Genomic DNA, 72,089 nt, shown 5'->3' with positions numbered 1-72,089 from the left:
CCATCGGTACCGGTATCGACATTTTCTGAATGATACCTAGCCCCAGTCAATAAAGCTAGTGAAGAAGAACACAATCTAGTAAACATGGATGTAAACAAAGCATGATTTATTTAAAATACTAATATTTTATGAGAAAGGAAATGGGTTCAACACATTCAGTCCAAAAATAGATTTATTAGTTGCTAATTAAAGTAATTGTTACTTGCAGCCATACATTGCTTCTACGTGCGTGTTGGCTCTGCATATTGCATCAGCACCACTTCATGTTAGGTAACAGGGAATTTTCGAAAATGTCAAACATGTTCACACAGAGAGGAGAGAGAAGTTCTTTGCCAAATACAGAGTGTTTCAGTCTGGGCACATTGCTTTATTGCTTTCTTTACTTTCACTTCCTACCCGCAGCTTCATCACTGGACTCTGAGCGCTGGGACTGACAGAAGCTCAACATCACAAATGTTTACGCTTTTTAAAGTGAAATATATCAAATGAAAGCTTAAATTAGCAGCCAGTATTTGACACTCTTCAGGATTGTAACTGAAACAAAGCTGTAGGAACAGATTGGTTAAATACAACAATAACCTGTAAGAGATTAAAGTGCACAGCAAAGTAAACAGTGTTTTTATGGCTCTCTTGATCGTCTGATTACTGATTAAGTTATGCCTCTGGTGCTCATCGGCCTGCCTCTGCTTGTTGTTTTTTGTCTGCTTCCATGGAATTGCTGAACGGGAATCTTGTTTAGAAATTCCTGACTCACTTTCTCTCTAAACACATAAGGTGAAGCTTCAGTCTGTAGTCAGATTTCTGCCATTTGAACAAAGGCAAGTTTTTCAGGATACGCTAAAAACAACATGATAGAAAACAGTCATTTTAAACACATGTCCACATCCATAGGTAGGATGGGCATTCAATCCAATCCAATGTCAGGTACTCAATTAGACAATTAAAAAATAAAACCAATTCAATGCAAATGTATTTGCACTCTTGCCTTCTTCAGTTTCAAAACACACTGATTTTGGCCAAACCTCTCTCTGTCGCTTGATCTCGCAGTCCCAAACATGAATACTAACATCAAGTAGCAAAGCTCTTGTGCAAAGGGTTTTAAAGTCTCCCAAGTCTTTCATTGAGGCCTCACAAAGACAGTCAGTCAGTTCTGCTTTTATTGGTCTATTTCCATCTGTGGCCTAGATGCTAAAAATCCACCCTGAGCTTCTTCTGTCTTGTTGGATAAAGTTATCGTTGTAATGTTATTTGCAGGCGTTCAAGGTTGCAGAGGAGAAGTTGGGAATTCCAGCGCTGTTGGATGCAGAAGACATGGTGGCTCTTAGGGTTCCTGACCGTCTCAGTATCCTGACATACGTGTCCCAGTACTACAACTACTTCCATGGACGCTCCCCGAGTGAGTATCAGTGTCTCGCAGTGTCCGTCTCTGCCTTTTGTTCCCTTCTTCCTGTCTCATCTGACTGTGTGTCTCTGTTTATTATGTGTTCGGTGCAGTTGGTGGTATGGGAGGTATAAAGCGCCCAGCAGACGGCCCCACAGACGAACCGTCTGGGAAAAAGAACCAGCCGGTGGCGGCGAAGGTGTTTCCCTCTTCCAAACCAGCCAGAGAGAACAGCCCTCCCCCCTCCTCCAACATAACCCGGCCTTCTCCTTCCCCAAAACAAACCAGGATTGCCACAAAGGTAACCTTTGCTGCCTCAATACTTTTCTGATCAGAGAAATGTGGATGTTTGCAAAGCCAAACACAAAGACAACGTTCTGTTGTTCTACCAAACTGCTGTTACAAAAGAAACCCGCCTTGCGTTAGATAAGTTACAGTCAGTATAAATAAAGTTTTCATTTCCACCTCATGAAACCCCTCTTACCCTCTTTTCCCCTTTTCTAGGATGTTGTGGTTGAGAAATCCCATCAGACAGGCACCCTGAGTAACAAATGTGTGTCCTGCAACAAGCACGTTCATCTGGTGCAGCGACATCTAGTGGACGGGAAGCTCTATCACAGGAACTGTGCAAAGTAAGAACCCAAGGAAATTAATTTAATCAGAACAGATCCTTATAATCTGTGGAGTCTAGAGTGTGCCACCAGAACAATAATAGATGTTTTTAGTTTTCAATTAAAATCAAAGTAAAAAAGTGAATTAATTGGCAAATCTAAAAAACAGCTATACATTGATTAATGACATTTGCATTTAAATGATGCATAAAAAGTGTAATCCACGGATATTGTATTATTTAGAACATTGTCGGACACAAAAAGGATCAAAATCGATGCAGCAGAAGCAGACGTGTTCATCTTTCTTGTCGTAATTTGATGCCTATATTACCCATAATGCAACTCGTTCGCCGACAGTTTAGTTGGAGATTGTGTATGCTATGCTAGTAGCAATGTGCCCTGCTTATTATATTCCATGTCATAGTCCATTTCTGTAACATTTACAGTTTCCTTTTCATGATTGCTTTAATTTTAAAGAATAATTTAATGCACTTTGGTGAGTTGTAAGTAACTCTGGTTCTGACTAATTACAATGACATTTCCTTGCCTGGTTTAAGAGAAAATCTAAGATTTCTGTCCGGTAAAAAATTGGTGCCTTTGAAATCAGAAATCAACTCTTGGCTGTATGGCAGGTTCAATTTTATTCTTCCTGACCTTGACAGACTGTGGGAATCCAAGTATTACACATATATCTGGCATCATCCAGAATTCATAAAACTGTAGTTATGTTAGTTTTTCTTTTTTTTTTTTGTGACTTTTTTTCCCTCATTTTGTATGTAATTATGAGGTTCAAATGCTTCATTTTGATGTCCTTGCCCTCACAGATTTTCCTATGAGTGCATAAAGTTAGTTGCATGGATTGTTGATATATTAGACGTTAGATTGTCGCGTGCCAGTTAACACATTCACAGAAGTGGTGCTTTTAACAAGATTAGGGCTTCACTTAAGGATATAGATCATTTTTATTTTGGGGGGATTGGAATTATTGGCCGTCGTTATTTAAAAAGACACTGTTTTTTGTCCATGTGTGCCATGTATGGGAATAATTTTGTACTTGTAATAATTACATGTGTTGTGCTTTCTGTCTTTCAGGTTACTGTCGCCTACTAACCCAACTGCACCGCTCAGTGGCTTACCCACAAACACTCCTGTTTCTAGATTCACTCCTTTAGCAGACTCCCCTAAAGCCAACACAACTCCTCCAAACCATGCACCCTCCAGACTGAGACCATCATGGCCGACGGATAAACCCAGCACCCCTCCCAGCTTCTGCACCACTTTTTCTTCCCCGTCTCCTTCCCGGCCTGCTTCAAGTCTCTCTTCCACTGCTAAAGAGAGTCAGACGTGTGTTGTCTCCAAACCCACGGCTTCACGGACTACTTGTGAATCTACCTTCACCACAACAACCACTTCTATCAACACCGGGCCCACTGCTGCTCCTCGTACCTCAACCACGGCGGCAAAGACACTACAGTCCAAGCTCAATTTCTTCGAGTAAAAAAAAAAAAAAAAAAAACGTAACACAGCAAAAAAAAAAAAAAAAAAAAAAAAAAAAAAAAAAAAAAAATTGACGTTAATTTCCAAAAATTGACTGAGGAAGAACACACTGGTGAAAACTAGATTTCACTGCAATTATTCGTCACCGCATCAGATTTGATTTGAGAATGAAGCTGAAAGAGCCTCCTAATATAAACTCCGACCACCCGCTGACCTGCAGACTCCGATAGACAGCCAGACTCCGAGCCCGGCCGACAGGAGTGGACTCGGAGCCAAAACCCCAGACAAAGGCGCCTCAAAGCCCGGCAATGAATCACCCAACACCTCAGGTTAAACCCACGTAATTTAATAACTGTACACAGAGTAGTTTAGCCTGGTATAATACACGTTTGTGAGAGAAACGCTCATTTGTGTGTGGTATAATGTATAAGAAAGTAGGGCTGCTCGATTATGGAAAAAAATATAATCACGATTATTTCGGTCAATATTGAAATCGGGATAATTTAACACGATTACTCGTTGACTTCTGGAAAGATGTTGCAATTATTGAACTTAAAAAAACAGTGGAAAAGTTAAATAAATCAACAGTAAAAAAAATAAATCAACAGTAAAAAAAAACACATACAACTGTGAAATTTGCCTTAATACTTTTCCTATTTAAACTTTATTTTTTCATTCAGAACACAAGAGTAAATAAGAGTTTACTTGCAAAACGTAATGAGCTAAATAATTGTTTTTCTCCATTATTCTGTATCTGTATTTTGTGATCATTGGGAGCCGAAGTCATAATCACGATTAAAATTTTGATTAATTAAACAGCCCTATGAGAAAGTGCTTGTTGTACAGAGAATATAGGGCTAAGCAATATGGTTGAAAATGTTATCCCAAAAACTTGTCTTATGCCTTAAACAAATACTTCAATCAACTTACCCAGAGTCATACATTTAGACAGCAGATATTGGTAGAAGAATAACCTAATATGGTCTTTCATGATGGTATGATCCCTCATGAAAGACTCAAACAAAGTAGGCCACCAAACAAACTAAATTATCCAAGTTCAGTTTGGAAATGAAATGCTCAGCGAAAAAATAAATAAATAAATAAATAAATAAATAAAAAATAACAGCGCCAGGACCAGTTATGCACAAAGCGATTGTTCCATATACTTTACACGGATATGACAATCAACATAAAACTTCTTTTCAAGGCTCTGGGAACATTTTGCAAATATTAAAATCTTCATGTTCATCTTCATCTTCAAAATTGCAGTTAATGTGGACCTTTTTATATTGTTCTTCCCCTGACTTTGACCTGCTTTTGGTGGCAAATTTCTCTATAAGAAAACATAAAAAAAAATATTGGGTATCCACTACCCAATCTCTGTTCCTATTTTTTTTATTTTTTGTTATAGGGACTCTGGTGTGATGTAGTAAATAAGTAGGGCTGTGCAATTAATCAAAAATGTTTGTCTTTTTGGCTCCTAACGATCACAAAAACAGAATAATAATAAAAAAAAATTGTCAAAAGATTTTTGTCAAAAACTTTCAACGTGAACAGTATTAAGGGAAATTTCACAGTTCAAGGTGTTTTCACTGTTGATTTGTTTCACTGTTTTTTCAAGTTCAATAATTGCATTATCTTTCCAAAATACGATGAGTAATCGTGTTAAATAACAATGTGATTTTAATATTGACCAAAATAATCGTGATTAGGATTTTTTCCATAATCGAGCAGCCCTACCTGAAAGTGAAAAACACTAAAGTTTTGCTTGATTTCTTTTTTTCTCATCAGTATCAGAAAACAAGGACTCTCCTGCAGACTGGAGGTTGAAGCTTAAACCCGTCTCCAAGTAAGACTTTAATTTATTGACGTTTGTTCTGTGTTGCCTCATATTCTCTGTTTCTGGTTAATTCCTTGCCCTGCCCTTGCCAGGGAGTATCTGTATGTAGGCGGGCTCACAGCATATCAACATCTCTTTTCTCTCCTAATGTCCTCCTGTCTATCTATCCATCCATCCATCCATCCATCCAGCCTTTGGAGGCTGTCTTTCATCCATCCATCCTTTGATCCTGTCTTTCATCCATCTATCCAACCTTTCCTCCCACAGGAAGCCTGTACCTGCTGCTCCTCCAAATGGCTCGCCTATCATTTGTAGTCAGATCTTTCAGTCTCTTCTCTTCCGCCACATGCATGTGAGCCCCAAATGGTGTCAGGACTGAGTAGAGTCCTCCGTGGTGCAACATATGCTCAGTGCTCTGAGTTCTTTTCCCCCGGATGACCTTTCCTCCCACTCTCATGAATCAAAACTAAGGGTTGCAGCAAGACAGAATGGGGACTACTTGTAGGAGCAGATAAATGGCCATTAATTGAATTATGTCTCTCTTTTTCTCTTTTCTGCTCGTCCTCCATCCATCCACAGACCTGCTGGTCCCACCCAGTCCTCTCCTAAAGCGCGGGCTAATGGAGCTGGAAAGCCTCAGACTTCAGAGCTGTCTGTCGGGCCTTCTCCCTCCTCTCGTCTGCCCAGCCCGAGCGTTTCTGTCGCTCCACCTGCAGCTCCACCTGCAGCAAAGGGTAACGTGGTCACCAGTGTTGTAATGTTCTGTTTAAATGCGATTTGGACATAAAAATATACCTGCACATCCCTATGCACGTTCCTCTTTTATTCTACATGGACATCACAATGTTTCTAGCACAAATGGTCTTCTATAAAGACATCTCAGGGGTTTCCTCCCTCTCCTGTCATTGTTCCTAACTTTCTTTATATCTATTTTTCTTATTAACTATTTTCTTTTTCAGGATTCCTGAATGGTCAGAGAGACCCAACTGCAAATGGCACCAAGCCAGAGTCAAAGAATTCCAAGGTACTGAACCATTAAATAGAAAATATGTTTGCCTTAGATTGTATCATATCATTTTAAATGTAATCCCTTTGAATTATTAATTTTTTCTTTTTCATTCAAAATGAGCTGCAGCTTCACAGTATGAACTCTTGTAACAGTAGCTAAAGTATTTTAGCCAGCAAGCTAACGTAAACAATGTTAGCTAGCTAAAGCTAAAAGTGACTAAATGAGTGTCAAAACCAAAAAATAGGTAAACTATGGAGCTGACAAATAAAACAAGCTAGTCAAAGACCTATAGATGTATACAATAAATTAGGTTTAATTTATTTAATTTACTGATTGGAGGAAAGGAAAACCTTTTTTTCACTCATTTATATTTTTCTTTTACTGCCTTTTCCTCCATACTCAGATGTACAGTAAGGTTGTCATTTAATAAATGCTCTGGGATCACAATGTTATGTTCACCTGTGCTCCCTACCTATGTTTTAGTTGACATCTTTCATTTAATTTTTGTGTACTGTATATGTGTAACATCTGTAGACGAAGCCGGGCTACATTCTCAAAGAGGACATCATGAAGGAACTGCAGGAGATTGAAGATAATTTGAACGAGTGGGAGAAGAGGGGAGTGGAGCTGGAAGTGAGGCTCCGCAGCAGTGAAGAAGGTGAGATTAACACACACACTCGTACTGTATGAGCCTCCTCTTCAGTCAGTAAAAAGAGAGGCAGATTTAGAGGAAGGAAAGTAATGTGTGTGTGTGTGTGTGTGTGTGTGTGTGTGTGTGTGGTTGTGTGTGTGTGTGTGTGTGTGTGTGTGTGTGTGTGTGTGTGTGTGTGTGTGTGTGTGTGTGTGTGTGTGTGTGTGTGTGTGTGTGTGTGTGTGTGTGTGTGTGTGTGTGTGTGTGTGTGTGTGTGTGTGTGTGTGTGTCAGAGGGTGAAGATGACTCTCTCATGGATGAGCTCATGGTCGAGTGGTTCAACTTGATCAGGAACAAGCAGGTGGCCATGCGCCGGGAGTCTGAACTGGTCTACATGTGAGTACACACGCGCACATACACACAAACACACTCAGAGAAGGGGCATGCCACTATTTAGCGATTAGTGAAACAGACTTGTGGCCAGAAGGTTGACAGTTTGAATTCCCAGTGTCCTCCCTCCTCCGTCCCACAGCAGGGCGTCCTGGAACAAGACAGCTCACCCTCCCACTGGCTGCAGTGTGAAGCAGGATGCTGCTTAACAGCACACATGCGCTGCAGTTATTCCTTCCATAAATTAATGTTCAACCTCTACCTCTAAACAAAAAATATTAAGAAAGTCGTATGTATGTTAATCCAGATTTGCAATAAAATACACAGTGTTAGAAATCATGGAGATTTTTGGAAAATATCTTGGAATAACAATGGGCACACTGAGCTCATGACTGCTGAGTTATGCCCATTTAAAGCTTCTCTAATCAATTATCAATCAATTTTTATGTTAACAATGGATCAAATGACCATGTGTAATGTTACAGGGGTCGCTCATGGTGACAAACCCACAGATAATTATTGCCTGCCTCACACCAGAGTGTGTTATTGTCTTTAAACTCCTTGTTTTATTTTTACGCCCTGTGACTGAAAAAGTTGGCGACTAGCTGGTGAACATAGTGAAGCATTGAGCAGCTAAAGAGCCAGATATTTCCCTCAGGAGTTAGTGGAGACCAAAAAAAAGAGGCAAAATGTAAATCACTCAGTCCGCTAACATAGAAAAGCACTATGTAAGTGCAGTCCATTCACCATTTATAGAATCACTGTTAGCTGTGGTCGTGTCAAATACATTTGGTATGTTTTTCATAATTATGGCAATTTATGTTAAGTAGGCCTCAATTACAAGAATTCAGCCAAAGGTTACACAAAAATGTTATGGAATATCACAAGCAAATGTTTGGAAAAGGTTGGATAAAATTTGTAAAAATGGGTTCATCTTTGACACATAAAACATAACATGGCAAATGTAATTCGCTGCTAGTGATGACTTTAGGCTACAATCGTCTTCATTACTGCTGACAACACTTGGACAGAATGAACAACATACTGATGATTTTGCTATTTTTAGTGGCGCCCAAAATATAATTTTTATTCTTGACATTGGGTGTAGTAGTTTGGCAAAATAATCTTAACTCAGTGTATGTTTTAGCTAAATGAGCTTTCAACTGCATCTCACAGAAAATGTGATGGTATAATAACCACATAGCTCATATGAATATATACATGTTGGAGGAATTGAGGCAAAACTAAATTTGTCAAAAAAAAAACAGACTCGAACCATACAATTGCAGGTGGTAGTAACATATACAATAATATATGTGTATGTTGTTTTTATGTGTAGTGGAAAAACCCAGGACCTGGAGGAAGAGCAGCCCAGTGTTGAGCAGGAGCTCAGGAAACTGATGGAAAAACCAGGTGAGAGTTTGGGGGGGGGAACACATTCAAAACAAGACAAAAAATGAAACCAATGAGATTAAAATGTGTTTGTGTTTGAGCAGAACATCTGAAAACAACCTGGGACCGTAAGAGAGAAGAGCAGCTGATGGCCAAACTGATGGAGATCGTCAACGACAGAAACGCTATTATAGAGGGTCTGGATGAGGACAGACTCAGGTGTGTATACAAATACAGTAGAGAAGAGTCCCCACCTGCTGGCATGGCAGTGTGGGTTTAGTGGTACCGAGTAACTTAGAAATTAATATAATTCGTATATAATATACTTTTGCTGCTGTTATTTACCATTATTCTACAACTATAAGGTCAGTGGCTGGATATAATAGTTTTAAAATGGTGTTTATGCGCTCACAAGGTGGATGGCACAACTTGATGCCATGTGGGGCTGATTGCCTGTTGCCCCGTTGCAATTTTATTGGCTATATGTGTGTTGTCGTCATTCGCGCGGATAGTAATTTTGTTCAGCTTGAACAATGTAGATTATCTTCTACAACACAAATTTAAAAGTCTGCCCTTTGAAGAAAAACTTGAGATTAAACTCCTTGGTGCCCACCACCTACGGGATATTGTTATAAACTGAACTGCTGGTAAAATTAATCTGAGTTAATGTGTAGCGGTGCTAGCTAACTATCAAAGAGGACACTTTTTCTTTTGCTTCCTGTGTGTGTGTGTTATTCTGAGTGGATGGGACCTGGTCAAGAACAGGCTTTCAAAATCTCAAGCATCTTTTTAAAAGGATTACCAAACACGAAAGCAGCAGGACAAAACGCGGAACAATTCGGTAAACATAGCTAACGTTACGCAGAACAGGTATGTGCTCAGGTGGATTATCACCTGTACAGTAGTGGTCACCCCACCATTTTTTCCACCTAAGAACACCACTGCAACTATGTATGTAGGACAACATATTGTTACTCAATTTAAAAATAAGTTAAATCAAACACTGTACGAATGTTAATATTATGAAATAATGTCTGGCTAGTCCACACAGCATTCCAGCTTCTCTCCCATCCCTTATCCCATTCCGGGATGGGAGAGAAATGTGCTCTGGTTTATGCCATTTATTTAAACCAATCACAATCGTCTTGGGCGGCCCATAGCGCCTGACGCAATTACAGTGTCTCTGCAAAATAGCCCCGGGAAGGAAATTGTTTCGGTGAAATGTGCTCGTTCAAAAGTTGTTTTAGTCGTGCAACAGGAAACTCCGATTGGACAGATAGTCTAGCTAGCTGGCTCGATTTACCCTGCAGAGAGCTGAGGAGCAGTTAACCATTGTTGGCGATATAGACTAATGAGCCCAGAACGAGGTGTTTTTATGGCCAAAAAGCAGAATGTTCTTGACTGGCCTAGTCAGTATCATGACCTCAATTTAACTGATTGTGTAATTTACTTGCTGAAAATTAGCCTGAAGGCAAAAAGCCCCCAAATAAAGCAGAAAGTGAAGCTCTCTGAGGCATCGGCCTCACAGAGCGTCAAACTGGGAGAAAAAAGCTACAGTTCCTACACATTTTCAGATGAAGTGGATGTAAAACCCTTACAATTATAGCTGAACATCAGCACTGCAATGTCCTAGTAATGCTAAAAACTGTTATTTTATGTATAGAGTATATGTACGTACTACGCACATATGTAGATGTACGTTCATGCATATTTAAGTCATGTATCAGGTAAATATCGACTGTTTACAACTTCTCAAATGTAAATCTTTTCAGTTTTATCGGTTCTGGGAAAGTTTGACAGGCATGTTTCACTTTATTCTGATATTTTAAAGACTAAATGATAAATTACAGAAACAAATTAATCAGTACTGAAGAAATGTTTAGCGTCAGCATTATTTCATGGCCATAGTTTAATATAAATCCAATACAGTACAGAGCCAAAACAACAAAATATGTCACTGCCCTAGTTGTCATAGATTCCATAGTATGTATAAATACAGTATGTTATGGTTCGAGCCTGCTGTAAATATGTGCTCGCTTTTTGTGTTTTTTTTTTTGCAGGGAGGAAGAGGAGGACGAACAACTAAACAAGATGATGATGAATTTCAGTGAGTGTCTCCAACACCTCCACAGGCCATCTGACCCCCCCCTCCGCTCTGTTCATTAGTTATCACAACCTCGATGTCACTGCAACTTAGTTGGCTTATAAATTATCCAATTGAGGATTTCCATCATGGATGCCTCTAATTGAAGTGGATAGAAATTCTCATTGTGGTTTATGGAAGTGCGTGTGTGTGTGTGTGAGTGTGTGTGAGTGAATGTGCTGAATTTTCTAAGGGTGCCACCGGCCGATGTTTTCATCTCATTTGATCTAATGACTGCTAATGGAAAAAGCATCAAACAAAATGCTCCCCCTCTTTTTGTCAGCGGTGTTTCCTGTTAGACAAATGGATAATGTAGCTGGTTAATTTGACCCTCTGATAGAATAGAGTTAATGCCGGCTTCATTTGCAATTCATGACTGGGAAAGCAGGGCTGAAAATTTCGGAGATTTATTGAACTTAAGTGAAAGGTCGTTATGTTGCAGCGAGTGAACGCCGACCGTGGGCTAAAGACTAGCCATTTTAATTTAATGTTATTCATAAAGTTAATGCCAAAGTTTCACAGTTGATTCCCATTTGGAGTACATGTGATAGTTTACACACAATGTCGTAAAATGCTACTCTATACCACGGCCACGGAAATATACCACATTTTGATTTTCTGCCAGGAGTTTTTGTTTTTTTCATTGTTTTTTTTTTTTTTTTTTAATCTTGTAATGGGACACCTCCAACAAAGGTTAACTGACATTCTGAATCATGTGACCATGGCATCCGTGCTTCTACTATGTGAACCCTCACAGATGAAACAGACTTATGACTGACTAAAAACAAACTTTAAACTTCTGGACTCTCTTTTGTCTTTTCAATGCTGTGTAAATGTGTTTAAAGCACAATAATGCATACAGAAGTTGTACTAATATAAAAGTTATACTAATCTAAAATATAAAAATTCTACCTATATATAAAAATATCACATTTTTAATCAGAATCAGCTTTATTGGATTTATGTGTACACATACAAAGATTTTGACTCCTGTTTTGTGTTTTTTTTGAAGCACTTCATTAACCTCAATAGGGAAATTTAATTTCTAAACTTTGTTGTTACATTACACACACAGGCCCGAAATATACACACACAGGAAACTTGGACATGCATTAATAGAGAGGTGTCTGTGCGAAGGGGCTGCCACATAGTCGGCCTCCAAGCAGTTGGGGGGTCAGTGCCTTGCTCAAGGGATCCTCTCCAGCTACCAGTTAACACTCTGTACTTTGGTCCGTGCAGGACTTGATCCGCCCATCCTCGGGTCCCAAAGCCAAGTCCCCACGGACTACTGCCGCCCCAATGTTACACACAGTTCCAATAGAAACAGACATACAGCCAAAAATAAGGACAACAAAACGAAATGATAATATATCATCAAATCTTGATGTTATATTATTTGGGGTATTATGGGCTTATACCGTTGATTTGTTAGAAAATGACTACAAAGCTTTTAGTGTTAGTTTGTGCTACAAACACTTTTTAAAACTGATTTGAGTTTGATTGTTTGAGATTTCACAGAATAACTATTACCAATCTCACTTGTGATGTTTACCTCTGTGTCATCTTTTGACTATCATTTCCTTCTCTCTCTCTCTCTCTCCTCCCAGACATAAAGAAAGACAAACCAAAGAAAAAGTCTCCGAAGTTCAAACTGTTTTGGGGGAACAAGAAGGAGGGATGATGCTCCGCAACACACAGCTGTGTGTGTCTGTGTGTGTGTGTCTCTGTGTGTGTGTGTGTGTGTGTGTGGTCAATTTAAGCACTTTTGAAGAAATTCCCTTCCCTCTGACGACTGCATCACTCCTGCCTGCCAGTGACACACAATGTTGAGGGGTTAATGACTCATCAGCCATGATGACATTGGGTTCAGTGCTCTAGTTGTTAATTTTAATACCCTTCTAGTCTTAATCTGTCTACTGCTCTTAAATACACACACACACACACACACACACACACACACACACACACACACACACACACACACACACACACACACACACACACACACACACACACACACACACACACACTCACACTTTATATATTTGCAACTTATTGAAATGTTGGTTGTTTGCAGTAACACTACAGATGGTAATACGACTTAAAGAACAGAGGTCACAGCTGTTTCTTGCTCTTTGCTCAGCACTACAAGACTGACTTGACAGGATCACTCTCTGACCTTGTTGTAGTCGATTACATGTTGAACTGCATTTAATCTTAAAGGTCTCGCTCTGTGTAGTTTTGTGTCAAATACAGCACTCCTTTCTTTCTCGGACAGCAACAAGTTTACTCCGAGCGCTGCCCTTTGATAAGGACATGTTATTTAGTTTCTTCTAGACCAGTGGTTTCTAAGGTTCAAGAGTCGTGAGATGTTTCACATGAAAGCAAAAAGCAGAAAAAAACAATTTTCTCTACACAAGATTATAAATTAATAAAGCTATCATTACTCTTTAGACTTTGTCACAGCCTGTAGGATTATGCGACCTATGACACGCGTTTGCAAGTAGGCATATATTTGTTTTGGTTAAAAGCCAGAAAGGCTGGCTCATATGTGCATTTTACTCTGGACCTTTGGGAACAGTAGATCATGAAGGTTCACTTACTAATGGTTTAGAGATTTCAACATCAGGTTTTATTCAGCAAATATAATCCTTTAATAACAAAGTGAAAAGCTCTGAGACAGTAAGCGCCCCTTTGAGTTATTATTCTCTTCACTATATACAAATGGATGTTTCTTTAAGTAATACAGTCATGAGGTAATTCATATTGGATGCTCAAACATAGCTGCAAGAATGTCACTGGATGTCATGCTTTGTTTATTGGCCGTTTTACCTTCCAATCCAACTATGTTCTGCTGTACTTGAATAGTTTGAATGTTTATGGTTGACTAGAGGAAAAGGGGATACATCTGGTTTGTGTTGTGTGACTCACAGTCACACAACAAAGTATTCAAACTGAAAGCAAGAGTTGATGTTTTTGATTCTTAGAAATACAAGAACTGGTCCATATTGGGTCTGGATTCTGTACACATTCTCTCTCAAATCTTTCTTTGTTGAATGAATTGTTTAGTTTGTGTGTTATAGTCTATTACTTGTAAAAGTCATTTTTGGATAGGCACTGAGGCAAACTTTAAATTTTAGTTGTGGCTAAACTGATCAATTTCAACACAACTTCTTGTTACTACACAAAAGGTAACATTGTATATATGTTAATGTTCTTGTCCCCTTTATTTCCCTTCATCTCAGTTGTATATATTGTATAAAGTTGGTCCTTACAGAACTCTGGCCTGAACAAATTACCGTCATAAATCTACTAAAAATGTTAATAAAAAGACAATATTATGAATTGATCATGGTTCTCTGATATTGTAATATTCACTCATATGGAAATATAATAGTACATAACTTTAATGGTGAATATCATTAATGCTAAACCATCTGCGGGAGCAGTGGTAGTGTATTTCAATTTTGCCTTTATATTACTGACCTACATGTGTTGGAGTTTGAATTAGTCCTCATATTTCTCTCTTATATATACATATATATATATATACATATATATATATATATATATATATATATATATATATATATATATATATATATTTTTTTTTTTTTAACAGGCACTGTAATGTTTCGATCATATTTGGCCCAAGCAGGATTTATCATTAGTCTTTTAAAACGGTTAAACTGGTGCAGTGATGATGCATTTTCTCTGTGAAAACACTAGGAGGCAGCATGAGACCTTCCATGCCTCTGGAGCTCACACAGCGCATGAATCCCTTTGTATTGTTTGGTCTGTAGAGCTGACAAATACACTTAAGGTCCGACCCAGACATAGAATGAAAGACGTGGACTTATTATCTTTGTAATTTATAAGTTTATAGGTTTTCAGATTTAGATTTTTCTGCTAGTCTTTCTACTGCAGAAAGGCTTGCCTCAGCCACCATCACCTCCAACCCAGTCTGTTACATAATACACGTGTGTATATAATATATTGTAAATAATTATAGAATTGAATTGAATAGATTGGCACCAATAATCATTCTACTCTGTATCAGTCCGATATCCGTATCAGATCGGTGCATCTACTCCTTAAGCCCTTATACCCTTTTTCAGGGAGGAAGTATGGACATTGACGAGAGTAGCCATTCTTCTAGTTCTTTGTATGTTTATTTACCCACCTTATTACGGTTTTATCAGAGATGTAATTAGAAATTTCATTTTAAATAAAATAATCTTACTGCCACCTGCTGAAGCTGTGAGTCCCTAGAATAACCACAACTCTTCACCTTACTAAAGAAGGCATTTTAGGTTGATCCCGTAGTGGAAAATAAATTATATTGTGATACATAATTTTTTTTATTTTTGAGATTTCAAGACCGCCATTAATCTCCTGTAACAACACTGAACAACACAGAAACATAGTGCTCTCGGTGACCTGCAGGTCAAAGACACATGCAAACACAACAATTTCTCTCTGTTCCAGTTGAAATATCCATTCACAGTAGCGAAGAGGAAAAGAGATAAATAATACAATAAAAGAAGAAAAGAGCAGGGAAATTGACTTTTAGCTCATACTTGTTGTTTTTTTTCTCAATATATTTTGATGTGAAAATACAAAACTGTGTAATCGTCTCCTCTCTAAAGGCAACATCTGTTCCTGTTATGTGTGAAAGTGTTTGTTGATTCCTTCCTAAAACCATGATAAAATGTTCCATCACCACACCGCTTTGTGTCTGAATCAATCATGTCTCCGCTTAACTTTTAAACATGTTTATCTTTAGGGTGAAAATGTGCCTTAAAGTCGACTCAATAAGGTACATTTATAATGTGGGAGCTTGGGGTTTCAGTGCAGACTGTAAATATACCTTTGAGGTGGTTCATTTACATAACACAGTGGGCCCTCACATATTATTCACACAGACTTTTAAACAGTTACGAGTGAGGCTCGACTCTGTTCCGACATAATGTGATTCATCCATTCACAGCTCATATCTGCTTAATCCATGTTAAAATAGTGTAAAGTCAACATTAGCATACACTCAAACTGTTAGTATTGTTGTTTCACACGCCTTTATGTCTTTTTTTCCTCACTTCTTTAAGGTTTAAAAGGAAGCTGTGTTTATAATTTGACACGCTGCACACTTCTCACTATTCCTCTTCATCCCTTTACCGGCGTAAGGCTTGGTCTTTACACACACGCACACGCACACACACTTTGGGACCTCAGATTTTATGGTATCTTCAAGTGAACTGAAGTTATGTCAGTTTTATTTTTTCACTTGCAGGGGCACCACCACCAACAAGCTGAAAACACAACATATGTATCACCTTTAAAGTTGGTATAGTAAATGTGGTAGCAATTTGTCTATTTACACATCTAGTAGAAAAGTAACAACATTCATTTTCATTCAGAGTTGTGTTTGTGTCCATCTGGTAAATGTAAGTCCAATATTCACTCTCCTTTTAGCTCTGTTTTTGGTCTCAACCTTCTCCTAAGGGAAATATCTTTCTATCTTTTTTGCTGCTAAATGCTCCACTATGTTCACCAGCTCCCAATGTGGGGGTTTCAGAGCCCTTAGTGAAGGAAGGTGGTCTGAGGAAGGTGGTTGTATATTTATAATTGATAATCAGTCGTATGCACAGGCTGCAAAGTGCATAGAAATGGAATTTACTTTTGAGTTGGACACAAGGGGTCTTGTTGCTGATGACATTTAATGCAATTTATTTTGTAGCCTTAAGATGTTCTTTGATTTAACAGTAGTATCATATATCATCATAACCCACTCCCCTTTCCCATTTTAAAAAGTAACACAGTAATGTTTAGATTAGATAGATTTTAACTGACCTCAGGATAACTGACCTTATTTTTACTTATATTTAATTACATTTTTACTCATCTAGCCTACTTTTACTTGAGTAAGTTTGTTAAAGTAACAGTAGTTATAGATAGATAGAAATATAGATAGATAGATAGATAAATAGATAGATAGATAGATAGATAGATAGATAGATAGATAGATAGATAGATAGATAGAGAGAGAGAGCTAGCTAGCTAGATAGATGGATAGATAGATTCACGTTGGAAATGTGTTATTACAGCAGTCCATTAGTCAATCATAAAAAAAGAAAACTAGGGCCATACTGGCTAAATAGTCATAGTGTTTTGTGAAGTCTAGAAACTGTGATCTCTTGTATTGGTGTGGCAAGGTGCTTCATTGAAATGGCATAGATTAGAATAAGGTTAAATATTGTGCTAAACTAAAAAGGGGGGCTTTGACATTACATTCTGGATCTTGAGTCAATCATCTGTTTCTGTATTTCAGTTGCTGTGAAATGATATGCCCCATAATGTTCTATTTTTCTGTACGATTATGAGGGAGCGTGACTTCTCCGCCCTCACTGTGTTTTTTGATGGATTTCACAAGGTTCTTATAAATCAGCGAGAGGTCATAAAATGGACCATGTGAGGAAGTGCTGTAACCTCGTTTTGAAGGCTGCTTTATTAAAAAAAAAAAAACTACTTGTGTAGATATTTAGTCTGTGCTTGGATAACATTCTTGCAGTGCAATATGTTCTGCTTTAGTAAAACAGTGAGAATAAAGTATAAAAGTGATGACAGATTTTAGAGGGAAGACCCAGATATTTTTGCATGAAGGAGGGGGTTGATTTTTGTGTGGATAAAGGGATTTCCAGTGTTGGTATGATGCATCGCTGCTTGTGCCATAAGGTGTAACAAACGGTACAAATGGCAGGAATTGAATTGTTGTTTTAGAATTATTTTTGTACCTGAGTCTTTGTTACTGTTTTGACAAAGAGTGCTCTTTGAGTATAAGTGTGTCTTTGTGATGACAGCACTGGAAAAGCAATCACAGCCTGGGGACCCACCCCCCCCCCTCAAGAACCTCTGGCTGTCGCCCGTGGAAACCCTTTGCATGTGGTCTCCACACACACACACACACACACACACACACACACGCACACACACACACAGTGGTGGTGACAGGCGGCAAAATCATCTCAGGATTTTGGTTCAGGTCTCTCTCTTTATGTTTCTCTAAGTGTCTGTGACAAGGCAGGAGGGTAATGATCAGTGTGTGTGTGTGTGTGTGTGTGTGTGTGTGTGTGTGTGTGTTGTGTGCTAAGCTCCTCCACGGATGGATACTTCTGTTTGTCTGAATGAGTAATGTAAAAGACAGAGAGGATATGTGCTCAATGAATCACAAACACCATCCATCAGGGTGAATATTTCTCACATTTTCAAGATTTTAAAAGATCAAATATAGTTCTCATTAAATGATTTGCTTTAAATGTCCCATATCATGCTCATTTTCATGTCCATATTTATATTTTTGGTTACTACTAGAACATATTTACATGCTTTATTGGTCAAAAAACAAATTTTTTCCACATTTTTCTCATGCTATCTGTCTCAATATACCCGTATTTACCCTCTGTCTGAAGCGTTTTCGGGTTTTCTCTGCTCTTAGAGTCTTTGTACCTTCATTGCAGCTGGGGAATAATTGTAACGTCACTGTAGCGGCATTTTTTACCTATATATAGTATAGTTATGACCTCACAACCGTATGTAAGTCCTGCTGGCTCGTTTAAAGGCACAGTTTCTGAATACGGGCTGTGTGCATTTTTCTGTGCATTTTTTTTTAGGACTTAAGAGCTAGGCTATACATGCAGGCGCAAAATCTAAGCAATAGATCCAAAAGTGGAACAAACTATTGTGTTTTAATCATCAAAGAATAACATTGCCATAATTATTATACAACATAAAAAAACAACTTTCCCAGTACCTGTGTTTGTTCATTGTGGCATCTTAATATGATCTCTTACCTCTTATATATTTGAAGGTCAGTGAATAACCCTGATGCTGTGTGTACAGTAAGTGAGCTCATATTTATACTTAATTGAACTGAATTGAGATCAGCAGCAGCAAAAAGCTTAAAGCAGAAAATGAGAGAAGCACTCAAGTGGCTATCAGTTTCATAAGGGAACAAAAGTGAAGGAGGGGAGGAGGGATGAAAGGAGATGATTTGCAGCGTTAATCCAAATTAAATTACATTGATAACATCTTTCTTTCTGGCTTTATTTTATATATTTTTCTCATTTCATTTCAAACATCCACTTTCCACGTTGTTGTTTCTCGCACTCAAGACAGTATGTGACGCAGTTTTGGGTTACAAAGGAAACAGCTGGCTGGTTGCTCACTACAACATTTCTTTAAAAACACAAACTAACTAATGAACAAACAGCAATCAGTAGCTATTTATTAGACTCTCTTCCCTCTCTTTCTGCCTCTGTTAATAGCCTGAATTAGCATATAAATGAGAGATAGCATGTGATAGAATCCACTCTGCTTCAATCTGTCCATTGGGACTTATGATTATCTCTTTCTCCTACTTTTCTTCTCTCCCTACTTCACTCCTTATTACTCTTTTCATCCTCTCTGTCTGCCTTTGTCTCTCTCTTTTCACTCTTCTTCACAGACAATTATTAATTTCTTCCATTTCTACTTGAGGACTCCTTTCCTGATACAGTTAAAGTGAATCATTCGTTGTGTTTGTGATTATTTGTTTACCTGGATGTGTGTGTGTGCTGCCTCTGTGTGCCGTTAGTTTAAGCGTACTTAATTGCTCCTGACTAATTAGCAGATGAGTCAAGGCATTTGGGAGATAGAGCACACAATACACACACACACACACACACACACACACACACACACACGCACACACACACACACACACACACACACAACAACACACACACACACAGACATAAATACACACATTTATGGCACCGTTCCGTCCGTGTCCTAAGTGTTCGTCTCTTGTTTCTTCCCTCTCTTGGCTTTGTGTCCCCAGACAGTTGAAGCCCAGTGGTACGCAGCAGGAGGTGTTAATGATGTGAGGGCTCTGTGTTCTCTGCTGGGAGCGATCTGTTGTGTGTTAGCTGCTGTCTGTCACCATACCAATAGAAAAACATCTTCATAGTTCATATGACGTGTGTGTGTGTGTGTGTGTGTGTGTGTGTGTGTGTGTGTGTGTGTGTGAGTGTGTGTAGCTCTGAAACTGATGTCTCAGTGTACTTGTGTTGGTGTGTAAGTGTGTGAGTCTGTCTGGTTTTCCACTTTGCAGTTGCTCTGCATATTAAAAATCATGAATCTCCCGCCCGCCTGCCCGCCCTGCCAAACAACACTCAGACAACTTTATTAGTGTGTGTGTGTGTGTGTGTGTGTGTGTTGTGTGTGTGTGTGTGTGTGTGTGTGTGTACCCATCCATTTTTGGTTATGTGGCCTTTGCTTTGCGTCACTGTTCTCTTTTTATATTCTAGATTTGTTGGTTGTGTTTGTGTGTGTGTGTGTGTGTGTGTGTAGTCATGTTGGAACGTTGGAGTGTGGACTGAAACACAGAGGTAATGTTTGGTACCAGTGCTGTACTTTCTACTTCTGCTACATCTCTAAGCAAAATATTGTACTTTTTAACTGATTACATGTATCTGATGCCTGAAGCTATTAAGACGATCATTTTAAGATGAGATAAATGCATTAAAAGTGACTTTTCTCCAACTAGTGGTATCTTGACGTTAAGATGTCAGAGATTTCTGCTTCGACTCCAATTCAATTGAAGGAAAAAGGAACTTTATTTGTTAAAACAATACATGCAACAACAACTTGTCTTTAGATAAACTGTCCAATGTCCTTTGTTACTCTGTATAATCCCCGTAACTTGCTGTGGACTGTTTTTATTTGTTTTATTCAACTGTGTGTTTCTGTGGGTTATCCAGAGTAACAGAGACACTGGTTGTGGAAAAAGACTAATGTAATTGTAATGTACTGCAACGTCGGCTAGCTGGTATGTAAATTATGGCTGGAAAGTAATTCTCTGCTACTGCTGAACCTTTAACTTTTAACATGAATTTAATAGTTCTTGTGTTTAATCATTTAATTGTTTCTTTGCCTTTGATTTTTGTGTTTTTTGTAAAGTAGTTTGTAACTTTCACCTGCTAGGTAAGGTATGGTGAACATTTAGCAAACAGTTGTCTATTTATACAGTAGTTAGTTTATTGACTGAAATCCCAAAACAAATATGTAAAATAACTTTGATCAACATGATCAAATAAAAACAATATGTCCATATGCAACAACATTCTGTCAACACATTAATAAAAATTCACATCCACCAGACACAAAGCAACATTTGAAGTTGTGTTTCTGTTTTGGTCTCCAAAAACTCCTGAGAAACTTTGTAGCTGCTAAATTCTAGTCACTGACTCTGTTTGTCTGATATTTGGAGCTGAGCAAGTAACGTATCAGAGCTTTATCACTGGGAACTTTAATGAGAGCAGTGAGACTAAGCAAAACTGTAAAAGCTGAGAGATGCTTAAAAGCTCAGTGGAGCTGACTTTAAAAAAATTGTTTCACCACTCACAATGTGGTAGGAAAAGCTGAGACAGAGTCAGCCAACACTTGGGCTCAATGTGTCCATCATCAGGACGATCAGTCTCTACTAATGTTTGGTACTGTGTTACGCTGGCTGACCGTTTTCCCTGGATAAATACTGAGAGCTGGAGTTGGCTGATGCACACGCTCGCACAAATAGAGCAGTTGTAGAGTAAACATTTGAATAGTAATAATTATTATTAGACCTTTTTTCCAGCGTCTGAAAAATTAAGTGAGGCCAAATGAAACACAAACTTTGGCGCAGTGGCTTCAAAACAGCAAACCAAGAAGATGATTTATAATCCGGTGGAACACTAGCACCTCAGTTTCACCAAACTCAAGATTTGCGTTTGTTTCTTTTTTTTGGCTTCCATCTTTCTTCTTCTGTTTCTGCAGCTTTCTGTTTTGTTGTTGTAGCAGCCTGGTGATGGTTAGTCTACATGAGCTAAAACATAACACACACACACACACACACACACACACACACACACACACACACACACACACACACACACACACACACACACACACACACACACACACACACACACACACACAGTGCGTGGCACTATCTTTGTGAGTCCTTGACATAATGTCTTCCCTAGCCCCTTACTCTAACCTTAACCATCACAACTAAATGCCTAACCATAACCCTTACCCTCACCCTAACCATAACCTAATTATATCCATAATCCTACAACCAAGTCTTAACCCTCAAACAGCCCTTTAAACTTGTGGGGTCCAGCATTTTGGCCCCACAAAGCTGTCCGGACCCCACAAGTATACTGAACTCCTGGTTTTTGGACCCCACAAATATAGTTAAACAAGAACACACACACACACACACACACACACACACACACACACATTTTAACAATTTATTTAAGTCCACTTGAAAAGAATAATTTACAGGGACATAAATATTATAGATGCAGTTAAATGCATATACAAAATAATGGGCCATTGGCATACAGCAGGTCTTCATAATATTAAGCATACCCCTCTGTTCTTATGGGTATAAGTAACAGCGTCTTCGACCATATATGGCGGCTGCCTATGATAGCAGACGGAGCACAATACTTTGCTGGCCGTTTAGCCCTCTTTTTGGGCATCCCAAAATGATGAAGCCCTTTTACAACCAGCCTATGTGTGTGTCCTAAACTGCCAAATATGAAAACAAATAGTCTGCACCTATAGCCTAGCTTGGAGGTGGTTGCTTAATGACCTTGGTCAAAAAAGCTTCCTCCATGCTAGGATCAAAAGGTACATGCAACCTCACTGGACTCCTCATCGATCACAACAACATCTGGTGTATTAGCAAGCAGGTGTAAGAAGGTATCAGAATTACTATTGCAGTGCTGGAACATTGATAGTTTTACACAATAATTTTTGTACATTCTTACTGAAGGTGAGGAATGGTTTGATATGTCTTTCAGTATTATATCCACTATTCTGTCATGACGTGCTATGTACATTCCCTTGTAAGCGTGGCAGCCATTCAGGATGTGTGGTAATGTTTCAGTGATCTGTTCTGTAGTGTGATGCAAACAATGAGGGACCTGAGTTGTTAGAAACCAGATAGAAAGGTTGAGTCTGGTAGGAAGAACTTGTAATCTGGCTTTTACTGCGAATATGGCAATGTACTCACTGAGTGCTGTATTTTTAAAGCGCCCATATTATGCTCATTTTCAGGTTCATAACTGTATTTTAAGGTTGTACCAGAATAGGTTTACATGGTTTCATTTTCAAAAAACACCATATTGTTGTTGTACTGCACAGCTCTCTCTCACTGCTGCAGATCCTCTTTTCACCTGGTTTCTGTTTTAGCTACAGAGTGAGACCTCTTTTCATCTTCTTCTTCTGTACTATCTTTGATTGCACTCGCACATGCGCAGTAGCTCAGATGTAGATCATGTCAGCTAGCTAACTCTAGAGACAGTAAAAGAGAGCCTGTTTCTCCAACTTTGGTCAGTTACAAGGCAGGATTAGCTGGGAGACTTCTAAATGAGGCACATAGTAAGTAGTTCTTTTATAGATTATGGTGAACTTGTGTGTGTTGTAGCAGTGCTTTGCTATTGAGAACGACGTAAGCTAGCGTTAGCATTAGCATTAGCGTTAGCATTGCTAGCATGTAACGCTAACGCTAACGCTACAAGCTAACGGTTGTGGTTAGCCAGCTCATTTCGGACTGTGACGTCACAGTCCGAGCCGATTTTGAACAGCTCACTAGGAGACTGAAGGCAGGACACATTCAGAAACCGTATCTCACTCAGAACAGCATGGATGGATTTATTTCAAAGTTTGTATGTGTGTGGAAGCACCAGAGACACAAAAGAACACCCCAAATCCCAGAAAAAGTGTTTTTTTCATAATATGGGCACTTTAAGAAATGAGTGAGGACATGCAAGTTTTCCCTGAAGTTTCAGTCCAGCCCCGTGTTGTTGTTGTAAGTCCATAAGATTTCGCCGGGTGCCTGTTATTGTTAGCGGGTAGCTGACACCGTATGTAGCTGTTGCCCTGATGTAAGTCAGAGGGTCAGTAGTAATATCCTCCGAGACCCTCACAGTCACGGAGTCAGACCGCACCTACTCCAGTGATACTCCAGTTCGGACATAAAGATCGTTCAGGTCCGGCCAGTCTTACCAGACACCAAAAACACGCAGAATGGGTGTCAAGTTTCCTGCTGGGTTTTCTTTTGAAACCAAGGAAGTGGGGCTCTGACGCCCTGGCCAACGGGACATTGTGTCTCCTTAGGTCCAGGAACAGGGTGGATTGAGCCAGCTCCCTAACATCTTTCTCGTCATTATTCATCATGTTTAGAAGGTGGGCATGCTGGTATAAATCCATATGACATTTGGTACCCCCAGCCCCCCTTCCCATTGGGGGTGACAAATAATGTCTGAGGTGCTATGTGTGTTAAGTCCAAACCACTTTGGCACTAAGCTCACTGTTTTGTTATTCATTCAACTCAGCACTTCCTGTTGGACATGAACGTTGGAGAACAGATGTCTCACACACGCACACACACACACACACACACACACACACACACACACACACACACACACACACACACACACACACACACACACACACACACACACAGAGGATGCGCAGCGGTGGTGAGGATGGATGAGTCTGGATTTAGTGAATTAAAGTGAATCCCAGTGTGTTAGGCTTTGCCTGCACAGAAAGAAAATTTCAAGACACACCAACACATACACACAGAGCAAACCCTTAAGATCTGACATCCTTTCAGATATCCGCATTAGGCGCTATAATCTAATTCCTGGCTATCGTCTTACAAATCGAATCATGACACACCACTCATATTCAATATCACCAAACCTCCAGCCTTTTAGTTTGGCCTCTCAAACCACCGTGTAAAAGCTTCATCATGGGCCATGCTGATGAAATTACCCTCTATTATCCCCCCTGTCTCTTTCTCTTTTTCCCTCCAACTCTCACTCCCCACATTCTGTCTTACTTGAAGGAGTGTGCAGATTTAATTTACAGCAGGACTCATGAGCCACTTAGCGCAATCTCTCTCAGTGTGCAAGGATTGATTGATTAGGCCTTATCTTGTTATCTGGGTCTGTGGTCGTTTTGATAGGCCTGTTTGTTCTCTCACTAGTCTCTCAGTCTTTCTATCTGTATCCCTTTCCTTTATGTAATTTCATACCTCCGTCTTCTGTGTGTGTGTGTGTGTGTGTGTGTGTGTGAGTGACGGCCTGCAGCTTCTCCGTCTACTTTTCCTCCAAAGTGGGAATCAGACACTGATAAGGACGGATTGTCTTGCAAGATCCGAATTAGGAAATTACATGCTTTACCCGTCGCAGACTCACATCCCCTCCCTCTCTGCCGGCGGACTGCGAGCCGATATTGTTTCTCAGAATTTGCTCAAATTGCTCGGCTGTAATAGCTGACTAAGTAAATACTCCACTGATGCTGTTTCAGCCAAGAGGCATCAGCATGTTCACTGTGAGCTGGTTGTTTGGTCATTGTAGTTTTTGAACGAAGTAAGTCAATTAGTAAATTGTCCTGAAGTGCAGGTGAACTGTAATGAGTTAACCTTAAGAAAATAATCTCTTTTTTGGGGGGGGATTTGACTCTGGTTTTAAGTTGCACTCAACCAGCACAGACCAGTATAAAGGAATATAGAAATAAAAACAAGGACAGCAAAGCTGAAGGAATAGACTAAATATATTATGTACATGCAAGTAAGTGAAAAAATAGATGTTTAAAACAGCAACATATGACGTCTATATAAAAGTGTTTTGTAGACTGTAAACAAATAAAAATGGTGCAAGGAATAAATACTGAATTGGTACTAGATTACTTTATATACATACAGTCTTGTACAGTAAATGCATGTATAGGCATTGCAGAAATAACTTGTTGCAGGTTAGAGGTTGGGGCCCGGCCTTAGTCAAAGACAAACATATCTATAAGTTTGTCTTTGGATTTTGTCTTCTACAGTGTAGTTGCTCTGTGAAGGGATCTATTTATGGACAGTATGGAGAAGAGTAACTACAGCAATATATACTGTAACATATTCTATTCTTTAAAGTCATTATGTGTAGTTGTACTGAGAAGAGACCGCTAAATTTAACTGTCATGTGACCGGTCGTCACGTGACTGGCCAGCGGTCGCCTAATTTAATAGGATATCATACGAATTGTTGTGCATAAGTTTTCATATGATATCATACGAACCCGTTCATGGGAATGTGTTGCACTGTGGCAGACAGGAATGTATGCTGCTATCATGCATGATATTATCTGTTCGTGGAATAATATTTTATTACTGTATGACTTATGCATGTTTTAAGATAAAGATTGACTGCTTGTTTGTGGAAAGAAGTCAACAAGGAATTGAAAGTTCCACTTGCTGTATCTAACCTTAACCACAAAATCTGCTAAAATAAATGTTTTTCTACATTGTTTTTCGATTCATTTGTGCTCATCTGCTTCAGTGAGTGAAGACATTTGGAAACAATGTTTAGCATTAAATAGATACTAATCAAGCAGTTAAAACATCTGAACCAAGCATCACTGTTACAGTATAATAAAACCAGACACAAAGAATTGTTACAATGTATGGAGCAGTTGGCTTTTTATGAAGCAAAATACATATGACAATGATTGTTTGTTGCCAAAAGTGCTTGTGCATACTCAACCTTTATTTCTAGACCTCTACAACAAGAAAGTAATTAATTTCAAATAGAGTGGGTCTGTTGTGCATTTGCAACCCTGACTTTGGCAGAAGACATTAACAAACTTTTCCTGACATTGTGAGCCTTTCAAGCTCCTTTGTCCTCATCCTGCTCTTACTCCTCAAACCTCCTGCTTTCCTCCATCACCTCCTTTTGGCCTGAACTCTAAACTCACCCCTCCCGCTGTCTCACCCGAAACTAGACCCTTCCTCACCCCTGCACCCCTGTCTCCTCACCTCCATGCGTCCTCACCACCTGCACTGCTCCTCCTCATCCCACTCCCTTCCTGAGCTCAAACCCACCTCCAGACTCTTCCAGTCGCCTGCACATTTCCCACCGGCTGCCCCAAGCTGACTCGTAAACACACACACACACACACACACACACACACACACACACACACACACACACACACACACACACACACACACACACACACACACACACACACACACACACACACAAACACACACACACATGCACACAGTTGGAGCGGCAGGTTCTCTCTAATGACGTCCTCAGAGTATAATTAGTCTGGCCAATTAACAGCAGTAACGATGCTTGCATTCATTATGTCAAATTACACTGTGCTGACAAAGTGTCAACTCAGCTACGCTCACCTGCTGAGGGTATCTGCGTGTGTGTGAGTTTATGAGTGTGTTTTTGCTAGTTTATTAAATCCTACTTCATCACTCTAAAGATGAAGCATGTGCTGCCTGTTTCTTCATTGCAAGTGTGCACACACACACACACGCAAACACACCCACACAGACACACACAGACACACACACACACACACACACACACACACACACACACACACACACACACACACACACACACACACACACACACACGCATATGCGCATTCAATTAGCACACTAGCAGTAGATCTGTTATTCTGGTGCCTGTTGACGTGGCGATGCTCTTGTGGCCAGGAATAAGGCCTGCGAATCCAGTTGGATCAGTACATTGCATTATTAAATCATGGATATTGATTTTCTGTGAATATGTGTGTGTGTGTGTGTGTGTGTGTGTGTATGCGTACGTACACAGTGTTATTAAATGCTATATATTACTATGAGTCAGATGGGATGGTGGTAGCTGTGATCTGTGTGGAATGAGATGTGACTTTGCACACACACACACACACACACACACACACACACACACACACACACACACACACACACACACACACACACACACACACACACACACACACACACACACACACACACACACACACACACACACACACACACACACAGTATGCATAATACCGATAAATATGAGGGAGGAAGGCGGGGCCAGGAGGGGCTGGAGATGGATTCATCTTAATTAGCATTTCAGTCCTCTAGAGGTAAGCTACTTCACTGGGAGCACAACACACACACACACACACACACACACACACACACACACACACACACACACACACACACACACACACACACACACACACACACACACACACACACTTGGTTGTTTACTTACTATACCTACTTTACTGCTCTAACTAAAAGAGCTTTCGGAAAGCGCAGACCTCCGCAAAGGCATGCCCTACCTCACAATGTTAATGCAGTGGGAATTTTCCCAGTTTGGAACTCATTTTTCTGATTATTTCGACACTTCATGAATACAACACAAACCCCCATCCCGCAATGTTAACATAATTAAGAAATAATTTGTGTATCTGCCCCTTGATCTGGATCCCACCCCACATTTAATCGGTTCTTCCTTGGCCCATACTGCACCCTTCCAAGTTTCATGAAAATCGGTCCAGTAGTTTCTTCGTAATCCTGCTGGCACACAAACAAACCAACAAACAAAAGGACAAACCAAACCTCCTTAGCGGAGGTAAAAATGTGTTGAGATTTGGCAGGTGTGTGCTTCAGACCTTCTGCAACCTACAGATACCCATAACACCCTTCTCTGAGATGTTTATGTACATCTTCACAGAAGCATAAATACAGCTTAGGACATCCTGTAAAGGTATAACAAAATAAAACAAGAGGTTGCTTGTCACAAAAGGGTACAAAACAAAATGTTCTATTTTTAAAGTTCAAGTGCTTGAACAAAGACCTCTCAAGGATATTCTTAAAATTGTGATCAATACAGGAATTAAAGCAGATTGGTCTCTGCTTGTAAATGAGCATTTACTTATGCATAATGTTTTCCCAACGCTCACCTTCAGTCAAAAATTGAATGTTGGGAATTGGGGAGGTACAGATTAAATTATTAGCAATTTATCGAAGATGTTTTATCAATATTAATATAGTTATGAATATGTGTATTCATAACTTTACCAAATTGACAACAATCAAAACGGGGCACCACCCTGAACTCAGGGGCAAATAACTGAACTGTGGAAACAGTCTCAAAGGTGGTGTTATCGTTAAAATACGGCTCCTAATTAAGTTGTATCTTTAACAGGAACAAAAGAAGGGTGAAAGATCGAGCACTGACCTGTATAATCCAGCTGTTATTATAATACAATACACAAATAACCACACAACAACTTCTTGTTAAAGTCTAATAGGATTTATTTAACTTCAAAAATACTGATGGTCAATCAATAATTCTTCAATCGTCAAAACTCTATCGACTTGTGAGAGTTCTAGCAAACAAAGCAGCAAGCAAGCTGGTGTGTGTATGTGTGTGTGTGTGTGTGTGTTTTCCCAATGCTCACCTTCAGTCAAAAATTGAAAATGTAGTCTGGAAATGGTTTCAGAAGAACAACATAACAAAGTAACATGCCAACCAATATTTTCTTTGGTACAGAAACATCAGATGGTGGCTACAGAAAGACTTGTTATTTAGATGTATGTTAATGCTAATAAAAAGTTATATTAACACCAGCGTTATTCTTTAGGAATAGTATTTGAGTATATGTACTGCATTACTTTCCATCACTGAATAAATATACATTTATATTTATGCACATGCACATGCATATGCCAATACACACACTTAAACTCAGACTTGATCCAAGGAAAGGACAGGGACCTGAGCATTCCTCTGATAGGCAGTTAGCGTGTGAAGTGACATAGACATGCATGCAGAGCCTCTGAAAAATACACACACACAAATACAAGTGGAAGCACACGAATGCACGCACGCACGAACGCACGGACGCATGCATGCACGCACGTAGAGGCAGAGCTGGCTTGCTCTCTTGATAGGCAATTAACTTCCTTCAGACACCTCATCAGCAAGTGAACAAAAAATCCCCCTTCAATCGGAGACACAAACACACACACGTCCTCACAGCTTTGCATATGCAGTGTTCACTGAAGCATTGATATGCAGCGTGAGCGGGAGAATCTGTTCCCATTGCTCACGCCTTAGCATTGCTAAATTTCAAATGCATGTACACACTCACATACACCCGTTGGAGGGATCAGGGGGCAGATGATTCGTCAGGAGTCCTGCTGAGTTAAGTAATCACACTCGGGTGTTTAATCACTAACGAGAACCTGATGAGGCTCTTTAATTAACACAACGCTAATTGAAGAGGGCTGGCGAATCACAGCTCTCTGTCCTGTCAATTATTTGAATAATTAGAAAGCAAAGGATTGTGGGCGAATAGCCTCCAGCTGTAGGTAGGTCAGAGGCAGTTTGTGTAGCCTGGCAATGCATTAGACAAGCTCTTTTGTGGCTTCTTTCATATCTCAGATTATTTCACATTGTGTGGATGTAAGAAGTCTGACAGATTTAATGAAAAGATTTGACATTAAAATACTTTTTTAAACAAGTCTAAATGATATCAATGCCTCCTCCTCATCTTGGTGGCCAAATTGGTTTTGGTAAGTACAGTGGGAACTTTTTGTATAATCTTGCTTACAGTGTGCTTTCTAATGACACTGTTTTGGTTATGACATGTAACAATGTGAACAGACAACCAACTTGTCTTGTTACAACATGACAGTATCTTGATATGATGAGAATCTGTTCAAACATTTGAAAATTACACACACATCTTGCTATTATCTCCCTGAACATCTCCATAGAAACTGCCAATCTTTTTCGCTGGTATACTAGCTAGCTGCAACAGTAGGAACATGCAGATCGAGTACCTAATGACTAATGGCTAATTACCTTGCATACTGATGCCCCACTTTAATTTAAAATCAGTATCCCATTGTTGTAGAAGTGGCAGGGAGTACTGAGAAAAGATGCAGCACAGACCCAGGATGTTAAATACAGCACAACTTTATACAAGCCTATAAAGTTATGTAATTATTATTCAGCTGTCTATTTCTCTGATTTGTTCTGTGTATCTGTGACTGACTATCAAATTATCATTTCCTTAAGGCCTAGTAGCGAATATTCTACAGCTCAGTACTGGTCCAAGCTTTCACCGCAGAGTCATTCTTTTACTTTACTGATACTACCTCTTTAAATCAACAACTGTCAACACCAAACCTAACTAACCCTAACCCTAACCCTAGAATGTAGTGATAGCATATGATAGTAGTTGTGCAGGTATGTTTTAGGACTGCTTACTAAATGTAAATGATTGGAATCATTAGTCGAAAAGCCACAGAGTTGAAAACTGCACTTTTGTTTTTATAAACTATGTGTGAGTTGTTATAGGAGATTAGTGTGGTGCGGGTGCTCTGCAGGTGTACTGAACTGTCTTATAACTGGAGGTAATCATCCGTTAAAATGTGTTTGGAAGTCTTTAGAATTCATCCTCTGGGGTCCACGAGTGTCATGGCGATCCCTAAAGATGTAGTCAAGATATTTCACTCTGATCCAACGTGACCTTTATGTAACCAGGTAAGCTAGGAACAAATTCTCACTTGCAACAACGACCTGTCACATTGACACAGATACATATTCATACCAGGGAGCTGCCCAGTACAACCACAGTCTGATCTGCTTGACTCTGAGCAGCTCCACTGGAGCACCTCAGTGTTGGTAATGAGGGAGGGACAAGCGCTGCTCTTTCACTTCCCCACCCAAATTTATCCTGTTGGTCTGGGTATTGAACCAACGACTTCCTGGTCACAAGCTCGCTTCTCTAACCTTTAGGCCACCACTGACCAAACTAAAGGCAGTGGTAACATGAGTCATGTTTCCATCTAATTGTGTAGCAAAAAAAATTTAATCCAACTTTTAAAATGTCCCAAAAAAAAAAGAAAATGCGAATTAGAAGCGTTTCCATCAACTGGTTTATAGCGAATAAACTAGACTACACAAAACGTAGTTTTGTCACAAGTTGACGTTACGCATGGTTGTAGATTGCAAACCGGAGTTTGCTAAATCAAAGAGTTTTGAAGTTAGAAGTTCTTTGGCTAAATGGAGAGAGGTAGCATTCTACAAGTTGGCCACCTGTGCAGAAAACAGGGTTGTGGCAGAGATATTTGGTGTCAGCGAAACAACCGTTCACCACTGTGTATGCGCGGTGTGCAGGGCCATACGATTCAAGCTGTTGAACCAATTTGTCAATTTACCTGACGTGGCTGAGCCAGGCTATAGCGCATTGCAACTCCACTACGCACCTTGTGCCATAAGTGTACGGCGCACTGGATGGGACCCATTTCCCAATCCTTCCCTCACCCGATGGATAGTGGGACTATAGTCATGTGAGCTACATGTTCGCTACGTCACAACTTATTCGGCAAAACTGTTTCCATTTCCCATTTTCGCATTAAAAAAGGCAAAAACCACCTCAAGCGAGCGTAAAAAACGTTTTTGCGAATTTGAGGATGTTTTTTCCGGATTTTGCCGTTTCCATCAACATTTTCTTCAATAATATACGATACTTCAAAATGCGCATAAAAATATGATGATGGAAACATGACTATGGTTCCAAATACAGATTCTCCCTTGACCAGACTAGTGGCTATTTTAGCTAGTGGCTAGTGGTCTTTTTCACAGCACATATTTTGACACAGCAGGAAAAGCACAGGTGTAAATAATAAAACTGATGGCTTAATTCCATTTAGCCGCTTCCGTTTCTGGTATTGCTCATGCTGGCTCACTGTCACACTGTCATGGCTTACTGGGACACTTGAATATAATGAAGCCATCGTTAATCTTATTAGTAAAACCATTGCTTTTCATACTACCACATGCCAAAATGCCTGCTGCTTAACTCAGGTCAGGACTTATAAAACCTTGATCAAGTAGTTTGGAATATTAAGCTATTAATGAAGATCTACTGACTGAATAGTCATAACTACATAAAGTGAGTGCAAGTAACTAATAGAGTGCCGGATATTTTCGTTACCCAGACTGTGAACTGGATATTGCAAACAGAGATGTTTGTTCTCTGTAAGCTCTTCTACAAACAGTACTGTTGTTGATTTTTATCTGTTTCTTTCAAAATAATTTCCTGAGATGATTTTTTCAAAATAAGAGACTAAGATTATAACCTTTTATTTGCATCTAAATTGTAAATGTTTTATGGTTCCCTTGAATAAGTTACAAATATATAATCAAACATTAATGAATTTTGAGTTGCAGAATGGAATATTATCCATCAACAGCTACAATAAAAAGAAAAATAGGAGCTGGGTTTGCTAATTACTGTACAGTACATTCAAATTCAACTTGTTTCTCGACTGCTCAAAGCCAAGAGACAAGCGGAGAGCTTTCTCAATCCTTTGTTCAACACAGATATTCATGTTTCTTAGACTGAGTGTCGGAACATTTGGCCATGATTCATAATTTACCATGAATGTACAAACATTTACAGAAGCTGATAGGATTCTGACATCTGTGAGCCTGTTGTAAACAACCTAGCAAATGTTCGCAAACTTTGTTGAATCCTCTCTGTGTCAGCGCAAAGACTGAATATACCACATGAAGAGTTTACAGGATTTGGATTGGACTATGTTGATTATAGCTTCTCTGTTAAAGTGGGGGGAGAAGTTTGGTAAAGTTTTATATGTCAGAGAGGGGGGGGGGGGGATGCGGGACCGAACATGGCAACACGGGGGGGGATTAGTGTTTTGTTAATGAGGATTACCGTACAAAACGATGGAAGGCAACTAAGCTGAGCACCACCGTCATCAAACCGATTTAGTTCCTGGCTCCTATTTAGAAGGATTACCACACAATGTTATTGTAATTAGAATTGTTCTACCAATGAGTCTGTTGAAGCTATTCTTGTCCGTTGTTATTTTGCTAATGTAGCGGCTAGTGTTTGCGTATTTGCTCTGCTAGTCACGGTATCACGTTTTACGTGTCCAGGAGACCTTGTTGAGGTAAATTTGCAATGCTAACATTGTTTGCATGTTACAGCTCTAAGTCAGTGTACAAAAACACCAACGGCATCGCTACAGAGATATAAAACTACAGATTCTTCCTCTACTTGAGCAGGAGGAAGATTAACCTGAGAAGTATTTTCTTCTTTCTCCCTCCTCCTTTTACTTCCCCCCAGAATGCTGCTGATGTCTGTTTATAGGTTCCACACGGGAAAAGGACAAAGGTTTAAACAGAGGGGGGATTTCAAAAGATAATTAAGAAGGAACGAACAGGCAAACTATTGAAGGAGGCACGAAGGAGGGATTGGGAGCAGGGAGGATAACAGAGGAGCGGAAGCTACCTTTGTTGTGTCTCAAACAAGTGGATCAACTCAACTGCTTCTCAAACGCCATGAATATGTATTATATCACGTTATTCATCCGGCGCTATTGTTCCACCTCAAATTAGCTCCCACCAGAGGAACACTGAGGCAACACAAAAGAAAATTGGGCAAATAAAAATCGAACAAAAACAAAAAAAACAATAGAGCTGTTCTTTTTATGTCCACGCAGGTTCTTTTGTGGCATTAGAGGAATCTTCAGAGATGACTCGCTTTTATTCAAACGAATAATGACTTTTTTTGAGGAAACAGCTCTAATTAACATCTATTTGAATAATCAGATTATTCTACATTCTTAAAATGTGCTGGTGAGAAAACAGGAATATATAGCAGGAGTATGTCTTTTGTCATCGCGCACTTATACACCAAAGGTAATATGAGAAATACTTAACGTTAAACCTCTTTTTTTTCACAGAAAGATGTAATTAAGGGAGGTTTATCGCTGGATGGGAGATTTCATGTGAGTATGTAGCTGATACACATTTCAGATATTGTTTTATTATATGCATTCCTATTTCATCCTATTTTTTTCTTTGCCTAAATCAACTAATTCTGAAAATGTCCAGATTTCACAATTTCTGTGTGGCTCTAATGTAGGTCTCTCGGTCGATCCGCCACTTTGGTGGTTGGAAATATCTCATTAAAGTGGCTATATGTAACTTTCAGTTTGTGTTGATTCTAGCGGCCGCTTTGGACAAAAGCTGTTGTAAAGGTCTTTTCTTTACGGCAGCGTATTGCCCACCGTACATTACTGAGTTAGCGTTACGGGGAGGTCTATATAGTCTCGATGAATGTTTTACTCAACCAGAAAATCATTAATTTACAATAAGAGAATAAGTTACAGATGCATTGTTGCATTTTAAGTGTTGCAGACAGTGACTTACTGTAGCCTACTTCTGAATGTATCGTGAGCTAAACCGGGTGTAACTGTCACTGTGTCACGAGCCAAAGCATTAAGAGTTTGTTGTAGCAACCAACGTTATAATAACTTAGATTAATATAGCGCATTATATGAAACCCACAGACGCTAAGTAACGTTACAGGGGGACAAGGGAAAAGAAAATAGTAAGCCAACACAAACACGGACTAAAAGGAAAACGTCCGCGCTAAATGGAAGGGGGAGTAATTTAATGTCGGCTACTGACGTACAACCACATCACGCATTGTAACGTTTTTTATGAATGAAATAGACATTTATATACCTGAGGGCCAATTTGGGGTGGGGTTGTCTTTCACTTTCGCTTTCAGCTTTTAGTTGTTCCCCAGTATCAATTATGCAATTAGGCCTATACACTATAAAGAAATCTCCTGCTTCCTTTTTACCTGGCTCCGCTCGCATTCGCTAACACAGGCTTTTCCGGTGTTACAAAGAAATCTGTGACCCATCAGAATGTGTTACTGTAGCGCCGTCTGCCTATTCTGTGACTTCGCGGGAAAAATCAAACCCGGGCAGATGCTTTACTAAAACCTATATAAAAATAGTGTTCTTTTCACTGTTAGTCTTGTTTGCTGTTACAGGTCATTTAAGACCATTGTCTGAAAAATGACAGCGCTTCAGAAACATTAAAATGTTACATATAGTCACTTTAACTAATGGATGGATTGCCATGGCATTTTGTGTCGGCATTAATGGTTTCCAGAGGATGAATCCTACTGACTTTATTTTGACAAAATGTTCATCAACCCATCAGGAAGAATTGTAATCTCTTTGGTGATCTTACATTTAAATCTATCACCCTCATCAGGTCAAAGTTTTGATTTGTCCAATACTTGTACCTAGTACCTGTACTAGTACCTGCAACACTAATATAATTTCATATCAGATCTAATTAGCAAATGTTATCGTTCTAACATGATAGTAAATATCATACTTGCTAAACATTAGCATGTTACTAGGACTGGTGTCTCTAATGCTGTGTCCATGTCCTAACGTTAGCCAGCAGCAGCTGAGCTGGAAAAATATCGGCCTCACAGTTGTAATTTCATTTCATTTCAGGAACGTCTGACTGTGTCGATGTCCCACTTGGTAAACTGAACTACCAACCCGTTCTCACTCCCAACTCATAAAATACTGGCGCTTGTTCAGTGGCTCTCAGCGTCAAATACAGACGCAAAAATCACCCTTTAGCATCTGTATGGAACGCACCAGGCATTGCTGCAGCTTGACCGCGGCGCTGTAAGATGACCGAGTATTAAGAGCGACAACGGTAGCGAGTAGTATGAAATACAGAAAATCTGTGTAAGGAGGTTGGTTGGGGGGGTGGATGGGTCAAACAACACAGAACTTTCACCCAGGAGACCGGGGTTCGTGTCCCGTCCCCGCGTGTCACTGAAACATGCGTTTTGTAACCCCACCCACGACCCACAGAGCGTCAAAAAGTGATGCCAAGGGTCCCGACCAAGCGCGTCTAAATATGACGCTAAAGGAGACTTTTTGGGCCAATAACAAACGCCAAAGGCACCTCACCAAGCGTCGCTTTTTGTTGCGATGGGAGTGAGAATCTTGCAACTACAGGAAGTGTCGACAAATTGTTTGCACAATTAAATCATTTAATGTGACTAACAACAAGGGTAACTGGTTTTCCTTTTCTTCCCATTCTGCTGACATTTCAATGCTGCATCAGCTTTGAGCATGTTAGCATGCTGATGTTAGCATTTAGCTTGAAGTACCTCTGTGCCTAAGTATAACCTCACAGGGCAGCTAGCATGGCTGTTGACTGCTAGTCTGGTTAATCCCTTTATTTCTTTGGTGCCTGTTAAGGCCATATTGTTATTTTCAAGTATTATACTGTATATGTTCTAATATCATTAAAGCTCACACAGTTGCTTTATGTATATTTTTAATGGTGACTTTTAGGGTGATTAAAGTTAGCTTTATATTTGGTTTGATCCTTTCCTAAAAAAGTACATATGATTTTAATATTTACGACATATTGTGAAATAGTGTGAATGTGTAAAACATTTCCGAAAAAAAACGTGCTGCTGGTAAAGATGTTGAAAAATCTGCATATTTGATTGAAACAAGCTTTTTGCCGTGTGACATCAATACGGAATAGGACATCAAGTAATTATTTTAAAAAAACAACCTCATTCAACATTTTCGCCGTCTCCTTGCCATTAGAGTAAACTGGATTAATTCTGCATTTTAATCATAACTTGCACCTTAAAATATTAATTGGATAAATAACACTAAATATTAACATTGATTTCTTACCAATTATCTGAGCAACATACAAAATGACAGAGAATAAAAGGAGTGATTTTGCTTTGCCATTCCCAAGTCAAACAATGAACATGAGACATACACACACACACACACACACACACACACACACACACACACACACACACACACACACACACACACACACACACACACACACACACACACACACACACACACACACACAAACAAACAAACACAAACACATATTCACACACTACTCTGGCACTAACACAATAATATAGGTAGCACTCACCTGGAGGAAACAGAGGAACAAGGGGCTAATTAGTGATGATGAGAAGTTAATTTAGTCAGACACCTCAGGTAATAGTCTCCCCCCTCTTCTGTCTTCATCTCTCTCTTTCTCACCTTCCCTCTCTCAAACATTCCCCGCTCTGCACATTTCTTCTTACTCTACAGCCCAACAATTTTCATGTTCAGACAAGGTGTCAAATGTTCTGTTTTGTGCTTTTTTTGTTATATCTCTTCAGTGTGTCTATGTCCCTGTCTGTCACACATACAAACACATATCCACATGTATTCTTCAGAGATCACAGAGGCTGCAAAGCAGGTGAGGTTGTCAAGTCGACTAAGTGGGAAGTTACATTATCTTCTGCTTTGACATTTCGGAATTGTGTTGCTGTGTGTGTATGTATATGTGTGTATGTGTGTGTGTGTGTTTGTGTGTGTGTGTGTGTGTGTGTGTGTGTGTGTGTGTGTGTGTGTGTGTGTGTGTGGGAATGAGAGGGAGAGAGCGAGCGGGCAAGATGGTTCCTGAGCTAAATGTTTGCTAGCAGGTGAGCCTGTTGTTGACAGATGGTGTTTGTGAGAGAAGCCCGCTCCCTGCAGAGTCTCACCCCAGGAAAATGCTCATGCTAAAACAGACAGGCCCACTGTACACACACACACACACACACACACACACACTTGTACATACTGTACATAGAGCACTATCACACTGTCGAGAGGGTGCTTAGTGTGGATTCACAACCCACAGGTGAGATAGACCACAAAGAAAAAGATACAAATAGTGAGGACAGGAAGGGGTAAACAAGTGGGTTTATTTCTTACTGCCATCCCATCACTGCCCTTTGTGTTGGGAAGATAAGAAAGAAAGAAAGAAAGAAAGAAAGAAAGAAAGAAAGAAAGAAAGAAAGAAAGAAAGACAGATACAAACACACCACTTTATATGTTTCCAAGTTGCAACTAATGGCTTTATTACAGTTTTTCGATTGCTAAACGACAGTGGGCACAACTGGAGTCACATGTGCAAAACTCAAACTACAGTCTGCACTACCTACAGTCACCCGAGAAACAGTTCACATCAGCTGCAAAACTCATTCAAAGCAACACAACTCTTAACACACGTCTCAAACAGTATGCACAGGCCTCACTGAGATAACACACACTGTCACTCAGAACACACGGAGGGTAAAAACACTAGCATCAAACACCAATACAGAAATTACAAACTTTTCATCTTTACAGTTTGAACAATTTGAGTGACTTGACACTACTCAACAGTTTATTTAAGGAAAAATATAGATTGTATAGCATACCAATTTTTACATAAGGTAAACAAGAAGGAATGAAAATCAGCAGTTTTCTCAATAAAGTATTTTGTCTCTAGTAATTTATGGAATTACTGGGAAAAAACTAAAGGTACATAACAGTACCAACGAATAGTGTGACTAATCCTGCCTCTCCAGCATCATGTGGCAAGTTTTCTTCATCACATTGGATGTCTTCATCATCTCTAAATACTAATGAATGTGGTGTTTCTATTGCTTTCACCTCCATTACTTTCTGAAAAACAGTAAGAACACAGTTTTACTATTGTAAAGATATAGTGTTTTTCACTTTTTTATAGCTGTGTACATAACCTCAGACATCTTACCTGGACATATTGGTATCTTTGCTCTTTTTACCCGTTTCTCTCAAACAGTACAGTGTATGATTGTTTCATTCTTATTTGGTGTTTTGTGTACAAAAAAGACTTTCTGAGCTTTCTCTGTATAAATACCATATATGTTCACTAACTAGTCTAAAACAAGACACCTGCTTAGGCTTTCAGCTAAAATTGCAATCAGCAGTGTTTGATAGGCCCCAGACTGAAATCTATTCTGTTTTGAATGTGTGGTTTACAGTTTTGACAGCAGTGTGTTAGCATCTGAACAAAGTGCTGTAAATCTACAGTGTTGTACGTTGTGGTTAAACTCATGGGATAAGTGTGTAGAGTTTTGAAAACTGTGTTCAAGCAATGAAAAATGAACTAGAGTTTGGTCCACATGAACTGCTGCTGTGCAGACTGGAGTTAGAGTTTTGCACATGTGACTCCAGTTGTGCCCACTGTCGTTTAGCAACGAAAAAACTGTAATGACTAGAATAGCATATTCTAATGCTTTATTGATAAGGAATAAACAGTTGAAGCCTCTGATATGCTGGCTTTTATGTATATGTTTAGGCATGCATGATGAAAGGTTGGGGCAGTAGCAGAAAGTAAGATCCTGACATCCACATCCGTTGTTTTCTATGTAAACACACACACCCTGGTGGCGTCTTGTCATATCCTGTCTAAACCTAGGACACAATCATCCTCGGACAGCACATCATACAAACTTCTTTTCTAAAACTATATATCAGTCATGGATTTTTCAAAAAGTTGTCCCCTATGATTTTTTTTACAAGCAGTGGCGACGAGAGCAGTATTGTATTGTACTTTAATTATTTAAATTAAGTATTACTGCTAGCACTCACCCACATATATTCTTCTCCAGCATACTGTTACTTTCTTTAACTCTCCAACTAGCAATTTATTTAACCAGTATGACAATACTGACAGTATAATAATTGATTACCATTTACATTTTCAGCTTTGATAACATTGCATTAAATTAAATTTGTTTAGTAGACACTTTAATCCAAAGCGATATGTGCCTTCAGCCATGTGGATACAACCCAACAAGTACATTAACTTCATCAAATATGCTGCTTCAAACTGCTTCAAGTGCTACATTAAGAAACAATTGATGACTTATTAGGACGTGAGTAAGTCATTAATAGTGTCTTACAACAAGACGTGCAGTTTTAAATAGGTTCTTCTACTATAATAAATGAGAATGAGTAGTTACAAGTTATAAACACCTTAAATACTATGCATTATTAAAAAGTGGTTGCAAAAACAAATACATCAAGAATAAAAAATAATGCTTTGTTTGTGTTATAATTTCAAACTCCGGTGGATTCATCAGGACTATGGTTAACTATTTCTCAGATCTCTGCAGGGTAAATCCAGACAGCTAGCTAGACTATCTGTCCAAATCTGGGTTAATTTTTTTAGCCAGACCTTCTCTTCCCGCAGTGCTGTGGAGGAAGGTCTGGCAAAGCGAGAATACAATAACACCAAAGACTTGTGACACCATTTTCCTCCCCGGGCGGCCGACACATAGAGAGCAGCCATTTTGTGCCTCTGAGATCAGATTAATAGTCTGGTGGCACCGCTTCCCATCAGCAGGTCCACTGGAGCGTGGCAACTGTGGAGGAGTCACGATTAGAGCTAATGGCAGACTAAACAGCCTTTAAGTCAGGCCTGTTGTGTGTAATGAGACTTTAAGTGTGATGACAAGAGTAGCAAGAGGAAGGAAGACCACAGCCTCACTGACAACAAGACGTTAAACAACCACTAAATGCTTTTAAAGTGAAATGTAGGTGAAGAATAAGCACACCAAAATAAACACGAGAGGAAGGAAGTGAGCCGTAAGGAAATATGACAAACGTGTCTCAGGGTTAAATAACAGTGCAATCTTAAGTCGGCAGAGAGAGGCAGACAGTCAAAGTGTTAGAAAGAGAAGAGAGACAGTGAGAGGAGGGGGAGCGAGTGAGAGCTCCTGTAATTAGTCAGTTAATTACATCTGGATGATGATCTGCTCGGGGGGATGGATGTTGTTTGAGCTGTGTGAGTGTGTGAATGTGTGTGTGTGTCTATCCTTGGCGGCTGTGTACACTCCAGAAAGCGTTTACTGAAATGGGAGCTAATTCTCGCTGTCTGAGGCCATTACGGTATTAATTTAATTTGGGTTAGCTGTCGCTAGCTCATTAACACATCTAATTAATTCATTGACATCAGAATTAAGTTGTTTCACTGAAAGTGACACCTCTGTCTCGTATAAGAGAGAGAGTGGGAGGAGAGGGAGTGACAGATTGAATGAGAAACGGAGATAGGAGAGGAGATGGAAAGGGATGATGGATTGAATCATATCCACAAGAAAAATACTATTAATATATTTTGTCAGCTGCGGTGAGTAGAGTCAATCTATTATGTAGGAAATAAGGAAGAGGAATGGAGGGTAAGAGGGAACACAGAGGTGCAGATAATGGCTGTTTAAGAAAAGAGAAACAAGACTAAGGGCCTTATTTTAACGATCTGAAACGCAAGTATCAAACGTGAAATGCAAGTAGCTTTGTGGGCGGATCTCGGGCGCTGTTGCTATTATACCGGAATCTTGCGCCCGACGCAAATCTAAAATGGGTTGGTCTGAAGTAGCTAGGTGTGGTTTGGGCGTAACGTGCAATAAACCAATCAGAGCGTCATCTCACATTCCCTTTAAGAGCAGGCGCGCTTGTTCCATGGCGGATTGCTATTATGACGGCGGATTTGCCTGGCACACGCCAGCGGGAGCTGTCCGGGATGCGGAAAAGTAATAAATGCCCGTCTTGTCCGGGTGGCGATGTTGCTGCGGGCTCTCGGGCGCATCTCCACATTCTGGAGAGGATTGCTGCAGCCATGGAGCGTGGGCCTCCAAACGCACCACCTGCTCCTGTTGTGCCCCTTCCTCCTCCCCCAACTCCATCTCCGTCCACCCGCTCCACCAGTAGCACATTGCCACTCCTGGACCAGATCCCGCAGGAGTGTCCAATCCCACCGTAGTTCAACATCACGTCTCCTTAAGTCCTCTAATATTTTCTCATTTCCATGATTCATTCGTCAACACATCCATGATTCATGGAAAAACAAGTCACAAAGAATGCAGCGACTTTTTGAGGACTGGAGTGTGAAGTGCCTCCTGACCTATCCAAATACCTGAATCGCATTTTCAGTAATATTTTTCCTTGTAATTATGTATGGTTTGCAAAAATGGGAACTGCTGCATCCGTGTAGATGAGAGAAGTAAAGTGTATGAGGTTGTGCACACGCTACATTATGGCCAAGCATGCGCCCTTAAAATAGCATCTGAATAACGCGCCACTGACTTTAGACCAGGTTTTTCCTGGTCAGTGGTGGAATTGTTTTCTGAAACTGCAAAATAGCACCAGGGAACGTTTGCGCCTGAACACACCTCCTCTTTTCGCTGCACCGCCCCCCGGAGCACAAATTCATTCCCTAATTTACCGACGTGCGTCTGTGGAGGGAAAAGTCCGCTGTGCGTCGGGTGCAAAATAGGAATGATACATGTGTCGGTGTACAAAGGCAATTGCGCTGGGTGCAAGATAGGGCCCTAAAAGTTGATTCTTTGGTGTTTTCTTGTAGTCATTTGAGAGGTGAGGCCTTCTGTGACTTGTCACTACAGAATGTATAGGACAAAAGGACAATACAACCAAAACACACCAATGACAAAACATGTACGGTAGTTAATCATTGGTTTAGGGACAGAAACTACTTGGTTATGGATAGGTGCCAAGCTTGCATCCCATTGTTCAAAGACAAACAGTTAGTGACGGTAGTAAATGGGAAACAAACAGCGAGCCCCAGTGTCCAAGTCACACACCTTGTTGACCCAAAAATCCTTGTCAACTTCTTCCCTTCGCCTTGTGTTGCTATGACCAAGTTACCCTTCTTTTTGCATTTGTTCCTGACAGACAAAAGTCATAATTCACTGGGCCAGTTGAGGTCTGCGTCAGTTAATACAGAGGCAAAGTCCCTCCCACTCTGGTGGACCTCATAGGACCTTAATTCGAGAAAAAAATATGTATGGTAGTGAACGGGAAGAGACTCAATGTTATTTTATCCTGTTTGAATTGAGCCACAAATTACATATATGATGTTCGTCAATTTAAAAGATAATTTTGCAAGTCAAAAACGTCACAGTTTGGTGTAGTTTTGTCATAGTACCACGTAGTGTTGTGTGACAAACTGAGACTTTGTTGACTTGGAAAATGATCTTTTTAACAGATGAACATCATGTGTGTAATCCATGGCTCAATGTTTTTTCCGAATTAAGGTCCCATGGTGGTCCACCGGAAAGGAAGGGAATTTTCCTCTCTATTTGAATGATGCTGTCATTGTTGTCATCAACAATGTAACTCAAATAACATTTCAGCCTTTACACTCAGCTTCCCCAGTGCACTCTTCCCACCCCACACAATCTCATGAACGAGTTTGACCCATAAACCATGCCAACCCACCTCCTTACGCGCAATTCAGCGCTGTTATACTTTGTCACCTCAATTTGTTTGCTCTTACAAGAGCCACGAGAGGTTGGTGTCTAACAAGAAACATAATTGTGGGTCATTATGAGCTGCTTGAATAATCGACCCATATGGTTGTTTTCTGGGTGAGGACGGCTGTTTTGCTACGTGAAGCACTTTGGGCTGCATGTTTGTATGAAAGGTGCTATACAAATAAAGTTACAGAGTTACATTTAGACTACAGTAGGCCAAGCAATCGTAGACCAGATCTAACCCTAATGATGGACCAGAAGTGGCAGTAGTGTACAATTTTACAATATTGTATGAGCATCACTCTTAAAATGTTTGACATTATAGCAGAGTTGCAGCAGATTTTATTCCCTTTCATGTTTAGGGTTTGTTATTAAAATGCGTCTGTTGCACAGAATACTGAAAAATATCAAAAATCTATAGGCAGATTCATAACCTTTTTTACTTATTTTTTGATTATATGGTTCCTGATTTTAATACTTGCCTGGTTTCTTGTGTTTAGACAACATTTATTTTTATAAATTTTTTATTTTTAGTTTTTGGCATCAGTATCGGACTTCAGGTATGTATTGGCATAGTATCAAGAGATTTCTTTACCAAACACATTTAAGAGCTGCAGCAGTTTTATTCTCCCCATATTCCAACAACAATATCTAAAACTTACACACTTCATCTGACTTTTGTATTGTACAGCGTAAATAAACCATAATGTTGTGATATGTAATCAAACGGTCACGCAGTACTCCCCATGTAAGAATACCTGAGAACATCGGCCAGTTAATTAGATTTCAGAGGATTATTTTGATGCATCCTGGCGTGGCAGTGTAGTTAGAGGTGGGACACCTTTGGAAGTGGCACGCGGTGTGAGCCTGGCTAGAGGTAGGGATTATTTGGATGTAACACACAGTGGGTTTCTTGTTAGAGGGGGGTGTCGTCACAGTCTGTCTCTGTGGTAAATTTGATTAAGGCTGGCGGGAGGAGGTGGTCCAACCGTGAACAGGTGCCCCTCACAGCTGAGTCGGGTTCAACCCTTGGTCTCTCTCTCCTTCTCTCTGACATTGTACTTCCGTCTCCTTCCTGCTCTTTGTTCTCCCTCCATCTATCCGTGTAATCGCTCTCTATTTTCACCGCTGTCTCTCCTCGCCACCACTGCCCCTCTGCTTCATCTGTCTCTGTTTGTCTTGTAATCGGTTGCAGGAAGGGAGGCCTCGTAGCACATTGAAACGCTTCTCCATCCTCGACTTGTCTTTTCTGCTGCGAGGCTTTCACTGACCTTCACAAACCTCACAAGCCTTCTCCCCCCTCCTGTTCACTTTATCCCTACTGACTATGTTTTCACCACCACCCCCTCTGTACTACCCACCTGTCTGGATCAATCTAGCCAAATATCAGACCACTGGATCAAACCCTGTCCACAAATACTCATGTTTATTATGCCTTTGTGTACTCATGTTAGTCTTAATTTGGTGTAAGATGGGATATCTAGCCTCTTCTTCCTTACACAACTTGGACCCACCAACCCCTCTACTGTCGGTTGTAAAAGCAAATTCTGACGAGAAGACAGACAAGAAACATGATGATGATCAGATAACAGATCAGACAGATTATTGATACAACTTTATTTGTAGTCAAACTGAAAGCAATTAGCTGAGTCACTGCACAGATCTCAGATTTTTACAGCCATTCAAATAGGTCTGGTGTTGTTCCTATTCATGTTTGTTTACCCGATTGGCAAAATCATACTGTAGCTGTTAGGTCATCATCTTCCCAACTGACCATATACCCAGCTCATATGTGTGGGTGGCGAATTAGCTCATATGTATGTGTAAATAACTGTTTTGACTGTGTGGAATTTGTTTACAATGTTTGGTGTGTTTGACAAAGTGCAGTGTGAACGCTTACAAAACCACATGAAAAATGCAACAATTTTGGAACTTCTGGAGAGGTAAGAGATTAATTACAACAAAAGAAACAAGCTAACTAGCTTTCTTTCTAGCTATCAACGCTAAAAGCACTGTGAGACAGTTTGTATCAGTGGAACAGGACAGTTTGGGAAATACATTTGATTGTGCACCTTTCTTTTCTTTTCCAAGGGAAGTTTGTTTAAAACTTCAAACTTCTTTCTCAGCAATGTTCCCACAACTCCAATAGCCAATAACTCAGTGAGTAGTGTTTCTAATAACAAATAGAAACCATTACCAAAACTACTAAAATAAACCAGAATCTGTGATCATATCTCCTTAACACTGTATCAGACAGTTATTCCCAGAGGAGAAAGAGAAAGAGAAAGAGAGAGAGAGAGAGAGAGAGAGAGAGAGAGAGAGAGAGAGAGAGTGATCGACAGAGAGAGAAGCCACCTCTTTAGTACTGAAGAGCTACATCACCAGCTGCAGCAATTAACCCCTTGTTCCTCTGGGAACCATTAGAAGGTAGAATAGCCTTTAAAATTGCATATGGCTGCAATTAGGGCAGAGAAAGTGATGAAATGATTTGGCTAGGATTTTTTTGTATAGATTTTTTTTTTTTTGGAAATGGCCCTTTTTATAGCACCATAAATTGGAATTAAAAGAGTAAAGTGCTTCAGCCTCTCATCTCCTCCTTCTCTCTTTTCTCTTTTCCTCTCCTTACCTCTTATCTCCACTTATCACCTCTCTTCCTTTCCTCTCCTTCTCTCCGTCTCTCTTCACCCTCCTCTCCTCTTCTTACTGTACTTATTTTCTCTTCTCTTTTGTATACTTCCTCACGTCTGTCTACCTTTCACCTCTCATGTCCTATCTCCTTCCTCCTCTCTTCTCCTCCTTTGCTCTTTTTTCATTTCCCACTTCCCGTCTTACTTTTCCCTCCTATTCGGTCCTCTCCTCTTTTGCTCTTTTGCTTTTTCCTCACCTCCTCTTTTTTTGTTAGTCTCATTTCCTCCTCCCTTGTGCGGAATTACTTTACGTTGCCTATTTATGTATATTTATTTCTATTTCTCACCATTAATCACCGGCATCTGTACAGCATCAACAGGGGTCGCCATTGTTGTTTATGTGTGTGTGACGTCAAAAACTGTAACTGGGAGTACAACGATCTGGCACGAGTTCACGAGTAGTAAGTTACGGGTTTGACTGCCGTTCCAGGGCACTTTCATGGGTGGAATGTTGCCTGGAACGCAGCATAAGATGACAATTTCATAAGTAATTTCGCCTTTTATCACAACACATTTTTTGCTTTTGATGCCATTTTGTCTCTAGTGACTTATATTTTGTAAATAAAGAGCGACAAAGTCTGTGTAAAGACGAATACTAGATACTAGATACTAGATCTTACCCACCGAACGATTCACCAAACAAATCCAGCAGACTTAGCAGCTAGCTGGGTTAAGGTTAGGGTTAGGTTAAAAGACAATGGTTTGGGTTACGTTACATCTCAATACTAATAAGGTGAGTCAGGGGATGGATGGGTCAAACTAACACAGGAAGTCAGCATTGATTACTTACTTAGCTTATAACTTAATTTACGTAACAAAAACATACTTATTTTAGCCCAAACCATGATTTTTTCCTGTTTGAAATGACAACGTTAACCACGTTTTCAACATTGACGAGTTGGAAATAAGAACAGGGCTTTAAATGACATGCTGAAAGCTTAAAATGCGTCGACATGACACGTGAAATATCCTTTAAAGTGACGTGCTATTTATATGCCTTCCTATAAGATCACATTGCTTTCGCCACTCGTCTTGTCTCCTCATTTCTCTTTTCCTCCTCTCCTCTCCTCTCCTCTCCTCTCCTCTCCTCTCCTCTCCTCCTCCTCCTCCTCTCCTCTCTCTCCTCTCCCTCCTCTCCTCCTCCTCTCCTCTCCCTCTCCCTCCTCCTCTCCTCTCCTCTCCTCTCCTCTCCTCTGCAATAACAGAGGGAGATGGCTTGAGCATCTGTGTCATCAGTGCACATTAATGTTCTAATAATATTCACAGATGTCATTTCAAAATTCTCCATTTGTTTATTTTTGCTCTCCGTCTCTCCCTGGAGCAGTGTCGTTTTCATCTACTTTTCTTTCTCCTGTCAATGAATCACAGGACTAATCACAGGCCCATCACGGACTTCAAAGCAGCCACTTAAGAACGCCTGTCTCAGTCACACACGTGCACATGTGCACACGCGCGCACACACACACACACACACACACACACACACACACACACACACACACACACACACACACACACACACACACACACACACACACACACACCTCTCCAGCAGCAGTGTTTTTGACTCATTCTTAATCGGGATAATTACACATGAGAGGAACTAAATGAGCGAAGGGTTGAGCAAAAAGGGAGGTAGGACAGAGGAATCAAGGAAGCGCTTCCTGACACGTTTGTATTCATTTGCTTATTATTTTGCTGCTGTAGTTGTTTGTTTACTCATTAAGGATAATCCAATTAAAGCACTTAAGAGCAGCTTTTGAAGAAGCGTACACACACAAACACATCTCAGAGTGGGTCCAGTCTTGGAGAGAGGACAGGTTGCGGAGGGGTCTGTAAAGCCTGCAGTTTCCACTCCTCCCTGCCACTACAAACAGGGCTCTGGGAAAGCGTGCCAGGGGCTCGGGGCGCTGAGACCATAACATGCCTCCATGGCGGCGCCGTGTTGGCTCCGGAGCTGGTCAGTCGCCTGCGACTGCATCCCCCCGCCCCCAATCCCCCTGCCCCCTGCGGCGCTTTCCTGTCATGTGTTGGCTGACTGGTCCCCTAGTGCACATATGCCCACTTACACTGTGTTCCTCTCTAATTAGCTGCTCTTGTCTACACAGGCGCACAGGCTTTGTTAAAACATCTCTATGCCTTTCCTGGCATGTTCTCGTCTTATACAAGTGAATCCTCCTCACATCGTCAGACGATAAGGCGGGCTCATTAATCCTGGCCTTGTGCGTTGCAGACTAGACTAATAAAGAGGATGCTCATGGCTCCAAACAAACCAAACAAGCAATATAATCTACAGGGCAGGGAGCGCAGGTTACCTTGGTAACCTGAGGGTGGAGAAATGCCTCTTAACTCATTTTTGTTGGTTTTCGATGAGTCATTTATTCAATCTACAAGATGTTGGCTCACTGCAACACTGCTTTTCCTCATAGTCAGATTTTATTACTCACTTATCAAATCGACGGCTATCGTTTTTCTTTGTTAATTTTTCTTCCTGTGATACAGGAAGAGAGAGAGGGAGAGAACAAGAGTGATTCCACAGTACTTTAGAGTTTGATCATTAATTATTAGTCTCCGGTTCCTCTGAGGAGAAGCTGATGACAGCTAATTAAGGATGAAGTGATGTATATGCTCTCTCTCTCTCTGTCGCCCACCCCTCGTTCCCTCCCTCCTTCCTATCGGCCTCTCTCCCTCCCTGCCCACCTGCCAAATCATATGCTGGAGCTAAAGACAGTAAATATACAGAATAAATGTGGGGACAACGGCATCACGCACTGTGTTTACCACATGCTTCACTGATCTTTCAGCAGCAGCGTGGCACTCGCCCTAAATATGGAGGATTTAGTTTGGAGTGAATGCAAACTACTTTACAGAAACTGGGGTGAAATGTTGGGTTGTTTTAAAAGTATAAGGCTAGCGTTAGTCAATTTTTTTCTTTGTCAACAATCTGTAAATCTATAAATCCGGCTCTCAATACTTTCTGACTTCGCTATCCTGTCTGTGGCTCTCAGCCCAAACCCCATTCATTCCTGCTAAAGACATAAATCTTTAAAAATCACAAATGTATAGTTTAATTTTTTAAAAGAGCCCAATAGATTCACAAAACAGCTGGACGTTGTAGTTTTAACCAAACGTTTCTTTAACAGGAGTAAATTGTGCATTTTTTGGGGACTGTTTATAGTTATGGAATAATACACATTTAGTGCTTTATTGAGTATTTATGACAACAGGAACATGTATATCAGGTTTAACTCAAAATAATGCAACAGTGTGTGCCACGTGCGTAACCAGAAGTGAAGTAACATAACCAATGTACTGATTTCAACCCAAACCACGATCTTTTTCTAAACTTAACTGAGTAGTTTTGTTGCCTCAACCTAACCAAACTGCAACTGTTTCACAACGTTAACAATGTCTTTCAAACTGCGACCCTTACGTTTAGATATGAGGACGAAAACCCCTCCTGTGTGTCGTATTTCCTGTCAATGCTAGGGGTGATAATTTATGAAACTCTTCTACGGGTCATATAAGTGTTACAATAAATGACCTACATTGTTGTATAGTTTGGAGGACTTGGAGAATATCACCAGCCTTATACTTTAAAGACAGGAATTGTTTTACCACTGGTGGCGCTATGCAGATAAAATTGTCACCACGATATGAGCGCAATATTTTTCAGGGCTCTCTGGCAGACAAACTATCTGTGGGGTGTATATTTCTAATTACCGTAAACATATTTTTGGCACTTTATTATGGCAATTTCTTTTTTATTTATCAGTCGACGTACAATGATACTTATATATCTGAAATAAGATAACTTCTACTAGTATATCGACCCGGCACCTTCGTTGGTCAACATCTAATAATAAAAGGTTCTATTCCATACCAGACAAATATGTCAATATGCAGAAATAATACACACTTTTTGAGTGTGCTTTTAATAGACACACTTATAATATAATAGTACAAGAATAGAACAAGAAATTGGAAGTGCTCCTCAGGGCCTCAAAAGTAAAAAGAAAAAAGAAAAAAGGAAGGTATAAGAAAATAAAAAAATTTATATTTGGGAAAATGTTGTTTTCCTGTTAATAAGCATCAACAATTGAGCTGTGAGGTCACCATTTGGTTTTCATCCTCCACAGCTTTGTCTGTTGTGTCAATTCACCAGTGACTGGCAGATAGATCATCATGTCAATCCTGCTTTTCTTCCGCTGCCCTCAAACAGTGATGATGATGTCTTTATGACACGTCCCTGGGAAGAGGAGCAAAGGAGGAAGGGAGCCAAGGAGAGAGAGAGAGAGAGAGAGAGAGAGAGAGAGGTGGAATGATGGGTTATTTTAAGGTTTTTGGATGGAAAATTGTGGCCCATTGACTGCAGTTGAACCTCAGCTACGGCAAGACCAGCTGGACAAACAGAACGTGAAAGGGAAACTAAATTTGCTGAATAAGAAAACATTGAAATTTTACTGGAATAATTTTAGAGATTTATACAGAAGACAAATGATAGTCAGCCCCCCTCTTGTCCCACCATGCCCACCCCGCTGAAACCTTTTTCTTGAATTTGTGGTGACTCCAGCAATAGTAACACCAGTGGAGGAAATCATTTGTGCCTCCAGGCGAGTCATTACAGAAGCAGAGTGTGAGATTGCAGTGACAAAACTCTGTCTCTGGCCTCACGACCAGCCAGAGACCAGCACGCTTCTCCACACTTATTACTTCTCCACCTTTCCTCCTCTCCTCTCCTTTCTGTTCCTTCCCTCTCTGTTTCTTCCTCTCCTCTCTCTTTATATCTTCACAACCTCCTTTTTTCTCAACACATTATTTTTATTCCATCATACATCAATTCGTTCTTACCTAAAATAGTAGTAAAAGTAGTTGGAACTAAGAATACATTCTATTTTTAGCACAGTTTCCACCTATTATGTTTGAACGTATCCAAATAAGCACTTAATAACAACAAAAATAATAATATTAGCACTGACATGCAAAATAATTAACATCTAATTTTGAAAGCGTAAAAGGTACAAACTATAATCCTAAATATCAAAACTAACCCTAACACTTTGAATTTCATCAAGGCATGTACATCACAGCTACCCTAAGGCCTTACAAAGCTTAGCTAACACCTTTGTCCGATTTCAATTTATTGCATTCTTGTGAATTTCAGAGGTCTAGGAGGAGGCTAGCTAGCTCTCATTGATAGAGCTCCATCCAGCCGCGGGCTCTATCAATGAGACAAGAGGTGTTTATTTCCACAATCGTTTGTTTAAATAACTCAACACACATATCCATTATAAGATTAACTGGAACCTGTGGTAAGAGATTGCGGGCGTAACAAGCTCACTGACCGTGCTCCCAGTCACACACACCGGCCATTTAGCAGGAAGAGGGGAGCTGCAGGCCCTGGAGCTCTGTCAGGGCAGCAGCGTTTGGTAGTCCAGTAACCCAGAAACGGTGACTTTGCACGGGTATGGAGCTGCTGGCCGTGACGGAGTTGACGTCAACTCGGTGGTTCGTTGAGATTTGCCTGTTTTCAGAGGCAGTTTCATATTGTGAGATTTGCAGAGGAATGAGGTGTCTTTGGGATTTTGCGGTTCTATGTATGTCAAATTTAGCCACCAAACTGTCGATATTCAACTATGACAAGGTAAAATACCTGTGTATCTGCCCCATGATTTGGATCCACTCCAAAACTTGTCTCAGTACTTTCTTCATACTCCTGCTGACAAGACAAGCAAACCAACAAACAAATGGGCAAACCGAACCGAAAAACATAACCTTCTTGGCGGAGCTAACAACTAAACCAGATTTATTAATATTTTTTAATGTCTATGCAGAAGTAGAACAGGCCAAGCATATGATCACATGAGACACCCTTATTTTCACTTTAAATAGAGACTTATGTGAATATACCTGTGACACGTGTATTTAATAATGTGCTGACAGAATTTTATTGTTCATTTATTGGAATAGTGTTTGGACTTTTTTGTTTGTTTGATATATTTTTATTGTGATATTTAAGTCAATTCACTAACTAACTAATCAGTACAGAAAAAGACAGGTGCATAGGAGGGGGACAAGTAGGTCAAGAGTTGCAAAGAAAAACTCCTGCACACTGTCTAACTTGCAAAAAATATAGAGTTTTAATAATAGGCAACGTTTCGGTACTAGACCATCTTCAGGCAAACGGTTTTACATCCTGAGAAGCCATCTTTTTGTAGGAGGTGAGTTTGTTGTGCGCCAATCAACAACTTCCATATAACGGCATAAATACAAATAAAAAAAATGACTGTGCCTTCAAGAAGAAGTCAATAAAGTTGTTCATATTACTATGAGACTTTTATTTTGTGGACTTTTGACTGACAATATTCAAAACATGATAACAAAACAAGACTTTGCAGGCTGTTTTTGCCCTCACTGGCCAGAAGGTGTCAGCTCTGTGTTGGGTAGGGTTTCACAGCTACACATACAAAAAACATGCACACACACACATGCACACACACACACACACATACACACACACACACACACACACACACACACACACACACACACACACACACACACACACACACACACACACACACACACATGTACAAAGCGGGGCGCTATGGCCCACTGATGTCCAGCTGCTCCTGTCAACACTTCGCTACAGCGTGTAATTCACCCTCACACACAACGGCAGCTGAGACCTGAGAGGAGCCCCACCCCCCTGAACACACACACACATACAACCACACACACACACACACACACACACACACACACACACACACACACACAAAGAAGTCTGAAGGGAAAGCAGAAAATAAGAGGAGAGTAAAAAAAATAAAAGTGGACAGAGAGGAAGTCAGAGAGCTGGACTTGGAGAGGGAGAGTAGTGATAGATGCACAGAGAGCCAGACAGACAAAGAGAGGAGGGACACTGTGTTTAAGTGGCCTAATCAAGGGACCACCCCTTCAAAGGGAGAGCTGGTGTGTGTGTGTGTGTGTGTGTGTGTGTGTGTGTGTGTGTGTGTGTGTGTGTGTGTGTGTGTGTGTGTGTGTGTGTGTGTGTATTTGTGTGAGTGTGTATTTTTGCAGAGGGGGAGAGGTTTGGTGGGTTGCACATGGACAGACTGAGTCCAAGTTCCCCTGCAATTATCAACTTACCCATCCTCCCCCCTCCTCCTCCTCCCTCTTCATCCCCTGAGAGACCCAAGCTGCTGTACCCATCAACAACTCATTCAAGCCTTAACAAAGCAGCACCACGCCTACACACACACACACACACACACACACACACACACACATGCAGCCCAGTCGATGCTGACTCTGTAGATTACTCTAATTCCTGTGTGAGAATCATTTGAAAACAATTTCCAAACTGAAAGGAACATTTCGATGTGATCTTTTTGGGTGGTTCACGTTGTTTTGGTGTTTTGTCATTGATTCTGACATGATATACAAATATGTCAAATGTACAGTATAAATGTTGTAATCATCGAGCAAGAAAGTCCACCGCATTTACAGGAAACTTACTGTAACTGCTTTTATTCATGCTTAGAAATCCTGAATGACAATCAAAACATTATAGAAATGTTATGTGATCTTGAGTAGTGAGATTTTTACAGAATATTGACTTTTTAAAGACGAGGCCAACATGTAAAATTGTTTATGAATAACAGTTTATGTTTAGCTAATGCTGCTGAGGTTTTTCATTCCATTTCATGTCAATAAAGATTTCACTATTGCAGTCATTTGTGTAGTTTCTCATTCCCACCTGCAAATCTTTCAATAACAAATCCCGAAACAGAGAACGCATGTGTTCACGTTTCTTTCACTTCAAGTTCTTTTTTTTCATTTTGGTTGTAAAGGTCACTTCAGAGATCTATAAAGGGAACAAGCTGTTTTAATAGACTTGCTCCCTGTAACAGAAGCTTTTTATGTGGTAAAACATGCAGTATCCTGCCTTCTTTTACACTGAAACTCAGGTAGTACAAAGCATGAGGAAAACTCACTGTGTGTGTGTGTGTGTGTGTGTGTGTGTGTGTGTGTGTGTGTGTGTGTGTGTGTGTGTGTGTGTGTGTGTGTGTGTGTGTAAAGTAGATGGCTGGCGTGTGCCGCTCCACACGCTGAACATGCCCTGAGGCCATAATCTCACCTATGGCACTCTTAATGTGGAGCGCTTGCTCTGTGTGTGTGAACAATATATGCATTTATGCCTCTGTGTGTGTCAGTGTGTTTGTTCTCTAAGCCTTTAGTAATAAGGTTGGCCATGGTGCATCAGAGATAAGGCATTAGGCTGTTGACCTTTGACATTCAGCTCTGTTTAATACGGAAAACCGGTTACTAACACCCAGGAGAGGCCTTGTTTAAGAGCCGCAAACTGCTTAATGAAATCAGTTTGTGCGTGTGTGTGGTAATTGAGCTAGCCTTATACAGCAGCTGTATTTAAAGTGTCGTCTTGCATTCAGAATTAGCTTTAATAAATGAGGTGTTTGAAGATGAATTAATCAAGTTTTTAACAATGGAAAAACTGTCAGCTATCACTGTTTGGTTGCCACTTGACAACAGTTGTGCCACTCAACACACTGCAGCATTTGTTGTTTGTAAGACCCCTCTCAGACATACAAACAGTGATATATACTACTTGGCTTTTTGGATTTCACAGACAACAAAAAAGAGCCATATGGACGTTGACTTTCTAACATTACAGCTGTAATATTTGACACACAAAATAGGCAACAAAGGAAGTTATATGTAATGTAGGCTATGCAAAAAACGATTCACAAGATGAGATCATTTCCAAGTTACACTGATCAAAACAAGCTTGCTGCCCATCTGTTGTTAGCGTAGTCTGATAATTATACCACATAACATCCCCAGTTTAAATCTAGTCAGTGACCTTTGTTGCATGTGACCTTTCCCTCCCTACATTACCCGCCTCCTCTTTAATGTGCACTTATAAATATAAAATAATAACAAAAATCACTGACATCTTGTGACTGATGCTATACAATGCTATACAAAAAAGTAACCCCATGCATGGCTTCACTGCGTGCCTGATTCAGATGTAGGAAATGTGTCAAATGTTATAAAAAACATGGTGAGACCCTATCTCTCGAAGATTTTCATGTCGGCACCAGGCCCCCAGGAAGTGAGCCGGGTTTTGAAGCAAATTAAACATAGTGGCCAAACAGTGGAATTGCAACTTCTGGTCCGTCACGTGATGTCCTCTGTCCCAAAAAGACTTTTCCCCATAGACTTACTGTACATGGCTAAAGAGACGTCTGTAAATCAGTGGATACATTTTTTCAAGCGTCGCAACCTCCGCAATATGTTGTTTCACTATCAGAATTTGATCCATTTGGTCCGATAACATTTGGAAAGTCTAGAAGAGCCACACTATTAAATCACTTTAATCTCTAGGCAAGTTAGCGGAGCGCTAGACCCGGAGTATCTTGCTCGGCCAGCTGAAGTCTCTTGTGTGCCTGCTCTATGGGCCGCATGGTGCGGAAGTAGTGCCGATCACCTGGGTAATTTCTGGCTTCATCCCCCACTGAGCAACTCTCATAGGAATGAACAGGAATCAGTGTGCCTAAACTGCAGTACTTGTTAGACTGCATCTGACAATTTTTGTAACTTTCCGAAAAACTGACACTGACAGATTCACGTAGCGATTAGCTGGGTGTGCGGAAGTAAGGATGTAGGCAGAGTTTGAACTTCTCCCTCCAGACCTCTTTTTCCATTCGTAACTTGACTATTTTTTCACCCTTTTTGCTCGTACAATCGAGTGCAACACCATGAATGTCTTTAAGAAGAAGCTGTTCCCTTATCCCAATTTGTACTATTCACTGTCTCTCACCAAGTTGGCCATTTGAAACAGGTATAAACATTTTAGCTTGAGACATGAAGAATACCTTGCTTTAGAGTGTGCAACTATTTTTCTTTGTTTTAGACGTTTTCTTTGTTGCCATTTGTGATACTTACCTCTCAAAAAATCCTAGGATGAATAAAGTCTTTAAAAAAACACTTTAAGATATCTTATCTTGTCAATAAGGACTTCATTTTTGTGTGTGTCTTGGAGAGTTGTGTGTGTCAGGTAGTTAACTGGGTTTGTCCGGGACACTGAAGACATTCTCCAGCCTCTCCTCCACTCCATTAGGCTGTAAGTGGAGGCGGAAGTGTATCAGATCTGTGTGTGTGTGTGTGTGTGTGTGTGTGTGTGTGTGTGTGTGTGTATGTGTGTGTGTGTGCTGCGTCGATATATACATGTGTGTGTACGTGTGTTCCCGGTGTGTTGGGTGTCACTTCGACTGTATTGGGGTCAGGTTGGGGAAATATAGAAGCTTCCAGGCACTCAGCACATAATTGAAAATCTATTTCGCTCAAAGTGAGGAGAGGGAACGAAAGAGTGGAGAACAAATGGAAGAGGGAAGACAGACGAAGGAGGAGGAGGGGAGGAGGGGGACAGGTGACCAAAAGATAATGGTAAGGGGGAGGAGGTGGAAGAGTGTAGGGAGGAAGAAACAGAGAATGAAGGAGATATTATTTCAAAAGATGGAGTGGAGGAAGGGACTGTGGAGGAGGAGGTGGAGGTGGAGGTGGAGGTGAGGGAAGGACAAAACCGGCGGTGGAGGGTGAAGAGGCTTCACTGCCGTCCTAAGTGGATAAAAAGCAAAAGAGACGGCAGAGAACAGTTCATTTTCTGTCCTAGTAAAGACTTCCTCCCTGTATTATCCAGTCCCTACTGATCTGTCACAGTATGTTTCTTTTACTATGATCTCCTTTTGAAAGTGACTCCCAGGCTATAGTACTATCCAAAATAAATCTGTATACATTCATACATATCACATATGGTACTATAGTAGCACAACATATTTAAATATAGGAAAATACAAGTATTAGTAGAGTCTAACAGATCAAAATGCGCACTTGTGAAAATACATATTGTTTGAATTAATTGATATTAATTTTATTACAATTATTAACATTCATTTTACTAATACCATGGAATGTTTATTATTGTTGTCATACATTGTGTTGTTTTTGTTTTGGCTCATTTCAATTACGATCATTGACACTGTTGTTATAATATTATATCAAAAGGCCAAAGCTAAGTCAAATAAATATCTGTCATACCACTTCGAATCCCAATTTTATGTTGAGCAAACAACATCCTGACTTTCTATCTATATGAGAAATAATCTTCAATTCTGCTTTTGAATATATCTCACATACTGTAGGCTACATGGAGTGGACACAAAAGAAATGGACTAGGCCTTTAGGGTATTTTCACTACTTGCCATGTTTAGATCGGTTGGTTCGCTTGTTTTAGCTCCGTGTGAAACGAAACCGAACCAAGAGGGGAACGCTCCAAGTTTGCAAACTCATCAACTAATTTGGACCAGAGTAAACAAACTACGGGTGTTAAAACGCCCTAAGGCTGCTTTCACACCTGAGCTGTTTGGTTCACTTCACGTCTAACATCTTGCTTTGCCAGACCCTCCTCCACAGTGCTGCGGAGGAGGGTCTGGCTAGTCCACACAGCATTCTGGGATGGGAGAAAATCATGCTCTAGTGTGGATTTCTTTAAACCAATCACAATTGGCATGGGCAAATCCGGTGGAATTTCTGTCAGCAACAGAGCAATCCTGGAAGTGGAACGTCGTGGCTATAGACTAGCACTATCTCTACCTGAACTTGTCCCTGATTGTATTTCCTGTTACCTGTTGCTGGTTTTGACCCTTTCCTGTTCTTGACCTGCTCACCAGCCTTGGCCCTCTTTGTTTGACTGTTTCAGACTCCCAATCCTGCTGCTGAACCCACATTACAATGGCGTAAGTATCATCATGCTGCTGCCCTGGTAAATTTTCACAGAATGCCAAATTGTAAACCCCAGGAACATGCCTCATTTAAAAAAAAAAAAAAGAGAGAGAGAGAGAGAGAGAAGAGAGAGAGAGAGAGAGAGAGAGAAAGAGATTGCACAGAGTAGTGGAGAGGCTAGCCCGGATGTTACGTCATGGCTCTCTACAGCCACAGCAGCTTCCTCCATCACTCTAACCTCCTGCTGATGTCTTATAACTTTTGGAATTGTTGATTTAAGTAAGATTTAATGTTCATGTGTGTTCATTCTAGAGATCACTTCTTAATGCAAAATCGCTGTTGCTTTTCGGATCCTTTTACTCCAAATTTAACTGTATAGCCATTTTTGTTTTATTAATGGTTCTCTACTTTACAACTAAACTGTCACAGCATTAAAATTGCAAGATGTTGTAAACACACAGCCGTTCACTTAACATGCGTATTACACCTCACTGTATTGACTTTGCACTCAAGTTTACAGTCAGTAAACACAGTTGAAGTGTTTTACTGCTTTAATAACAGATGTAGACATCTCAAAGGCCTGTCATGTGAGAGCTTCTTTCTCTTGTTACCACCGATGCTTTTTTGGTGCAAATGACTTTGAGAAAAAAAGCTTACTTTTATTTTTATGACCACTGGAGCAGCTGTGAAATTGTCACTTTCACACCAACCAGAGTTGTGATCTTGGATGAAATGCAATGGCATTTGTTGTAAAAAGCTTAAGAATAAGAAGACCAAAAGATTACTAAACTGGTTTAAATATGATCTCAGTCATGCGTTACACTGTTATTTCTGTGTCTACATCTTTTGTATAACAACAGAAACAAAACAAACATATCTGACAGTTTTTCTGGTCTGGTTGATTTGTGTGTATATATATGTATATATAAATATATATACACTTAATGGTATACAGAATTTCTACACTCATGACCCTAACCCTAACCCTAATCATATGCTTAATGTAAACATATCTCTCTCTATTCCTAATTTTTCAAAAATGTCCTCATTCTCAAGGTCTAAAACTCAAGTTTAGAAGTACACAAATACTAAATCTGTAAACGTGTAAGGAACTGGAGAGGCAATACAGTGATTTGGGGTTAAAAAAGAGCTCAAAATCAGGTGAGAACAGCCTGCAGGTTTAGGGCTGAAAACATCTTTATTTACTGGGATAAATTGTAAATAGTGGCGGGAAGTGACATTAAAGCTATAGTGCGTCGTTTCTATCTCCCCCATGAGGAATTCTAAGTAATGACAACAACACTGTCGACACGTCCACATGATACAAGCCTTACGTGGTCGCGCACGCGCTCCCCACCCCTCCCCCAGTTGCTAGTAGCCACAGAGGACCCGAAGGATTAAAAAAACATGATGGACTCTTCAGAAGAGGTCATTATCTTCACTCAAGCTTCTGCGCGGGAAAGTCGCCGGACGCCACAATCTTCTGAACATAGCCATACTGAGAAATCCAGAGAGAGTTGTGTGGAGCTGATAGTCTGGAGCTTTGTAGCAACTCATTTGGCAATGGCTTGAATGTAACGGACGTTCATTAATATCAAAAAGTTACACACTAAAGCTTTAAGTACAAACCGCAAGTAAAAGAGTGAAGGTGAAAACACTTTGACTCCTAGTTAGTTAGTTAGTTTATGTTAAAATGTTAAAAAATATATACACACTACCAGTCAAAAGTTTGGGGTCACTTAGAAATTTCCATTCCACTCCATTATAGACATAATACCAGCTGAGATCAGTTGCATTGTTTTTTTTAACCAGGGCAGCAGTTTTCACATTACATTATGTGGCTTACATAATTGCAAAAGTGTTCTCCAATGTTTTCTCAGTTAGCCTTTTAAAATGATATCAGATTACTAAACAGAATGGGCCTTTGGAACATTGGATGAATGGTTGCTGATAATGGGCAATGTAGATATTGCACTTCTTTCTGCAACAGTTGAGAACACTTTTGCAAATACATATGTACATGCATACACACATACATTTACAATTTTTTTTCTTTTCCATCTATCTACTTCGTTTCCTTCTATCTACATCAAACCGAATAATAACCCATCCAAACTAGACTTAGTATATAAGCCCCCTCACCTCGAGTCCTTTTCGTATCCCTTCAATATATTCATTTTAGATAGTCTCTTATAATTGCTTATTGTTGTACATGATTTTAATCTCTTTACTGCAGCTGTTCCATGAATTAACTCCTTTGGTTGTGATGCAGTGATATTTAGCATTTGTTCTTATAACTTCCTCTTAAGTTGTGTTTGCTCTCTCTCATTTGAAACAACCCTTGGGAAAGTCAACAATATCTTTGAATTTTAGTGCTTTTAGTTTGATGACAAGTGGATTAGTTGGTGCTCTATAAGTGGTTTTATTTACAATTCTTACAGCTCTCTTTTGAGGATGAATATAGGTTCAGAGGTTGTTCTGTAAGTGTTTCCCCACACTTCCAAAAAGAAGGCAGTGGATGTAGAACAACAAAACTAATTTATCTGATTGTTGTTAACACCAAACTGCTATGGTTCTTGTTTATTTGTTATTTTCTTTTAGCCAATTAGAGTCAGCAAATATCCAGATTTTCTTTACTGTAATATAAAGTGAAAATCGTGAAGCAAAGATTTTGTGAACACAATTTAGCTCTTCTGTCCGCATGACCATGTGTCTGTATGTGTGAGAGACAGATAGTGAGGTAGAATGTGTGTGTGTGTGTGTGTGTGTGTGTGTGTGTGTGTGTGTGTGTGTGTGTGCCCGAGGCCTCTTCATCTCATCAGTAGAAATCTATTCTGCTCAGACTCATCCAATAAGGTGGGTAATGATACTCCACTCTAATATTGGGACCGTCCAAATTGAACACATTTAAACTTTAATGCAAGTCAAGTCCTGGGGAGAATGTAATCTGCCCCACTTAGTATGTGTGTGTGTGTGTGTGTGTGTGTGTGTGTGTGCGTGCGTGCGTGCGTGTGTGTGAACCCATGTGCATCTCTTTCTGTGCAATGTAAATCACGCTTTCTCTGTCTCTGTTGCTCCACAAATGAATTCAAACATGTTGAATTAGTTTTAAGAAGAAGGTGAGAGGTGAGACGAGAACGTGTGTGAAGTGCTGCACAGAGGCTGTTGAAGCAGTTGAAGCAACAGTGTTTCTATGTTTAGAAGCTCCAGCTGAGCGGAGCTCCACGATGAGAAAAACACATTGCACACCTTTCAACCTTGCTCCCCTCTTCCTCCGCCGAAGGTTCACACTCTCTTTCTTGATTCCTGTAAATGTATAAAACCTTGGAAGGTTTTTTTTCTTCTTTTTTTTCTTCTTTTTTTATCTGTGTTTTTGACTAAAGCTATCTTCTCAGCCTTATCAATAACTCAATGCAGTAAAACAAACAGTTAGGGTTAGCCACTTTATTCTCATCACATTAATCCCACTTATGTTGTATTTTTGTGTAAAATACAAAAAACGAATCCACCAAATGTAACGTAACGTAGCCATGTTTTGTGTTTAGTGCTAATAAGCAAATGTTAGGCTATATTGTTTTGTAGTTATGACAAAATAACCATGCACAAACAATTATGTGAATTAGTTTTTCTTCTTTTTAAGACACTTTGTTGTATTGTTTAAACATGTATGCCTCTACACTATTTGATCTGGTTTGTATTAATGAATTAGTGGTGTACATTCAAGCTTGCAAGCTGCATATTGGTATGAATGAATAATAAAAATCTTAATAATAAGTACAAAGGAGCTGATTTTACAAATCTTTTAGTTGACAACTAAGCAGAGTCTATAATTAAATTTGAGAGAGAGTGTGTGTGTGTGTGTGTGTGTGTGCGCAAGTCATATTTCTTGTGTGTGTGTGTGTGTGTGAGTGTGTGTGTGTGTGTGTGTGTGTGTGTGTGTCGAGGGAAAGTGTTGTGATTATTTAGACATGTCGAGAGCCTCCCCAACTTTGTGTGCGTACAGCTCAAACGGTCTGTTCACAAATACTAACGTCTGTGGTGTTTTGCCAATAATCCATGAAGAATCCTCTTCCTCCTCCATTTCCTCTTCCTCCCAGGATGTCAGGGTCACATCAAAGGAAAAGCAGCAACCTTTGACCCCGTGACCCCAGTTTAGCAGCTTTACGAGCGAGCAGGGCAAGAATCCATTAGCTACAGCAACAACAACAAGGAATGACGATGAGGCAGACAATTTAAAATCAAGGAAATGCTGTTAACTGGAAAAGCCACAGTGTTACTGTCATTATTTCTTCCATTTTGGGACAGGTAATGACAATTATTAATGACATTAAATTGTGGTTATTATATAATATGATATGTGATAGAAACATAGATGGAAACAAAATAAAATTTTGATAACATCAAGTCTGACAACAGCATGTGATTTGTTTAATCAGTAACAATGATTACATACAGTAACTTTTCCCTTTTGTCATTATTAATATTTCAATGGTACAATTATTTAGTACCTGAAAACCTGATGGGATTAGATTCCTTGTTTTCGTAACTGATGAAAAATGATAGGGCAAACTGAATGGAGCTTAAAATGCTGAGTGCTGTGTGTGTGAGTGAATTTCTGCTTGTAAATGTGACTAACCTGCATTTAAAGCAGCCCTCGGCATTGCTCCGTGTTTTTGTCTTTCTCACAATGAGTAACTTATCTAAACCATCCCCTCTTCAACGCTCAACTTCAACTGCCTATTTATCCATTTTGGGTTGCGGGCAGCCTGTCGTTAGTATTCCAGTACACACCTCAACAAAGCCATTATCATAAAAACACACACATTCACATGCAGATGGATAGCTCTTAGCCTCTTAGCTCTGCAGCTAATGGTGCTAGCCACTTAATTAAGGTCACTTATGGACAAACTCTGTTAGCATGGGCACTAATAAGTACTGCCCAGACAATGGGATTGTGTGTGCGTGTGAGTGAGTGTGTGTATGGTAATGATATTGCTGTAAAGTCTGACCTGCAGTCTCCATTACCTCCAGCTTATTGAGTGGTTTGTTTTGCAGAGTGGCTCTTAGAGGTGGGTATCATTGAAATTTCCCTAGATGGACAACTGGACACTTTAGAAAATGCATCACAATACATTTTGGGCTGAAGTGTGTGTGTGTGGCCCAGTTAAGAGGCACCCAGAGACAGAAAAAAAGAGATAGAGTGTCTGCAGTTTTCTCACCAGAACCCGTGTGGAAACTGAATATCCGGCACGTCGTTAATTTATGGCCCCCTGCTTTCCTCCTCTTCTCCCTCCGTCCTTTTGCTCCTGTCCTCCCTTCCGGAGCCTCTCCTCAAGTTGCCTCATCTAAAAACAATTAGTTCCCCCAAGAAGACTGACCAAACAGTCAGGTTAGGGAGAGTGTTTTCGGCTATGTGTGTGTGTGTGTGTGTATGGGGGGGGGGGTTGTCCCGCTGGGAAAGCGTAACGTTGCGCTCTATCGTCACCAAACAGGACGCTTCCGAAGACCTGGTAACCTTTCACCTACAGTGGTGAGGATGAGAGACGAGGGGAAGCAGAGGAGAGGGGCGGGGGGGCTGACATGGCAGCTTAGCAAAGGATATACAAAAGCACTTATGGGTCCAGTTAGTACAGTAAGTGTTTAAGTTCCAAAGTGATTCAAGTAACTTCCAGTAACTACCTGTACTTACTGTAAGGCTACATTCACACTAATACATTTTTGTTTAAAAACACATATCTTTTGCTACATTTACGCCTCTCCTCCATACTACGCTGGCGTTTTCGATCCCCTAAAACTGAGACATTTGGAGATGCTGCTGCTGACCCCATTTAATTTGATAACTCAAGCAAATAAATCCCTGGTCTTAGTTTTCGTCATTGTTATTCTTTCTCCGAAAGTATTTTCCGTATTTTACATCAATAAGTGTTAACTGCAACGAAACCCAATGTATGCGAATGGTCAACTATCCCTTCCTTTTCCGTTATTTCTATATACAGTATAAGGACACCTCGTCATTCATTTTCACTCACATAAGTTATCATACTGTCATCTTGTTTGTTGTGTCGTATCATGTCATATCCAACCTTGTCTTGTTATATTGTGTCAAATAATATAGGACTGAATTATACAATATAACATATTTTGTCAAAAAATTGTTTTGTTTCATACTAACATACACCAAATGTACTATAGTAGCCTGTATTATCAGCATGGTTTTACACTGACATATTATTTAATTTTTTTTTAAACTTTTTGTCCATATTTCATCTTATATTGTTTGAGGAAACCCATGTTTCATGCATGTGTTAAGCAGCATTTACTGAGAGACATTGACTTATTGCTCCCCAGGTGAAAACAATTGATTATGTCCTCACAGGGACACTAAAGAACAGCTGGTTCTTTCTTTCTCCATAACCAATCCATCTTTCATCCATAATACTCCTGTCTTTTCTCCTCTTTTCTTTTCTGTCTTCCCATCTACTTCTTCTCTCTCTCTTTCTCTCTCCCTCTCTCTCTCTACACATATATATATAAATATATGTATATATATATATATATATATATATATATATATATATATATATATATATATATATATATATATATACTGTATGCCCCCCATCATTTGGTTTCATTTGCTATTTCTCTTTTTGCTTTCATTTCCAATCATGTCTGCATTTGTGTGTGTACATCTGCTGCAGCAGCATTGTACGTGGTCTCACGATCAGGAACCCAAAGTTCAGAGGTCAGATAAATAGTTGTCAGGAGGGCCTCATCCCAAGAGAGAGAGAGAGAGAGAGAGAGAGAGAGAGAGAGACAGAGAGAGAGAGACACAGAGAGAGGGAGCGAGAGACAGAGAGACACAGAGAGAGAGAGAGAGAGAGGGAGAGAGAGAGAGACAGAGAGAGGGAGAGAGAGACAAAGAGAGAGAGAGAGAGAGAGAGAGAGAGACAGATAGAGGGAAAGAGAGAGAGAGCAGGGTTGTTATTAGGTGAGAAACCTGAAACTGGATGTGAAATTAGCGTCTTAGCTGGAGAGTCCTAGCCCTTGCCCACATTCCCTCTCTTTTTCTTCTTAAAGCAGCCTGCATTTTAATGCATAATGATATTTGTAATTGAGACGGACTGAGAAATCAAAGGTTGATATGCTCTACTACAGTTAAAGCTTCAACTAAATGTAGTTTAATTAGGACAGACATTTCTGAGAATAAAAAATGTACAATAAATGAAAAATCTCGCCTTACAATATATTTTTCTTTATGCATGTTAGAATTTCTTGTAAGTGTGATATCATTTAAACAGGAAATTAGACCTTACAGAGCATCTGAAAACACATTTATTTTATATTACCAATAAGCTTCACTCGTGGATTTCGGTGCATTCCAGCATGATTCATTCTCCTCAGCGTCCTGCGCTGCAGAAGATTTTGCATTAACAAGGTTCTGCCTCAGATGAAATAGGAGGCCTCCCTTCACACACAAACGGCATCAAACTGAGGCGACAATCCCATTTCAGAAAGCCATGTGAAATAGATACATCAACACAAAACGAACAGGCAGACAGAGTGAGAGGGAGAGATGGGGGTTGGAGGAAAAGGGGGAGATGGGTGGAAGGATAAAAGATGGATTAAGGTTGTGTTTCAGATTGGCAGCAGCGGTTTGTATGTGCTGCATATGTGCATTTATTGTGTATGTGTTTAGTGCGAACACTAAGCTGAGAGATGTGCGACTTTATTTGTTACAGTGTAGCCTGCCGTTCCCCATGTCTCAGAAGGAGAAAGCCTTCTTACCCAACTTATGTCTGTCTGTGTTTGTGTGTGTGTGTGTGTGTGTGTGTGTGTGTGTGTGTGTGTGTGTGTGTGTGTGTGTGTGTGTGTGTGTGTGTGTGTGTGTGTGTGTGTATGTGTGCAAACCCCCTTACATGTTATAATGACAGCTGTAATGCCTGTCTGATATCTACTCAGCTCTGGGACTTCAGTTGCATGTTTGTGTCTGTGTGTGAATGTGTGTGTGTCTGTTTGTGTACAAGGACCTGAAACATGCACTTGGGATAGACATGCTTTAAACGCTCTTTTTGTGAACACAGGAACGTATCAGAGAGGGATAATCTGTGTGTGTTTGGTGTGTGTGCAGGGAAAACACTGTGTGATGTGACAGGTGTTGGGGATGAGATCTCCAATTATCACACTTTAATACCTTTTTTTCCTGTTCACACATAAACACACACCTCAGACTGGAGGGGTGATTCGGGAAAAAGCGAAAATGTGGTGAGAGTCCGAAAAAGAAACAAAGACCATGGAGGTTGTTTTTTGTTTTTAGTATCTGCGCTGAACTCCTAAAAAATGGACAATTGCAAATTCCAAAATAAAAGCTCGAACTCAAATACTTGCCAGTTCGCAAATAATAAATAGTCTTGTCAAGCAAATAAAGGTTGGTCCCAAAATACACACAAAATTACAATGTCTTGCGAGGTATGGAAAACACACATTTCTGATTTGCTGAAGTGTCTGTTAAAATCCTATAAAAGGACACCTACTGTACAACAACAAAAAATGTAACACTGAGAGCAACATTTAATGTGGGTAACCATAATAACAGAGGTTTTATTTGATGGCGTGAAAAATAATAGACTCAGTTCACGAAGCGGAAACACTTTTCTGCTTTGGTTGATTGTAGCGTTCTTCAACTCCTGCGTGATTTTTCAAATTTCAGGGTATATTATTGCTCGTTGCAATTCATTCTTTTTACAAGTCGATTTTTTTATCAGTATGACATGAGTCATGTCACACTCACCACTTACTGTTCCTCAGAGTTTCTCTTTGTAACAGAAAGACCTTTACCAATTCCCCATTAACAGTTAATCAAGGTGTTTCACAATAACGGATTCCCAGGGAAAGGGAGAGGTTATGCTCTTGAACCGAATTTAACCCTAGTGATGTCGTACCAGCTGGAGGTGTAGGGTCGGGACGCATGGGGTATGGACCCATACTAGAGGCTAAACGTGGGGGATATCTTGACCTCTGCAGCTTCCATTTTTACCGATTTCTTTCAAAATCTGTCTCATGTGCAACACAAACAGAAAACACAGAGACTTCCAACTAAAATATGCTTACTTATATGTATTAAATATAATTAGAAAATGTGGAAATAAAAAATGATGTTATATAATGATGTATAATAATGGCTGGTCTCAAATAAAGACTTTGTTTGTAGTATCAAATTTCTACCCGAAATGAGCGATACCACTTTACAGTGTGTTTCTTTTGATGTGTACGATCTCAACTTTCATACAGACATTTGCACAGATGAACACACAAATCCGTGCTTAGAAACAGATGCATACAGACAGTTTTAGCATGTGTTCCTGTCATCTTCCATCCCTCTCTCTGCTAGAGCTGCCTTTCTCCCTCTCTCTCCCTCCTTTGATCGCTCTGTATCTGCTGCATCAGCAAGGTGCCAGGCAGCACAATGACATCATTTAACGGAGACAGTGTGGGATGACTGACACTATCCTCTGCCTGTCAATCATCATCACCGCCCTGTAGGAAAGCTGTGTTTATCTCCAGCTGTGACTGACTGAAGGACAGGTGTGTGTGTGTGTGTGCCCGGTTCAACGCATGCCATCAGCTTTGCTCTTTTACTGTATGTTTGCGAGGAATAACTGTTTATTTGTCAACCTAACCCAAAGTCAATCTTGACCCGTGAATTTAAAGCTGCAACCTTCACACTAACTTTCAGCACCTTCAAAGTGAAGGAGGGATGACGGTGCTTTGTTTGTCGGTGCTGCGTTGAAAATATCATCAACTAACTAGGTAGTCTGGATCTTCATTTTCGCCGGAACATCCAGCAGTGTGGGTTGCCGTTCTCAAAATCCGTTCTCTTTGCGAAACAACAACAAACTTCAAGCTAGCAAGCTACACGCCGAAAAATGGCAAAATTTGGATCGTGCAACAAGGCAGGCCTGCTTGGTTCTTTACGGCATTTACTATCGAACTGGGATATCTTGGGAGGGGATTTGCTACGGACCATGTATCCAGCTAATTTAAATAGCTCACGTTACTGTATTGTGTGAACTTCATTTAATATTTTGTGTGATGTTTTTATGTGTGCAAATGTTCCACCAAAACAATTTCCTACCGAAACTATTTTACTATTTTACAGTCGCTGTGACCGGAGCCTAGCACCTCCCAAGACAATTGTGATTGGTTTAAAGAAATGCAAACAACCCGGACCGTTTTTTATTCTCCTATCCTGGAATATACAGTACAGGCCAAAAGTTTGGACACACCTTCTCATTCAATGCGTTTCCTTTTTATTTTCATGACTATTTACATTGTAGATTCTCACTGAAGGCATCAAAACTATGAATGAACACATGTGGAATTATGTACTTAACAAAAAAGTGTGAAATAACTGAAAACATGTCTTATATTTTAGATTCTTCAAAGTAGCCACTCTTTGCTTTTTTATTAATAAGGGAAACTATTCCACTAATTAACCCTGACAAAGCACACCTGTGAAGTGAAAACCATTGCAGGTGACTACCTCATGAAGCTCATTGAGAGAACACCAAGGGTTTGCAGAGTTATCAAAAAAAGCAAAGGGTGGCTACTTTGAGGAATCTAAAATATAAGACATGTTTTCAGTTATTTCACACTTTTTTGTTAAGTATATAATTCCATATGTGTTCATTCATAGTTTTGATGCCTTCAGTGAGAATCTACAATGTAAATAGTCATGAAAATAAAGAAACACATTGAATGAGAAGGTGTGGCCAAACTTTTGGCCTGTACTGTATGTGTGGAGGAGCCAGACCTTACTCCACAGCGCTGAGGGGATTACTGACCAGGTAATGTGTGAGTGAATATATTCATTAATATGTTATTTACTAAAGTGCTTAAAGGGATAGTTCAATTTTTTGGAAGTGGGGTTGTAGGAGTCAGTGTATTACCTACAGTAGATGGCGGTCGGCAATTAATGGCCTACCAATGTTTCACTTTTTGCACTCAAAACCCCATAATCCTTAAGCAACTGCTAAATAAGCCCATAAGTTTCTATGCATCTCCAACACACAAAATATGTACTTTTAATTCATTCATTTGAATTAATTTCAATATCACTTCAAAATAACTAACAAGTCACAGTTTAATACACCACATATACACAATAAATAAGAGGAATAAAATGTTGTTAATCACAAAGCTCAGCGGCTGTATAAGCTGTAGAACTCTGGAAACAAACACTGAACAAATATTACATTTCCACGGACAGGCCAACATGATAGCAGGATTTCAGCTGGATTTTTGATTAGATTTTTTTATTCATCTCGAACAAACAGTATGTTGTAAAAGAAAAAAAAAAAGAAAAAAAGAATAAGACAAAATAAAAACACAAACATAGGCAATTCAGCTTTTACCCAAGACCAAAAAAAAAGGATAAATTGGGGAATTAGATTTGTTTATATTTAATTCATTTTCCAGGTTTCTGTCCATGTTTTGGTTCAAAACTGAAACATATGTGTAAGTCAACAGCAAAAGTTTCTCTGTAATTATTATTTTATTGTAGTTTTTCTAAACAACTCATCTCATGCTGGTTCACCCTTTCTTGTTCCCATCTGTTGGAGAACCATGTGAACACACGGCAGACTCACACAGGAGTCATTCATCTCTTTCAACACTGAGAGAGCGTAATATTCCCTATTACCTGCTCTGTTGCCCTAATTTGAAAATTTTGCTCCAGCTTTGGTTGGTTGCGGGATTCATTATTCTGCAAGTTGATTTAACTGCGTAAATAGGATAGGCCTATTTGTGCAAAAGTGATAAAGATCATAAATGCAGCAGATTAGATGTGGATGCATAGGCGTAAGTCACAACCCCCCCCCAATAATCAAAAATGGCCAGTGCAATCCACCCAAAAACCTATTATAACTTCCTTTACATAAATAAAGACATTTGCACCATGAATCGTTGCAGAAAAATTCACCAGAATGCAGAAAATGAAGTGTTTGACACACAAAATTTTAATTTTGCTCAAAAGTGGAGATCTCAAACCCCTCCCAATGTTGAACTCAAAGTTACGCTCTTGTGTGGATGGTTGTTGGAGAGACAACATGCAAGCCTTATCGTTTTGATTATTATTCTGCTGACGATGAATGTATTATTGTGGATACACATTAATTTTCTGAGGTTTTGGCACCAACCTGTTGGCCTGCATCATATGTTTTTGTCAATTTGTTTTCTAAAAAATCTAACACATATTTTATACTGCTGCAGTCACAGTAGTTTTAGTAATATCAGTGGTCTGTCATAAAATGCTTCTCATCTGAAGTATTTTTGTACTTTTCTCTTAATTTTTGTGGAGCTTCTGTTTCTTTAGCCTCAAATATCTTACCACTAAAATACTTTGTTGCAATTTTGTTATGGAAAACATTCTACAAACATTACATCTCTCAAGCTACAGATTGAAAATCACTGACTGTCAGTGAATGGGGCCTTTGAAACCATAAGATGGAATTTTCTTGTGTGCGTTCGTTCCCGCTCATGTGTTTTGCAGTGTTTGTACAGTTCTGTATGTTTTTACAGAAAGTACGAGTGTGTGTGGCGTGTGGCCTGAGTGTGTATGTGTGTGTGTTATGGTTAGACGACCGTCACAGTTTCATGAGCTGGCTGTGATCCATGCTGGTGCGTACAGTTTACACATGGTACAGTATGTGTGTTAGTGTAAATGTGTGTGTATATTCGCCATGACCCATAATGTTTTTTTTTTTCAGGAAAAAGAGGGGAGATGAACCGAGAGTTGTGCCCCAGTTCGGAGGTCTACTGGCGGGGTGGCCAGGCGTCCCGCAGGGCCTGTGGCTCCAGTCTGACCTGGAGAACGTTCCAGATCTGTGAGGATGCACCATCCGTAGAATTGGTTTATGTATGTGTGTGTGTGTGTGTGTGAGTGTGTGTGTGTGTGTTTGTGTGGGAATCTCACTGATTAGCCTGACTAGCTGCTTATTGATGTACTGGTTAATGGTGTTCCCAGAACAACACAGACAGATAGACAGATGAGGAGGAAGGGGTAGGATGAGGAGGAGGAGGGAGGTTCATGACAATAATAAAGAGGGATAGAAAAGGAACACAGCCATATCCCTTTGACTCTTTCATCGATAAGAAGAGGACAATTTTTCCATTATAAATCTGTCTTTACTGGTAAAAGAAATTTGTAAAGCCTAGTAAATATAACATTTTACATAAGGCATATCACAAACATAAAAAAGTCATTTAAAATAACCAGAAATCCCACAACAGTTTGGGGAAAACTGATTTTTGTGGTATTCTACAAACCCCAAAATTTTTTTATTCCCTGTTCAGTTAAATTTAGACACACCCTTTTTGGCGGAATTTGCATCTGATGTGGCAAGTGAAGTGGCCAAACTGTTACTAAGATTAATTATGGCTTTGTTTAATGATAGGGCTTTTTCCACACACACACACACGCACGCACGCACACGCACGCACACAAACACACACACACACCACACACACACATATAAGTATATATATAAGTTACTTTTATATGTATTTAACAGACACATACACAACAAAACAGATCCCTACCCAACCCACAACCAACTCTTCCCAACATCCTCTTGGTTACCTTGGTGGTTACAGAAAAGGAAAAATATATTTAAAAAAACTTGTCTATTAGACAAATAGACAAACATTATACAGTACACCTTATACAAAGAAAGCTAGACCTTAGGTAATAATCCTATTACAGACAGAGAAGACTAT

The 72,089-nt window shown here is 39.9% G+C and overlaps 1 protein-coding gene and 1 long non-coding RNA gene across 2 annotated transcripts in view; both read left to right on the top strand.

Moving 5' to 3' along the window:
* The window catches only part of micall2b (mical-like 2b), an 18,635-nt gene extending 4,392 nt beyond the window's left edge, over positions 1 to 14,243 (top strand). The window contains exons 3-16 of the mRNA XM_039814145.1: positions 1,255 to 1,396; positions 1,495 to 1,682; positions 1,886 to 2,013; positions 3,085 to 3,486; positions 3,685 to 3,818; positions 5,281 to 5,338; positions 5,909 to 6,063; positions 6,289 to 6,353; positions 6,873 to 6,996; positions 7,263 to 7,365; positions 8,699 to 8,772; positions 8,856 to 8,970; positions 10,812 to 10,858; positions 12,502 to 14,243. Coding sequence (XP_039670079.1) covers positions 1,255 to 1,396; positions 1,495 to 1,682; positions 1,886 to 2,013; positions 3,085 to 3,486; positions 3,685 to 3,818; positions 5,281 to 5,338; positions 5,909 to 6,063; positions 6,289 to 6,353; positions 6,873 to 6,996; positions 7,263 to 7,365; positions 8,699 to 8,772; positions 8,856 to 8,970; positions 10,812 to 10,858; positions 12,502 to 12,575 — 1,809 coding nt within the window. The 3' untranslated portion in view covers positions 12,576 to 14,243. The remainder of the gene's footprint in view (positions 1 to 1,254; positions 1,397 to 1,494; positions 1,683 to 1,885; positions 2,014 to 3,084; positions 3,487 to 3,684; positions 3,819 to 5,280; positions 5,339 to 5,908; positions 6,064 to 6,288; positions 6,354 to 6,872; positions 6,997 to 7,262; positions 7,366 to 8,698; positions 8,773 to 8,855; positions 8,971 to 10,811; positions 10,859 to 12,501) is intronic.
* A 19,352-nt stretch (positions 14,244 to 33,595) lies between these two features.
* LOC120558530 lies at positions 33,596 to 36,259 on the top strand. Its single transcript, XR_005639135.1, has 3 exons — positions 33,596 to 33,781; positions 34,577 to 34,621; positions 36,158 to 36,259. It is a non-coding gene; the product is annotated as an uncharacterized LOC120558530 (long non-coding RNA).
* Positions 36,260 to 72,089: the final 35,830 nt, after the last annotated feature.

Source organism: Perca fluviatilis, chromosome 1 (assembly GCF_010015445.1).
Source record: "Perca fluviatilis chromosome 1, GENO_Pfluv_1.0, whole genome shotgun sequence".
NCBI lineage: Eukaryota > Metazoa > Chordata > Actinopteri > Perciformes > Percidae > Perca > Perca fluviatilis.
Note: the sequence above shows the minus strand (reverse complement) of the source record. Positions and strands in the feature narration are given on the sequence as shown.